The sequence below is a fragment of the Coffea arabica genome, chromosome 1c (assembly GCF_036785885.1).
Source record: "Coffea arabica cultivar ET-39 chromosome 1c, Coffea Arabica ET-39 HiFi, whole genome shotgun sequence".
Classification (NCBI taxonomy): Eukaryota; Viridiplantae; Streptophyta; class Magnoliopsida; order Gentianales; family Rubiaceae; genus Coffea; species Coffea arabica.
Genome location: NC_092310.1, coordinates 45,474,240 through 45,546,328, shown reverse-complemented (window position 1 = coordinate 45,546,328; position 72,089 = coordinate 45,474,240). Strand labels below are relative to the sequence as shown.

At 35.0% G+C, this 72,089-nt stretch overlaps 6 protein-coding genes and 1 pseudogene across 14 annotated transcripts; 4 read left to right on the top strand and 3 right to left on the bottom strand.

The window, feature by feature from the left end:
• The first annotated feature begins 15,414 nt into the window (after window positions 1–15,414).
• LOC113720211 (glucan endo-1,3-beta-glucosidase-like) lies at window positions 15,415–17,634 on the top strand. 2 transcript variants are annotated; one of them, XM_027245152.2, is made up of 2 exons: window positions 15,415–15,527; window positions 16,293–17,634. In XM_027245152.2, exons 1-2 carry the CDS (start codon window positions 15,473–15,475, stop codon window positions 17,258–17,260), a joined length of 1,023 nt encoding a protein of 340 aa, XP_027100953.2. In that variant the 5' UTR covers window positions 15,415–15,472; the 3' UTR covers window positions 17,261–17,634. The 2 variants fall into 2 exon arrangements, with proteins under 2 accessions (XP_027100953.2, XP_027100954.2); XM_027245153.2 differs by having other exon boundaries at window positions 15,433–15,527; window positions 16,299–17,634.
• Window positions 17,635–21,092: 3,458 nt separating this feature from the next.
• LOC113720210 (glucan endo-1,3-beta-glucosidase-like) lies at window positions 21,093–22,061 on the top strand (the record flags this gene model as incomplete). The annotated part of the gene is made up of 1 exon (XM_027245150.1): window positions 21,093–22,061. A coding segment is annotated over one exon (969 nt), but the record flags the coding sequence as incomplete, so codon positions are not given.
• A 5,694-nt stretch (window positions 22,062–27,755) lies between these two features.
• On the top strand, window positions 27,756–35,040 carry LOC113720205 (Holliday junction resolvase MOC1, chloroplastic-like). Of its 8 annotated transcripts, none has more exons than XR_003455241.2 (7): window positions 27,756–28,339; window positions 29,552–29,657; window positions 29,865–29,917; window positions 31,420–31,551; window positions 32,098–32,255; window positions 33,487–33,559; window positions 34,366–34,413. XR_003455241.2 is itself a non-coding variant. In XM_027245145.2 (6 exons), exons 1-6 carry the CDS (start codon window positions 27,869–27,871, stop codon window positions 34,446–34,448), a joined length of 918 nt encoding a protein of 305 aa, XP_027100946.1. In that variant the 5' UTR covers window positions 27,756–27,868; the 3' UTR covers window positions 34,449–35,040. The 8 variants fall into 8 exon arrangements, 4 of the variants coding, with proteins under 4 accessions (XP_027100946.1, XP_027100945.1, XP_071929231.1 ...); XR_003455238.2 differs by having other exon boundaries at window positions 32,086–32,255; XR_003455239.2 differs by having other exon boundaries at window positions 32,086–32,255; window positions 34,348–34,413.
• Window positions 35,041–36,805: 1,765 nt separating this feature from the next.
• Window positions 36,806–39,657, bottom strand: LOC113720209 (thaumatin-like protein 1; annotated as a pseudogene).
• A 1,934-nt stretch (window positions 39,658–41,591) lies between these two features.
• LOC113720208 (thaumatin-like protein 1) lies at window positions 41,592–43,230 on the bottom strand. Its single transcript, XM_027245149.2, has 2 exons — window positions 43,176–43,230; window positions 41,592–42,277 (listed from the first exon to the last, which is right to left on the bottom strand). The coding sequence occupies exons 1-2, from the start codon at window positions 43,228–43,230 to the stop codon at window positions 41,592–41,594; spliced, it is 741 nt and encodes a 246-aa protein (XP_027100950.2).
• A 5,139-nt stretch (window positions 43,231–48,369) lies between these two features.
• LOC113720207 (major allergen Pru ar 1-like) lies at window positions 48,370–49,275 on the top strand. The gene is made up of 2 exons (XM_027245148.2): window positions 48,370–48,654; window positions 48,770–49,275. The coding sequence occupies exons 1-2, from the start codon at window positions 48,474–48,476 to the stop codon at window positions 49,078–49,080; spliced, it is 492 nt and encodes a 163-aa protein (XP_027100949.1). The 5' UTR covers window positions 48,370–48,473; the 3' UTR covers window positions 49,081–49,275.
• Window positions 49,276–62,708: 13,433 nt separating this feature from the next.
• Window positions 62,709–63,095, bottom strand: LOC140005580 (uncharacterized). Its single transcript, XM_072046588.1, has one exon. It carries the CDS (start codon window positions 63,093–63,095, stop codon window positions 62,709–62,711), a length of 387 nt encoding a protein of 128 aa, XP_071902689.1.
• Between the last annotated feature and the right edge of the window lie 8,994 nt (window positions 63,096–72,089).

Sequence of the window (72,089 nt, the reverse complement as noted above, 5' to 3'; positions counted from 1 at the left end):
TATTAAAACCAGCTGGTAATTTTGTATCAGGTTGCCCAGATCCTTTAGTAATTGTGTAGTGTTTGGTAATGTGGATAGCAATAATTCTCAGGATGATTTGTTTGTAAGTGGTGGCAAGGTTTCTTTATAGATAACATTATTCTGTCTTTGTCCTACCATGCTCCACACTATACAACCAAACCTACCACTTGTTAACAATGCCAAAAAAAAAAAAAAAACACACAGACACACACACATGCATTCACGCAACTAGTACAAAGAACTCAACAATAAAATAACCAGCCTAGTCTACCTGATGCATAGCCTCAAAGCTGAAAAACTAGTCCAAAACAATGCACCATTGCTAGTCAAAGCTATATTGGTGACCCAGTCAACATTCAGCTCAATTATGCATTATTTTTTTTTTGTCATTCATCATTTATTGCTCTACTTCTACTTTTACTCCTACTCCTACTCTACCTTAATCTAGGGGGGAGGTCCAACTGCGTTTAGGGGGAAATCGACGGAAATTGAACTACCATTGAACCAGGTTTGAACCCTAGACCTCCCATATTGTGACAAGTGATGGAAGGCAAGGTTTGAACCCTTGACCTCCCACCTCACTAAAACTTAGTGTTTGGTGGTGGTCAATAGCCCAAATGGCTAGTCTTTGGTGGTGCCTCTTCCAGCCCAAATGGTTACGCATTATTCACCTCACAAAGAATTGTTGTTGAGGATGGCTTTTTAGGATATCAAAACATTTTTTATGCAATTGTGGATTCTCGTTATTCAGCTCTAGAAAAAGAAGGTGGTTCTCGTATAAAGATTGTTGTATCGAAAACTGGCTGGCCATATGAAGGCAACCGTCCTGTTGCATCATTTAAATAGGAATCTGATTAGCCATGTTAAGAGCGGAAAATGGAATCCAAGAAGGCTTGGAAGAGGCATTGAAGCTTACGTGTTTGCCGTGTTTGATGAAAACCGAAAGCCTAAAGACCAGACAGGAAAAGCATTTTGGCCTTGTTTTTCCATATCAACGGCCTATGTAATTAGTTTTGATAAGTGTTTATTTAACATATTTTTAGTGTGTTTTGTTAATTGATTTTTGGTATGTTTTAGTCGCATTAATAGCTAAATAACTAGGTTTCTAATAAAGTTTGTATTTTGTGATCTAAATGTGAAAAATTGCATTTTTATAAATTAAAGTGGCTTAAACTTCATGTTTTTATAGGTTTAAATAACTAAATCAGCAAATGAAGTAAAATGAGAAGATATTTGGATGATTTTTTGATGATTTGAAGCAATTTAAGATGAACATGAAGTATAAAATGTAATCAAGTGTTAAAAAAGAAAAGACTGGCTGCTATGTAAAAATCTGACCATTATAAAGATCCGGCCTCGAATCCATTTGAACTCACAATCGAATCTAGGGTTGGATCTGGTTCAGAGTTTTTTTAGCCAATTTGGCTCTTTCCCCAGACCTAAGTAATCTAGACTGAATCCAACACCGGGTCTTAAAAGTTGAAAATCTGATCTAGCTTGGATCAAACCAAGATCCAGTGCCACATCTATAGTTGATACAACTCCATGATATTATTTTGTTGTCCAAAATTCACTTGTACATTTCAAAAAGTTCTATCTGTACACACCTTTCAAAACCCATTTGTACATGTCTATGTTTTCATATTTTTACCTTTGTAGATTTGCATAATTCATTTTCAAACTAGCCCAACACTGTTGGCATGAAGAACCCTTGGTGGAAATTGCTCAACAAGTTACAGAGGATTGCTAGGTTGAACATAATAGAAACTTCCCTCTTCTTGAGAAGAAGAGAGAAGAAATAGTTTCTATCCCCAACCTCAAACATATTTAATGTTTTTAACCGGAAAAGCTTATTGATGCAATATACTTGTCAAGTTTTAAAATTAATATATATATATATATATATATATATATATAGATTCTAATCTGTTAACTCGTTAACAATATAGGGGCATTGGCGTGAATTTTAACAAAACAAATTTGTAATAGCAATATTTGAGCAAGTGATATTGAATCACAAAAAACTGTTCTTAGATTACATTTAGATACATCCTTTACAAATTTGGTGCTAAAAATCCTTCTTCTGAAAATGAAAGACTAAAGCCCCGTTTGATAATCTAGTTTAGCATTTAAAATTAATGGATTCAGATCTTAATATGTTTAGACGCGTTTGATAACAAAAAATAGAACACTGAATTAATTAAGTAGCACTGAATTTTTTAGACAAAACTTGACTCAAAAATTAAGTGATACACTATTTACTTATCATTGAATGCGATATACATTCAAATGTATCACATTTAGTACTCAATAATTCAATAACTTAATGGATTCAAATTTCAAACATTAGATTTCAATTTTTAAATTTTAATTTTATCAAACACACCCTAAATGCTGTATGGCTTTTTAACCATTGCATCAACGAAACTAACTCACAATGATACAAAAAATACAAAAATGAAAAGAAGCAAGACATAGAGTCATGCCCTTGATATGATGGTTGTCAAGTCTCTATGGAATGCTTGAGGAGGTTTGAAACCAGCGTATGAGAAGAATACAGACGGAAAGATGTTTTTATGGTCGTCAGATTGTACTTTTGTAAATTCCATTTGGAAAAATTTGAAAGATTGAGAACAAGGGATAAGAGCAATTGGTAAGAGTAGAGAGTGAAATTAGAGGATGGAAGCATATGATTTAGCAAAGGAATCCATTTACAAAAAAAAAAAAACGATTCTAAATCACAATATTTCTAATCTATAAACACAAATATAAAAATTCCTAAAATTAATAAAATGGGTTAGTTTATTTCCATCATTTAATCATACATGATGTAGTATAGAATTTTCTGTTTCTTCGTTTAAGTCGTACATTACTTAGTGCAGGGTCATCCGAAACGGTCATCAGAGCTAACGCCTGCTTTTGTTCGGATGCCATTGCATAGCTGCTACTTACTCATAAAGTTGCGAAATTTTCCCAACACTTTCCTCTTCTGCCTACACACTTCCCAAAGACACTTTTCCACCACAGAAGCTCCAACCATGGAAGCGCCAACAAAGGACTGTCCCATGATTCATAGCCATCTTCATCACACCAAAATTAAATACCATAAATCTAAGTCGATTAAAAGAACTTTAGGAACCCCATTTGAATCCATGGACAACTAAACTAATTAGAAACAAAAAACAAATGAGTTTTGGTTAATCAATTTTGTCTTTGCTCAATTCATGTTGCTCCTTTGTACGCTGTTATTCAATATCAAAACAAGGGGATTGTAATTGATGGCATACAAAATATGATACACTCTTTCTATACTTAAGGTAGAGAGACATGCTACCTCAATCTGACTAACTAAATCTCAAACCCAAAAGTCAAAGTAGCTAAAAAGAAGCTAAGTATTTTCAATGTAGAAAGTTTGATCACTCAACTATAAAAACATTAAATCAATTATTTAACCCCTTTTGCATGAAAACAATTTGACCACCCAAGTATCTTAAATTTAGATCAATTATTCACTTTCTAAGTTATAAAGTTATCTTGCTTATTTCGTTTATTTTAACCATTTGGTTATTATTTTCTTATTTTTAGATTAATTAGTTGTCTATTTCAAAGACAATTTACAGTATATATTTTTTTTTAATTTTGCCATTGAATAAGTTTAAGTTTTGCTTTCTATTATTTAACATGTTGAGACTTCAGGACTTAAAAATCTTGGGTTCAAATCTCCCTTTTTCCTAACCATTTCTTAAATCCTACTATTGAAAAAACTTAATAAACGTATTTACGACACCTCATTTATTTGAAGCCGTTTTATTGCACATGAGTTTATTTCTACTTTTTCATCCTTCTAAGGTGGAGAGAATTAAAACTCTTTGTTTTGTGACTTTCTTTTGCTCAATATGCTAAACGTGAACAAAAGAAAAAGGGTAAAAATAAAAAATCATAACTATTATAAATGCTGGTTGGACTAGAAAGCGGATGTCCATGTTATTTTGAAATCAAGAAGTGAGGTCCTTAATTTTTGTAAAAGAGGGGAGGGTAGTTAATTTACCTATACCTATAGTATATGTTTAGATGACTGTATTGTTTGAAATGCTGGAAAATCAGAAGGAAAAGAACTTGCAATTGGTTTGAAAGAGTTTTCTTCTGGTGGTGAACTCAGTTGTGAAGACCAGTCATGAGGCATATAAAAATTTTGGTTTGAAAAGAGTTTTCTCGACACTTAAAAACACCTATTATCTCACGTTCAACGAAAACCTATGATCCCTTCTTGTTTATTTTTTCCATCCTTTATTAGTTCGAAATATGATTCATTAAAAGGTTTATATGATTGAATCCAATAACATAAGTCCTTAATTAACAATCATACTCTTTTGGAATTCCAACTTGTTAGTGGAGATGCCAACAAATTTTGAGTGGACCATGGAAAATATGAAGTTGATTACCAATTTGCATGCAATGCAGATTAATTTATCCACCTCTCTAGCGCAGAAACATGTTACAAGATTCCCAAACGATGATGACATAGGATGGAAACTAATTAAGTTAAACTTACACACTTAAGGGTATTAATTAAGATTTAAGAATATATACAGAATTCTAAATTTTCTAAAATCACTGACTGAATTCTACACAGGGAACAGCTCTTTCAGGACTGGAATATGCAAAGATGTGATTAGTTGCATCTTCCTTGGAGAATTACTTAAGAATTTCCGGCTTAAATTTTGAAGTCAATATAGTTTATCAATATATTGGGCTGAGAAGTATTGCACTGGGCAAAGTTAAATTAATCGAGCCTGATCAACCGTCTGAATAGGACAATTTTACCCTATAAGCAGCACTCTAGCCACTACTTTTTCATAACTTTGTTTGCAAGCCTTTGAGTGATATTTTCTTCCAACTTTGCTTTGCTATATTCTTCCCCGTTTGCCAACAAAACTGTAATGACAACAATCCTCACTTTGCTTATAAAGTTAGAAGATGACAACTATCAATTATTTAGCTGTATCAAGCAAGAAAATGATAGTCCACAGTCGAAGAACCATTAAAACTTGTTACTATGAGTGAGCTTCTTATCTCTTTATATATAGCCAAGTTTTAGATGATCTTTTAGCGTATTCAATAGAAACACATAAGAAAACTGTCATTGAAAATGCCAAACCCTCGTAGTGAAGAGAAAGAATAAGGCAAACACAGAGCAAAAATGAGCAACAAAGTTTATACAAATTTTTGTGTCTAAAAAAAAGACAAGCCCAGTATGTATTAAGAAAGAAACAGAAGTTCATCAAAAGAAGAAACTCGATCGCATCCATACATGTATCACTAACCTGTATCACATTCGAAGTTCAAACTATAAAATTTAATGGACTGAACTATTGTCTTAAATAGAATTATTTTGTTTAATGTGCAGATGGTATAATAATAAAAATATTTATTAAACATGGGGGTAACATTGCTGGAAATGATCAATGTGTTCATTAACTAAGTTATTGCAATTGCATAACGAATTGCTAGTATTACTATATAAGTTTAAATGTACAATAAGTAATATTAATTTCAAAGCAAAAAGAGAAATTTGATTCGATTCAGCAGATGCATTTTCCTAGTACTTAAAGATTATTGATTGAACTCTCCACTGAGAACGTGGCAGGACTGGAACACACAAGGATGTTGTTAATTAGTTGCATGTCCCTTGGATAATCACTTAACAATTTCCAGTTTAATTTGTAAAGTATTGAGAAAATTGTAAAATAATTCATCAATATATTGGACTGTGAAGCATTGAAGGGGCAAAACTTTATTTATTAAGTCTAACCGGCTGTCTGAATAGGAAAATTTTTACCTATAAGAAGCACTCCGGGGCACTCTATTCTTTCATAGCTCTATTTGCAAAGCCTTGAGTGCTATTTTCTTCCAGTTTTTCTTTGCTATATTTTCCCCCAATTATGAACAAAACTACAAGTAATGATAACTATAATGAAAGGGGGAAGAGGTGGCAGGGGAGGAGTGAAAGGGGATCAAGGGTGCTAGTGGTGGTGGTGCGAATGTCAGGGGAGAATGGAGATGGAAGAGGAAAATGTGCAAATGTGCTTTTGAATTTGTGAAATTCGAGTTTGGGTGGAAACGAATTGGGAGAAATGGTAGATTAAGTGAAAAATTAGGTCAACATTTAGTGAATTGCTATGTTTGCCTTTTAAATATGATCACGTCATTTGTCTGTGGCTTATTCCAGCCGAAAGTTGGCTGGAAAAGTGACCAAAGTATAAAATTGAGCTTTATTTATTTATTTATTAGAAACTAAAATAGCTGATTTTGATTCTGAAGGATTAAAATTTTGCATCAACAATATGTGAGGAAGAACCGGTGCAATTTTCCCTTTTTATCAATTTTAATACAACTTTTGGTTGAATTTAACTACCTTACCTAAGTTTGTCTAGTATTTTGTGAAAATTGTTTGAAAGTAGATCATGCCTCTCTTTCTTTTGTTAACAAGAGAACTCGGAGCTGCTATTCAAGAGTGTATACTGGGTAAATTCCATCCGTGACTTTTGCGTCAGATTTGAGGATGAGAATCCACGTTCAAATCATACCGATGCATCACTGCACCTTCTACATATTTTCCGGACCCTCAAGCACTATCCTTCCATTTAAAATCAGGACGGAGATGAAGTGACCAAAGGATTTAACTATTCTATTTGTTTGATTAATCTTAGGCCGCCTTAGCATCCAAGCAGAGATAACTGACAAAGACAAGGATACAGAAACCATCAGCAAGCAGGCCAACAAATAATTGAGAAGTACTGTTTTTTTTTTTAATTAATACTTTGGTTTTCTAAATTAAACCTAGTTTAGGTCACATTTTTCCTTGGAGTATTTCTTGGGCAAAAGTTATTTTTTCTTGCTTTTCAGAACAGCTGGAAAAATTCAGCCTCGATTGTAGGCCATATAATCCACCTTTGTTCACTGTCGTTCTTATGGGACCAAGTTTTGGGCATCATAATTTCAGTTTGGAGTATTGGCTGGGGAAAAAATGCATGTAATTTTGGCATGTACAAATAGCCATAAAAACTTGTTGGCAATTAAGATGCAAATTTGAGAACAAACAATTGTGGATAACTTTTTTTTTTTTTTTATGTACTAGTAGTGTATAATTTTCTTTACACTAATAAGTTTAAATCATGTCATATAGCAAGCATATATTCATAGCTATTAGTGTAAAAAAAATCACTATACTGTTAGTATATAAAAAATTAATTCAATAATTATTGTTATATATTGTCATTCACTCATGGAGATATTTTGTGTGGTCTCGTAGCATGTTATAAGGCCATTATAAGTTGTTACCAATACACCATTCCCGTTGCATTCACATAGCTTTCTCAGTACTACAATTTGTTAGTGCAGATGCCAATCATGGCAAATATGAAGTGGATGGTTTTGTCTTGCGTTGGAAAATTTATGACCAATTTGCACGCAGTGTCAATGAATTGATCCACCACTTTTGTCCAGGAGCAACATCCAAGGCTCCACAAACAATAGCAGCAGCGGATAAAAACCCTCAAATGAATTCTACATTACTGCTTAAAAGAGGCTAAGAAGTTTACTAAAATACGTTTTTAATGGGTGAGGGCTCAATAATTGTTAGTTGTAATATATGCACTGATATGAGAAATTTATGAACTTAAAAAATAAGGATTAAATTTTTATATATTATCAATATAAAGTTTTTTTTTACACTAATTGTTGTGGACGTGTGTAAAAATTAAATTTTCAATTTAAAATTAGATTACGTTGCATACATCCATAACTACTTGTATATATACTGATAGTGCATAAAAAAATTATCCAAAAAATAAGCATAAAACAATAATAACTTCTTACCTGTTTTTGAGAGTTCTATAGCAACATAATTGTTGTTTTACACTTGTTATGTGTATATATTGGTAATCTTGGTGGATTAATTTATACTGTTAATACATGTTTCGTAGAAAATAACGTTGATTGAAATTTGCACAAGTCCTTAACCATACTTAATCGTTGAACTTTCTAGATTCATTGGCTAAACTGTCCACAGGCCTGACTGAATAATTTGCACCCCCCCCCACCACCCAAAAGTGTTCAAAATTGTTACATTTGTTCTCACTATTTCTACAATAGAACCTTGAGATGACACATATTGGATGTTGCATTTTTTATTTTCTTTCTAATGAATGGTAATTTACTTAACATTGGACTTTTCTTAGATTTCCAACCATATGAATTACAAGTATACAAAAAATTTATTTGATAGTTTGACCATATGCATTTTCTCCAGCGACGTACTATGAATATTGACAGGTTGTCAGCCTGTGCAATAATAAAACCTGCTGAAACTAAAAGTAATTTCTGTGGATAGCGGTGAGTAGGTCGAATCCACAGGGACTGGGAGTAATTGTTTCTTTTCAAATTCACAATGACAAGGAGGGTGTTTTTATATCACGGGTGACAATTTAAGCAATTCAACTAAAAGTAAAACAATAAAAATAAAATAGCCAACCTAGAAATTAAATAACAATTTACTAAAATCAAATGAATGATAACTAATGATCTAGCCAAGAAATAACTTTAGCAATGGTTCACCTAATTGATCATCGATGTAAAGTCAATTCCAATTATTTATTAATAAAAAAGTTATAACTATCAAACAAGCGATGACAGTCAACCCCTCCTTACTGTGTCGGTGATTAAGGTACGCCCGTTAACCACTGCTCTGATTGAGAAATAATTCTCGATACGCCCGTAAAATTTAATTTCTCAATTGCCTTACGTATTAGAGGAGCCCTATTCTAACCAAATAACGCACTACCAGAGTTATTTAGATTAGCCCGCGTATTCTCCTGGCACAAATCCAATCATGTCAGTTGTCACTATATCAAGACAATTAAACAATTACGGATTTAATGTCCAAATTGACAATAAATTACCAAATTAACTAATTATCCGGATCCAAGACAATCAATTAATTAAATAACCATAAGTACTAAAATCAAGAATATGCGAATACCAATAAATAAAAGAAAAAGATAAAATTAAATTGATCTCACAATTTTTAGGTGAATCAAAGCCTCCGTTGTTTCTTGACTAGACAAAGGGATTTAACTCATCCCTTGTCTACTCCTACGAAAAAGAAAAGAAAAGCAACTAAAGATGAAAGGAAAAGTCAAAGGCTCTACCCTTTGCTCCTGCCATGCGTAAGAATCAAAAAGCAAAAAGAGATCCGATGGAAAAGTCAACAAAAGTTAAGCTAAAGAAGAAAAAGAAGTCCCTTGCTCCTAATTCTAATTCCTATCTAATTGCTAACTCTACTGTGCGGCGCCCCTTTTTATTGCTATCCTTTACGGCGGCTCTCCCCTTCCAGGAAGACTTCGGCCAAAATGACTAAAAAGGTCTCGCGTCTCTTTTGTTCTAAAAATGTCCCTGAGTGCCTTCTTTTTGAATTCTTTCGCGATGACTGTCAAATTGGCATTGATTGTGGTATTTTCATTCTACTCCTTGAAATAAATGTAAATTACGAAAAGTGAGTAGAATCTAATAATTAATTCACATCAGGTTAGGTAATAGGGAAAATTAATAATAAAATAAATGATAAAATTGCAACCTATCAATTCTCCCCATATCTAAATCATGCTTGTGCTCAAGTATAAGAACAACAAACAAACACCTATATTTGATAATGGCTATTGCTCCATTTATCTTATTGCCAAGATACCAAGAAAAACATATATCAAGCATCAGTGATCAAGATCCAAGAAACATCACCCTGGTTAGCTTCTAAACCACAAACTTCTCTAATTTCAGGTTAACTAATCTAAGAAAAAGGAATGACACACAACATTTATCAACAAATGGTCCAACTATTAACCAAAATCTCAACATTAAATCCATAAATCGGCAAGCTGACTTTTATTATATACACTAACACAACATTCACTTTTTTTCATGTTTTCTATTTTTCTGTTTTTTTTAATAGTAACACAAGATTTAGTCTCTGACCATTGAAGCTTTTTTTATGCGAACTCTGACATTCGCCAGATGAAAGAACCCCGTTAGTTAGCTCCTATCGCCACGTGACCACGCACTCATAGCAATTATTACTTTTTGACCCGAAAATTGACATTTTTGGTGAAAATCCTTGGTTACTCAGTAGTAAATACTAGTGGGGTACAGTCAACTCTTATTCACAGTCAAATAACACCAAAAATTTAAAATAACACAAAAATCAAAAGAAAAGTTGCAGCCGTTGACTCATTTTCAAATATGGAGAATTAAGGTTAATAATCGGACTAATTCACATGAAAATGCCAATAGTCATTCCTTATAACTAGGAAAGTTAACCAAAAATTATAAAAGTCACACAGTCGTTGATATTCACCACGGAAATATTTTTAGACTCAACCACATTAACTTGATGCACTTTTATTATTAAAACTTGGCAATAGCAGAATTAGAGTCAACAAACAAACATCAAGTCTTGGCATGCACTTACGAGCTAATCACTAAAAAGAAAAAAAAAATGAACGAAAGATGGACAAATAACAAACTAAAAAGAAAGAAAAAAAATCTAAAAACTCAAAACTAAAGACACTAGCACCATAACTGCTCTCCCCACACCTAAATCCTACATTGTCCTCAATGGAGGTAATAAAGTAATTAAAGCGAAGAGAACGATGAAACTTCCCTGTTGAATAGCTAAGGGATAGGAGGGAACAGTGGAATGAAACCGATGTGATGGAAGTACGCGGCCAAGTTCTGAGACATCTCAACTCAATTTAACTAGCAAATGCAAAACTTTGTCCACCCAAAATCTCAACAAATTCTCCAATTGGACAGTGGATATCTCAACTCAAAATCGGCAATTCCAGCAATAGCAGTTTAGAAATTTGACAATAATAACTCAATTACAAACTCTCAGCTATCAGTCAGGCAACCAACCCAATAGAAGCAACAAAATCAAGGCCAAATACCCCAAGCAGTACCACTGGTGTGCCACATAGTTGAAGTAAAATCTCAAACGGTCAACCCAAATCACTTGATATCCCAACCAATAGCAAACGGCACCAGAAATAAGAAAGAATCAAATCGTGCACAGAACTCCCAAATAATAGGCGTAAAATCAAGCAAATCAATCCCACTAGTGCAATACAGGGGAACCAAGTAAGCAAGGGCAACAAGAAATTAAAATAACGATAGTCCGGAAAATGATGTCCCAGAAAATGAACTAGCGATTGGGAGCATACAATACCTCTACCTGTCAAAAATTTGACAAGTAGCGACGGTGTGCACGGCAAAGGAAAGAGGAGAGGTGGTGGAGCACAAGCGTCACAAGAGGGAGTAGAGCCTGGCGTGCGTCATGGTTGGAGAAGGCGGCGCGCGACAGAGGGGGGCTCGGCAGCTGCGAATGCTTGTTGGGTGCGTACAGCTGGTGGTAGTATGCACAGGTGGAGGTGCGCGTGGAGTAGTGGAGAGAAGACGGAGGGAGCTGGTGGCGCGATTCGAGGCCGCGCAGCTGCTGAAGTGAGATAGGCTCGCGATGGTGGGTGATGGAGGCGGACGCGAGGCTTGGAGACGCGGTGAGCTGTGGATGGAGACGGTGGCGGTGAACGGCGTTGCGTGGTGCTCGCGGCTACGAGCGGCGCACTGGCGTGCGCGTCGACTGCGATGGAGGGCTGGACTCGGCGGCGCTGGTGGTAGGCGTGCGGCGCGACACTGGTCGCACAAGGTGGTGGCGATGAAGTTCGGATGAAGGGGCGGCGGTGAAGGCTTTCGGCCAAAAGAGTGAAGAAGGAAAGGGAAACAGGGGCAGCAGGAGAGAAGAGGAAGAAAAGGGAAAGAAAGAAAGAAAGAAAAAGAAAGAAAAGAAAAGAAAGAAAAAGAAAAGAGAAAAACAAAAACAAAATAGTTTTTGGTTTTTTTCTTTGAGTTTTATTTTTAATTTTTTTTTAAAAAATTTTCTTTGGAATTTTTTTTATCTTTTTTCTTTTCTCAATATTACGAATGAAATTCACTTTTAAAATTCAAAATTAAAGATTAAAAGAAAATCAAAAACTTTTCTCAAAATTTGAATGCTTACCTTTCCTGCTAACATGACGCGGGCACGTCATGTAGGCATGAAGTGAAGAGCTCTCCAGGTTACTTGACGCGAGCACGCCATGAAGACAAGAACCCCTTCTGACGAATCTGACCATGAGCTCTTCATGGGACTTGACGCGGGCACGTCAAGGGGATCGAAACCCTTTTTACTAAGCACCAGGAAATCACACTGTGCCACGTGCCCAGTTGACGCGGGCGCGTCATGTCAGAGGGATACCTACGAATCATCAAAAACGAAAATTGAAGCAAAAAATCAGTCAAATCTAAGGAAAAACATATTTAAACTATCAAACAAAAATGAACAAATGACTAAAAGAAATTGGATTGCCTCCCAATGAGCGCCTTTCTTTAATGTTTTTGACTAGACATTGTCATGTTTGTTCAGGGAGAATAAAATCTTGTGGCTCGTTTCAATGCTTTATCCTTTATATAGTCCTGATAACCCTCATAAATAGAGTAATTCTTGAGCACACGAGCTACAGTCTTCCATGGACTAGTAAATGGCGCTAAACAAGTCAACGATAATTTGAATTCTCCATTCACTCCTCCCTCACATGCATTTATTGGTTCAAGATATCTTGTCATCGCCACTCTTAATTTATTCCTGTAATAAAATTCAAAATTTTCTGGTATAATCAAGTCAATTTGATTACCAGGAATTGAAGAATAAGAGTCAGGAGAATATTGATTAAGGAATGGAGAAGATGTCACCGCATTTGGAGATTGTTCACTGGATTCATTCACTTGAACGAGTTGATACTGGAGTCTCATTTCTTGCACTTCAGCTTCCTTTTCAACTGCATCTTTAGATCCGTTTTCTTGAAACTCCTGCAGTTCCATGTCATTTGGCTCGATAATTGCACTCTCATCTTCTTCAAGGTTGATATTGGTTTGTGAGAGCAATTCTTCAAGGTGAGAAGCTAATCGCGTTATCCTGGATGTCAATAGATGTATTTGCTCCGCCATCGCTTGTGTCTCCTGCTGAAATCGATATGTATTAGCAGCTAGTAATTCAATCATTTCTTCAAGAGACATACCTGACATGGATGATGATTGTTGAGACTCTTGCTGTTGAAAACCCATTGGTCCGGTCGCATAATTACTATTAGAATCATCCTTGGTCATACCCGTTTGAATAAGGGTCATACCACGTTTGATATTGAGGTGAAAACTCTCCAAAAGTATCGATTGGAGCACTTAGGCCATCTTGAAATGCGGGGTATATGTCGGTTGACTGATTTGAGGCAAAATAACTTCCACAATTTGCAACAGCCCATTGATCATTAGGAAAAACATGAGTCTCATAACCCCATTCAGGAATAAATTCCAGTCTATCATCAAAATACGGAATGTTAGCAGCCATAAACTATATAAAAAAAATAAGAGAAAAATAAATAAAAAAATAAAAACAAGATGAACTAAAAAAGAAACAAATTAATTTGGCACCAATCCCCGGTAATGGCGCCAAAAATTGACAGGTTGTCAGCCTGTGCAATAATAAAATCTACTCAAACTAAAAGTAATTTCTGTAGATAGCGGTGAGTAGGGTCGAATCCATAGGGATTGGGAGTAATTGTTTCTTTTCAAATTTATAGTGACAGGGGGTGTTTTTATATCATGGGTGACAATTTAAGCAATTCAACTAAAAGTAAAATAATAAAAATAAAATAGCCAACTAGAAATTAAATAACAATTTACTAAAATCAAATGAATGATAACTAATGATCTAGCCAAGGAATAACTTCAGCAATGGTTCACCTAATTGATCATCGATGCAAAGTCAATTCCTATTATTTACTAATAAATAAGTTATAACTGTCAAACAAGCGATGACAATCAACCCCTCCTTACTGTGTCGGTGATTAAGGTACGCCCGTTAACCACTGCTCTAATTGAAAAATAATTCTCGATACGCCCGTAAGATTTAATTCCCCAATTGCCTTACGTATTAGAGAAGCCCTATTCTAACCAAATAATGCACTATCAGGGTTATTTAGATTAACCCGCGTATTCTCTTGACACAAATCCAATCATGCTAGTTGTCACTATATCAAGACAATTAAACAATTACGGATTTAATGCCCTAATTGACAATAGATTACCAAATTAACTAATTATCCGGATCCAAGACAATCAATTAATTAAATAACCATAAGTATTGAAATCAAGAATATACGAATACCAATAAATAAAAGAAAAAGATAAAATTAAATCGATTTCACAATTTTTAGGTGAATTAAAACCTCCATTATTTGTTGACTAGACAAAGGGATTTAACTCATCCCTTGTCTACTCCTACGGAACGAAAAAGAAAAGAAAAGCAACTAAAGATGAAAGGAAAAGTCTGATTCAGGCTGTTGAAAAAAAAAAGATGAAAGAAAAAGTCAAAGGCTCTACCCTTTGCTCCTGCCATGCCTAAGAATCAAAAAGCAAAAAGAGATCCCATGGAAAAGTCAACAAAACCTAAGCAAAAGAAGAAAAAGAAGTTCCCTGGCTCCTAATTCTAATTCCTATCTAATTGCTAACTCTACTGTGCGGCGCCCCTTTATTGCTATCCTCTGCGGCGGCTCTCCCCTTCCAGGAAGACTTCGGCCAAAATAACTAAAAAGGCCTCGCATCTCTTTTGTTTCAAAAATGTCCCTGAGTGTCTTCTTTTTGAATTTTTTGTCGATGACTGTCAAATTGGCATTTTCATTCTACTCTCTGAAATAAATGTAAATTACGAAAAGTGAGTAGAATCTAATAATTAATTCATATCAGGTCAGGTAATAGAGAAAATTAATAATAAAATAAATGATAAAATTGCAACCTGTCAAATATTAGAATTTACATCTTCTAGTCTTGCACAAAATTTTATCTAATATGCAAATTTTATACCATTAGATGACATAGTAACTACTAAAAATGATGAATCACAAGCCTTTTTTGGTTACATTTTTGTAACATTGAATAAATTAGTCTATTTATAACAAATATATAGTTTTATAAAAAAACTACATACTAATATTGTACGTTTAAGCTAATGTTGTGGCACCCCTGAATAAAGGTATTGTTTCTCTTGTACAATCACTTAAACTTGCTTGCTTAAATTGCCAAGTCTAGAGAAAATTGAGATCTAATTCGTCAATATTTTGGACAGTGGAGAGTATTGACTGGGCAAAACTTTGTTAATACGTCTGCATGCTTAACCGTCTAATGCCCAAAAATTTTCCCTATAAGAAGCACCCTAGCCACTTCATTCTGTCATGTCTTCCTTTGCAAATCTTTGAGTGCTATTTTCTTCCGATTCTGCTTTTGCTATATTCTCCTCATCATCAAAACCATAATGACAACTATCCTGCTTTTGCTTGGGCTGTTTCTGCTTAGTCTCAGACTCACAGGTATATCTCTGCCCCCATGTTCCTTGCTTGTTTCCATGCATTAATGTTAATGGCATGAATAGTTGTCTTATTTTGGTAGGAATAACTTCATAATTGCTATTTTTATTTAAGTAATTTTAAACAGGTAGGTTTACATGAATATATAATTCCTAGAGTTGTAAATTATAGTAATATGTATGCAGCATATAAACTATATAGGCCACTCTACACAAGTAATCTTTTCCTTACTATACATTATTCTCTTCACTCATGTCATTAATATTAAATAACGAAGATGTAATCTCAAATTTATTAGATTGTTCACCTGCAATTTAATTAGATGAAGATCCTTTAAAATTTAAGTGGCAAAGGAAGAATTTTTGGTTTTAAAATTTGGTGATGTTGTCTTCATTAGATATACAAAGAGCAAAGCTCTAGAATCCTTGATTTTATATATAGCTGATGTACGCAGTGGGCAGAAGTGTAAGTTGACCATGAAATTTACATTTTATTAATTTCAGCATTTTTATTTGTTTTACAAATTACGATTTACGAGTGCTTTATTCTTTTTCTTTTCTTTTGCATAATTTCAAGGATACATTCAAACCGAGTGGTAAAACATTCTCAGAGCTTAGTAATTGATGAATCATGGTAGAGTCAAATATTATGCACATATATATTTTGTGTCAACTTTAATTAGCAAAGAGAATTGATTTTTACAAACCATTTTATAAAGAGAATTGAACACAAACTCTCTATACTTTCATTTTCCATCAATCACTTCAGATGCAGGGGTGCAATCTATCGGAGTCTGTTATGGGCTAAATGGCAACAACCTACCCTCCAAACAGGCCGTTATAAATCTTTACAAACGAAATGGCATCCAAAGAATGAGAATTTACGGCCCAGATCCTGAAGTGCTCAATGCTTTAAAAGGAACCAATATAGAACTTCTTGTTGATGTTCCCAATGAAAGCATTCAAGACGTTGCAACCAATCCTTCAGCAGCTGCGAATTGGGTTCAAAACAATATCAAAAAATATTCACCAGCTGTGAAATTCCGATACATATCAGTTGGAAATGAAGTACCTGTTGGTTCTGCCGTTGCTCGATATGTTGGTCCAGCCATGGAAAAGATACAGAAGGCAATAGCATCAGCAGGGCTTCAGAACCAAATCAAGGTTTCTACCTCAATACTTACAGGTCTAGTAACCAATTCTTATCCTCCCTCACACGGTTCATTTTCGAACGAAGCTAAACCATTCATTAAACCTATAATTAATTTCCTAGTCCAAAATAATGCACCATTGCTAGTCAATGTGTACCCCTACTTCAGCTATATTGGTAGTAGAAACACTATTCCACTGGATTATGCATTGTTCACCTCACAAAAAACGGTTGTTCAAGATGGAAAATTGGGATATCAGAACCTTTTTGATGCAATGTTGGATGGTCATTATTCAGCTCTAGAAAAAGAAGGCGGTTCTAAGGTAAACATTGTTGTGTCGGAAACTGGCTGGCCATCTGCCGGGAATCCTCCTGCTGCATCATCTGCAAACGCAGGCACTTATTACAAGAATGTGATTCGTCATGTTATGAGCGGGAAAGGGACTCCAAAAAAGCCTGGAGCAGGCATAGAAACTTATTTATTTGCCATGTTTGATGAGAACCAGAAGCGTGGAGAGGAGACAGAAAAACATTTTGGCCTCTTTTCTCCAAATCAACAGCCTAAGTATGGAATTAGTTTCAAATAATTCAAGGGTCAAACGTGTACCAGTCACCAGAATAAACATCGTCTGAAGAGCTTTTCCTGTACTTGTCATATGATGTATGTACTACTTCTTGATGAGGAAATTGAGGAGAGATATAAAAGTTATATAGCAATAAAAGCTCCACAGAGATGTTTTTTCTTTTTTAATTATTATTATTGTAATAAGAGTTTATCTCAAGAGCATGGATCAAGAAAGATATATATCCTCTTGGTCTTTGTCGTGAGTATGGCATAGATTGGATCTTAGTTGCCTAATAAGGAAATCAGTTGAGTGGCGAAGCAAAGACCTTACAGTAAGTAGGGTCGAACTTTAATGCAATAGAATTTCTATGAATAAAGATTATAATGTTACATACATATTATAATTGTCTTTCACGAATACTCATCTTCTGAAAAAGTTACAAAATCAACTCAAACGTTGTAAAATCAATTCAATGCATATTTTGTTAGTGATATCTATTGTAATATAAGTAACCAGAAGATCATTCATCCATTGATCCCTTATAACTGATTTTTGACGGTCTTTATTCCTAACACTTAATTTTGTTGAACATCTTTGATTAAAAGGACAAAAAGAAGCAAAAAGAAAGAACAGAAAAAATCCCTTCCCACACCCTTTCTAGTCCCAACTTCAAGATCTAGCATTTGAACTCTGAATTTGGTAGTCAGGAGAATTTTAAGAACCCTCCCTTGACCACAAAGATGTTGAGGAAGATTAGAACTATGATGAAAAGTAATTTTTGGATCACCACCCAAAGAGGCCAATGCATCAACCATCAAATTGGACTAAAATTGTATATAGTTAGATTTTCATTATCTCTCTCTCAAATTTCAAATTCGAAAAAAAGAGAAATTGGTCACAAATAGGAACTTGACCTGTTAAACACTTGAAATTGCTAACTGTTTTGCATTCAGTTGTGTTACAGTTATTATTTCTCAAATATTTTATATATTTTTTAATATAAAAAATAAAGTCTTATGGGGCTTATGCCCCAAGCCTAAGATTTACATACACCTCATCTCAATGGATTAAAAAAAAAAATGCTCTACTTGATCCCGTCACCTTTTAAAACACTATTCTACATGGAGTTTTTTTCGAAATTTAGTGGGGTCAATTGACCATACTTAGACCTAGCTCTTCCCCCACTATGATTATTTTGGGTGTTTGTGGATTGAAAGCTTATTATTCATTGTAATATGTATTGTGATGTGATATAATATTTATATAAAATGGTGGTTGAAAAGATAAAACATGTTGAGAATATACGTTGCAAAAAATATAACATGGGATAACACGGATTAGCACCATTATCATGCCACCTCCCTCCAGGATGCAGCATGGGGAACATTATTTTTGTGCAGTAGTGTTTACATCTCCCACTTATCTTAAACTAGATATTGCCACAGGAAGCTTTTCTTGATTAAATGAGACAGCTGATCTTATTTGTCTTAGTAATTAGCGATTGTTAAAAACTTCATTGGAACTTTTGGCATGAAAAACCCTTGATTGAAATTGCTGAAAAAATTACAGGATTGCTAGTTGAACATAATATGTACTTCTGTCTTCAAAAAAGCACATACTAGTAGTTGTTGTCTCGTCTATCGAACTGAAACATATTTAATGGTTTAACCTAAAAGGCTTATTGAACTGTCAGCATATATTCAAGTTTCAATATCTGTATCAAATTAAAGTCCAGTTCAAATAGATAGAAAATATGTCTATAATACCTAGAACATGGGAATCACAAAGCTTTTGATATTGTGTCAAGCACAAAAATTACTATATAAGTTTACAATGATTTAAATTCTTTATTGATTTAACATTTTTGGCTAAAGTATAGCATGTTTTGTTTGCAACTAAATGGTTGTACCTCCTAGAAACGAAAGAATAGCTCAAGAAACTTTTTATACGACTGAAGTGTGCGTCTGTTTCGTTTTTTCCTTTGTTTCATTTTCATGCAAGAAGATGGGTGTTTCGATATTATGTTCAGACTTTCATCTGGGCAATTTCACTTTCTTATATATTATCTTGTCCATACACGAACAGCGTTTCCAGATATCCAAAAGGTAGTGGCTTTTGGAATTCCTATTATACTCCTTTGAATTCCAAGAAATTCTATTTTAAAGTTTCATTTTCAAGAGAAAGTAAATTTTGAGTTACTCTTTCTTTTGTTAAATTATATTGCATTCATCCTAACTTGCCAAGAGAAGAAAATCAAGAAACTTTGACCCCCTTCCCCCCCCCCCCCCCCTCGTCAAAACACAAAAAAAAAAAAAAAAAAAAAAAAGCGAAGAAGAAAAAAAAATGAAATGGTAAGATATTCTTTCTAATTAATAGATATCTACCAATTTGAAAAGTGAAACCTTCACTTAACGTGGAAAATTTCCAATGATATTGCATTCTCTTTAAAACTTCCAAAGGTGGATTTTATCTTTCGGAAAAGATTTTTTCCTTTCACAAAATTTCCAAGGAAGCATCCAAAGAGAAGATTTAAGAGGACTGATAGTAAAAGTTTATTGATCTTGGGAGTAGCTAATAGTAGAGCTGTAAACGAACCGAATCGAACCGAGTATCTCATGTTTGAGCTCTGTTCGTTAAGCAGTTCGAACAACGTTCGTGTTCGTTCGTTAAGTTTCGAACTCCAAACTTGTGTTCGTGTTCGGTTCGTTAAGTAAAATTCGTGTTCGAGTTCGAGTTCGTGTTCGGTTAGTTTAACATAAACGAGCCGTTCGTGAACATGTTCGAAATGCTCGAATCCAAATTATTTTATGCTTTAAATATGCCATGCAAATTATTAATTATTCTTAAAAATAATTAAAGCACTAAGTGACTAAATTCTATTATTCATTAACTATATAACTAACATTAACATAAAAACAACAAATAAAACAAAGAAATTTGCTCTCCAAATACAAAAGTCCAGCCATAAAATTAACCCTAAAATTTGTCAAATGATAATTATGTCTATGTTCACGAACGTTCGTTAAAACTCGCGAACATACTCGTGTTCGCGAACGTTCGTTTAGCATGCTCGCGAACGTTCGTTAAAACTCGCGAACATGTTCGTGTTCGCTCGATTATTAATCGAACAAAAAAATTCGTTCGAACTCGGTTCGTTTAAAATTTCGAACGAGCCTTTCACGAACACGAACGAGCCGAAACGAACCGAGCTAACGAACAGCTCGGTTCGTTTAACAGCTCTAGCTAATAGTGACCCTAGCGGCCATGTATAATGCTGAATTTACACGTTTGCCTTCAAAATCAAGATTCTTGAATCTTTGCTTTGATTGGTAAAGGCTGTAATCCTAAAGGACCAAAAGTCATGTAATTAGCTAATTAATGGATTACAAGGATTCATGAATCTCATAAAGTGATCAATTAAACTTATCTTTGCATAGATGAAATTTTATATAAATTATGTATATACATTTGTACTATGTATATATGTTCTCGAAAAATGTGATTCATGCTAAGATTCATCCTATCAAAAAGAAATAATTAATGAAGTTGATTAATAATGCGAATGGACACTTCTACATCTATAAATAAACTCTTGGTACCTCTTGACATTCATCTAAATTTGTGTGATATCTCATTAATAGAACAGGCATTTGAGAGAGTTTGAGGGAAGATCAAGACCATCCATCAAGCTCAAACGTACTCGATGGCACAAGGTATATCTTAATTTTTGTACTATTTTGTAATTTATGAGTCGTCGTAGCTGAAAATCTTTAGATGCTGATCATTTTCCTACACTGTATACTTCCACTTGAACTCCTAAAATGAATTTATCGGCAACTCGGCCATCTTTTTCATTGCAGGGGTACAATCTATAGGTGTCTGCTATGGGCTCAATGGCAACAATCTCCCATCTAAAGAAGATGTTGTAAATCTTTACAATCAATATGGCATCAAAAAAATGAGAATTTATGCCCCAGACAATGAAGTTCTCAATGCTCTAAGAGGAACCAATATAGAACTTCTAGTTGATGTTGCCAATGAAGACATTCCATCCATTGCGACCAATCCTTCGGCAGATGCAAATTGGGTTCAAAACAACATCAAAAATTACTCACCAGCTGTGAAGTTCAGATACATTGCAGTTGGAAATGAAGTATCATTAAGTTCTAGCATCGCTCAGTATGTCGGTCCAGCCATGGAAAGGATACAAAGTGCATTAGCATCGGCGGGGCTTCAGAACCAAAGCAAGGTTTCAACATCAATAGCTGGAAATCTGTTAAGCGTTTCTTATCCTCCCTCACAAGGATCATTTTCAAACGAGGCTAAACCCTTCATTAAACCTATAATTAATCTTCTAGTCCAAAATAATGCACCATTGCTAGTCAATGTGTATCCCTACTTCAGCTATATCGGTGATCCAGTCAACATTCATCTCGATTATGCATTATTCACCTCACAAAGAACGGTTGTTCAAGATGGCTCGTTTGGATATCGAAACATTTTTTATGCAATTTTGGATGCTCATTATTCAGCTCTAGAAAAAGAAGGTGGTTCTAATGTAAACATTGTTGTGTCGGAAACTGGCTGGCCATCGGATGGGCATCCTCCTGCTGCATCATCTGGAAATGCAGTCACTTACTATAGGAATGTGATTAGCCATGTTAAGAGTGGAAGAGGGACTCCAAGAAGGCCTGGAAGAGGTATAGAAACTTATCTGTTTGCCATGTTTGATGAAAACCAGAAGCCTGGAGCAGAGACAGAAAGACATTTCGGCCTCTTTTTCCCAGATAAACGGCCTAAGTATGTAATTAGTTTCAACTGATTCGAGTGTGATCAATAGGCATGGATCAATAAACATATTTATTCTCTTTAGTTTGATCTTTGACATAAGTACATTATTGATTGGATTTCAGTAGCTAACTAGGAATTCAATTTCTATGATAATGCTTTCTACTTCTGCTATTTCTTCCTATATGTAAAGCAAGAGCCTTGGCATCTAGTGTTAAATAAATTGTCCTTTTTCTCTTTTTTGACAGTGTATGTATTTTCATGTTTACCCTTACATAATCAAGATTTTAAAACAAACATTAAAAGCTTCAAATAATTCTTTAACTTCCATAACTTCTTGTCACTATAAAATTGGTTCTTATATTACTATTGTCATCCGGTATATATGTGGTATTTTTGGTTTCTCTCTCTTAACAAAATTAGCTTTGCACCTAATATTGGAAATGAAAGTGTGTAAGCTATCATGTTATTTTTGAAACTAATCCTTTCAGTTCACAATCATGTCATTCATCTATTTCATCTTTTAATGTATCCATTTTGTGTATTTTTTTTTTTAAATTTATCCATTTTGGTTCTACATGGCTTTCTGTTGACCACTCAAGCATGAGAATCTTACCTTGTTAATATCTTGAAGCTGGTTTTTACTATTTTACTTGCTGCTCTTCCTCTTGAATCTTAATGCTGATAAATTGGTATTTTTTAGTAGAGCCTAAAGGAATGAGATGGACTACTAAATATTTGGGATATCCTTTCATGCTTCCGGATAAACCATGGTTTATGTTTGAATTGACAACTATATGGTAAAGTATTTTTGTTTACCATACCACTGTTTATTTATTGTGCGACGTATGTGAATTAAAAAAAATAATTAAAGAATTTTAAGTTATAGCATGGATAGTACTCATTAACCCTATTGACTATTGTACTCTCGCCCTTGCCATGCAGCATGTATAAAAATTCTTATGCTGTAGTTTTCTGGTGAATTTCTCATTCTTATTCACTATCGAATCCAATTAAAAAGAGAAGGAAAAAAATAGAGCAGTAATTTTAGATATCCAACAGGAGTGGCCTTCGAAAATCCTGTTACTCCATTTAAAGGCTTGCAAATCTGTTTTAGATTTGACAACAAAAGTAAATTTTGACTTCCTACAGGAAAGAAAAAAAAAACATGAAGGAGAAAAAATATGAAATGTTAGGGTTACCTTTCAATCTCAAGAATCTTGATTTTTTATTCGATGGCTAAAAACTGTAATCCAAAACGTTTGATGATCTGTCACTCTTTCTCTCCATTTCTTCCCACATAAAAGAAATAAAGCAGAAGAGACAGAACTTCCATTTCTGCCATTCTCTTTCTGTTCTCCCCCATTTAAAACTGTCATTGGAAGAGAACTTCCATTTTTCTGTCCATGTATTTTCTTTTCTTCCCTTTTCCTTCTGTCCAAATGAACTGTAACGGCGTACTTTTCTTCGGGCTGTTTTTCCCAGAGATAGTATGCAGCATTACTCCAATCTGAACGGACTATAAATTTTTTTCTCCTGCGCTGCCCAACGAGATTTCTCTGCTCCACCATCTGAAGAGACCGCCATGCGTCGCTGGCGAGTCGAGTTCTGTTGAGCATGTAGCTCCCAACTGCTCTGCCATTTTCCATAGTTCATGATCTTCACTCTGAGACTCAAAGACAACCTTGCAACCCTTCAAAACTTCCTTCCTAACCGCCTTCAGGATCTGACATAATCAAGATAATCCAATTAATGCGAGCAAAATTGATAGTATTATAGGTGGGAGAAGTTCTTGAACAAGAAAGTGGAAGAGTAAACACAAGATTAATTGAAAAGCCTTTAATTACCACAAACTACCACAAATTCACCCAGTTAAGAAAAAGGTTTAGGAGTTGTTGAGATAGAAAATGATTTCATGATGCAGTTTTTGCCCAAGATAAAGCAGGACAAAATAGCGAGGCATACTTCCATTTCAAATGTTACTGTCTATTTGGCAGAGGGATGATGGTCGTCAAGGAATGCAGCTAAATCAAATGATACCTGATAGTTAGCACCTCCTCTACAATGCTCCTCTAGCATGATAATCAAGTAAAATGTGAGTCACATCATACATATATGCTTTTATCCCTATTGATTCAAGTAGATTAAAGTTCAAGCAACACAAACATTCAGTGCTGTAGAGGCGCACCTGGTGAGCCGGACTAAACAAAGGGTCAAAAATAAGAGGTCGCAAACACTGATATAGAGGACAAAAGCTCAGAGTAAAATCCTTGGAATTTTACCGGCTGTACATCTCAGTCAACATGGCTCGTCCCATTGTCCAGTAAGAAAAGATATGCCTCAGCATAACTGAGACTGACGAAAATGAAATAAACCAATTGAAATTGAAACAATCATGGGAACTAGACATACTAGATTGAAAAAGATACCATGTTTCTGTGTTAACAATTAATGCCTTTCCATCCTCCAGCATTCTTTCTTTAATTGGTGTCAGAGCTACTGGCCAGCATCATTGCCATTCTACTCATAGCTCTACCATACCAACGTTTTTTCTTGCTAAGATATACGAAGGGTGGCAATCGGGTCGAGTTCGGGTTGGCGGGTCGAGTTGAGATCCGAGTATAATAGAAAACCTGTTGACTCGAACTTGATCCGCCAACTCGAAACGAGTCAGGATACCTGACACGAATTTGAAAATTTCGGATTGGCGGGTTGACCCGAAATGACCCGAATTTTAATTTTAATTTATTAATTTATCACTGTAATTTTTAATAAAATCAAATTCTCACAAAATTAATTACATAATCAAGTAATAAAAATTTAAATAAATAATTTCAAATCAAATCTAAAATAAATTAAACATCATAAAAGTGTTTTATCCCGACCAAATATAAAATAAATTAAAACAGTATAAAAGTAAAAAATAATATAATATATTATTTGTCCAAATATAATAATTTCAACTTCACACAAGTTAAATAAATTCATTTAGGATTAAGTAATTAATGCCTTTGAAAAAAATAACTTAGTTTAGTTAGATAAAATAATTTTTATATTTATTAAATTATTTTTAATTTGTAAACGGGTCATATTAGGTCACCCATGGATTGACCCAAAATCGATGTGTTTTCTTTTCGGGTTCATCGGATTCGACTCGATTCTGATCCGAACTCTAGAAAGCTCAACCCAAACCCATTAATTTCATTTTAGCTTCGTGTCGGAAATTGCTACCTCTAGATATATGCCCTATGAAGCCATTTTCATGGAGTAGGCCAACTATTTAATACTTGACCACGTTATGTATTTGTTGGTCAGACTTCACGGAATTTTCCGGCTGTACAAAATGCTGCTGGAATTGTCTATAAATCGAGGCATTTGCAGAGGCTTGGTAAGAGACGAGAGCTCATTTGGGAAATCTTCCCTTTTGTGATATATTGAGTACTCTCTTGTTTTGTCTCCTTCTTGTTTTGGGGTTTTAGGAATTTTGTCCCGAGTTTGTTTTTTTTTTCATTATAGTGGATTTTGATCAAATCACCACGTAAATTTTTGTGTTATTATCTTTTATTATTTTTCTCCTCATTTTATTACCGCCTTTGTTACCACTTTTGTGATTTGTCAAATTAACCTTTTCATAATTACTAGGACGGGATTCTAATAAAATGGATTAAGATGAAAGCTATTCTCATCCAAGATGAAGTAGAAGTAGCGCTGTTCAAAAAGGAGAAAAAATCAGAAAAAATTATGGATGAGCAATTCAAAAAAATGGATAATAAGGCCCTCTTGGCAATTATTCTAAATCTCTCCGATAAGGTTTTATGTGAAATTGCTCAAGGAAAGGCAACCAAAGATTTTGTGGAATAAACTAGAGATTTTGTACGTGAAAAAGACGGTGGTGAATCAATTCTATTTGAAACAAAGTTTGTATGTGCTTCATACGTCTATAACTTTGTATCTTAATAAATTTGATTCTATTAATTTAGATGTTTGGTAGTAAACTATGTTGTGATTATGGCTGCAAACGAGACGAGTCGAGTCGAGTCGAATTTTGGCTTTATCGAGTCGAGTCTTAACTTAATTTCATCGAACTCGAGCTCGAGCTCGATAAGTTGGTAATTTTCAAGCTCGAGCTCGAAAAAAATAAAAAATAATTATATTTATTTTTTAAAAAATAAATAAAATAATATTTTTTCTTAATAAATGATAAAATATTAAGGATATTTATGTAACTTTACTATTAAAAATAAAAATAAATAAAATAAATATATATATTCGAGCCGGCTCGCGAGCTAACGAGCTTAATGTTTTAAGCTCGAGTTCGACTCTGGCTCGACCAGCTCGAGCTCGATTTCAGCTCGATATTGATCGAGCTTGAATCGTGAGCGGCTCGATTCGTTTGCACCCCTAATTGTGATCAAATGTAGCAACGTGAAGAGCATGACAACACTAGATTTGTTAATTTAGATATTGTTAATATATATGTGACCATTGTCCAACACACCTTTCTTTTTTTCTTTCTTTGCTCTTGTAATAGCAATTTTTTTTCTTCATTTCCTTATTCATCTATCACCTTCTCCTCGGTTACTTGCTACACTTTTCAGTGTAAAAAATGATTTGCATGTATCAAATTTGTAAAAGCTTATTATATGCTTTATTTAGACTGATAGACAAGTAGTTTGCAAAAGTAAAGCATATCCTTGAGCATTTAGCAGCCGATAACATACATAACAAACTTGACTAGACTTCCATTCTTTAAGCATTAAAAAAAAAAAGGTTAATTAATCCAACTACTTGAACTTGTTACAACGACAAGTCTACCTAACAATGCTAATGCTACAAGTTTACAAATTGTATTGGGAAAAAAAATTTGCAATCTTGATCTTAACCAAACATAACCATTATAATTAAACTAAGAAACTAACCGTCATATTAAATTACTTCATCCGTTCTATTGAAAGTATCATACTTTTCAATTTGGATGTCCTAAAATATTTGTCAAGTTGAAAAAATCAAATCACCTTTTAGTCTCTCTTTCAAATATAGCATTTCTTTCTAATCATATGCATGTTACTATTCAAATTTAAATTTTGAATTTGTGACGATAAAATTAGAAAAGAAGCACTATTCTTAAAAAGTTAGAATCCCCAAACATAACTAAATAATTAGGACGGAAGGAGTAATTTAAGTTCAATACGTATTAGTTCGACTTTAATTTACCAATCAATCAAACTAAACATAAACAATATTTATGTTCCGTCAAATGTCATGTTTGGCTTCAATGACTTAATAAGTAGGAATGTTGGGATTCACATATAAAATGTTCAAATTATTTTAACTCGATAAAAGTTTGTTCAAATTCCTTAAAAAACAAATGATTCCTTAAAAGTTTGGATAATTGAGTTTTTCAAAAATTAGTTTTTCAAATATTATAAAAATTTTTAAAAAGTACTCTAAAAAGTAGTCTTAATTTTTTTAATGTTTAAAAAATATTCCAAAATATATTTTAAAAATTCTACTATTCTTAAATATTTCAAATATACTCTAAAAATATTTCAAAATATATTTTAAAAATTCTGTTACAGTAAAATTTTTTAAAAATACTTCAAAAAATAGCTAATCCAAACGGAGACTTGAATCAAATTCAGTGGGGTTATCATTGAACACTTTCAGACCAGGTTAAGGATTCAAACCGAACTTTAGCCCATATGTACCAAGCTTTCCTCACCCCAGACAAAACCACAATTACCCAACTAACCAACCCAACCCCATATTTCTCTCTTGATTTCTTCCCTCTTTCCCTCCTTTTCTCTCCAAACCCTTCCTTCCTTCCTTCCTTCCCAGTTCATGGAAACTTCCCACTTCCACTTCCAGTCCCAAATCTCGCATTTCCCTTCTGAATTCATGACCCCTTTCTCCACCAAACTCGCCCAACCATTCCTCCTCCGCTTCTCCTCCACCGTAGCCACCACTTTCAAGCTCTTCTCCACTGCCACCACTCTTACCCCTTCTGTAGACCATGCTGTAGTTATAACTCCTGACCAGCTTATCCCGCCGGCCCGGCGAAAAAGCTCAAGAGGGAAGAAGGGGAATAAGTTGATTACAGAGGCTCAACTTAGACAGAATTGGTTGGATTCCCTCTCCTGCCCTTTCCCTGAGAAAATTGATGATAATAGTAGTAGTAATAGTAATTGTTCTAGTGACCTTCTGAACTTCCATGGCAATGGGAGTCCGAATTTGGGTTCCGAATGGGTTATTGGAGTTGACCCTGATGCTTCCGGAGCCTTGGCTCTCTTGAAACCGGGTCATTCTGCACAGGTATGGCGTCCCGTGTCTATGTACTTTATGAATTTTGTTTGTTCTTTAGTTAATGGTATGAATTTGAAATTTGTTCTGCTTTTGATCAGTGCTAGAAACCAAATGAGATGCCAATTGTGTTTGGCTGCATTGAATGCTGGTACCTTGTTCTTTGGAGATTATACATTTGTGCACTGCTCTGGTTTTGTCTATTTTGGCTGAATAGGTGCCTCTAATTCACAAGGGTTGTGCTTTAATCAGCATTTTAATCATTGGGTTCTTATTATTAGCAAAGATAAGCATGTGTTAAAATTGCCAGGGAAGTCCTGGATTATAGTTTAATTAGGCTTGATACTGATATCCCTGCTATTGAATCTTGCTGTAGAAGTATTTAATGACAACTTCGTGGAACTGAGTTTGCTGCGCAACATGTTTTTACAAGTCATTTCAATGATTTACAATAGATAGCGCATGAAACTACCTGGGAATGAGTTTCCACAAGAAAGAGAAGAAAGGTTTTAACTTTTAAGTAAGGTTCCAGTTTGTGTGTTTTTGTCCTAGTACTGACAGATGTGTCTAATATTGAGAAGTCTACTGATAGATACTTGATATAAAATTGCTTATGAGTGAAGAACAAAACAAAACAAAACAAAACAAAACAAAACTGAGGCTGTTCATGGTGCTCATGTTTTAGTTAAGCCGTTGTTGAGAAGGTTATAATATGTTGGTAAGAAGATTTGAGCATTGTCATTTTGTTGCTTTAGAGTTGACAAAAGTAGAATTTCAAGTTGACATCTAAATACATATGAATGAATATGGCTTTTGGGGTTCCCGTCTTTGTTATTGTAGAATGTACTGGTACTTGTCTTTAAATCTAGTCAATCACTTTTTGGCATTGAAATGAGTTCTACACTGATGGAAGTCTGGGAATTGGAAGAGCTTTAACTACGACTTTCTGCTGCCTAAGGGGTTAATAGACTCATTTTTTCCCCATGTTATCCAGCTTGTTTATAATCTTCTTTTTCTTCTCCCATTTGCAGCGAAGTTAAAAATTCTTCTTTCCAATGTTTTGAATTATCACCCTTTCCTTAACCTCTGTATGTATCCTTCTGTTTTTTTGGGAAGTCAGATGAGTGGGATTGGTAAGTGAGCATTCTTTGATTCTTTGGGATATCAACCACATGATCCTTCACCACTTATACAGTCTTCTGTTTTCTTTCTGCAAAACTCTAGGTTTTTGATTCCCCTCACTTGAAAGTACCAATTGGCAGGAGATTGCGGAAGCGTTTAGACACAAAGTCTATTGTACAGTTGCTTAATAGTTTTAATGCTCCAATGGGTACGTATATTTGTCTGTTCCAAAGCTTTTCAGGTTTTCATTTGTGCAGTAGTTTCTGAAGTGATCAGTTTTCTTATGTTTCTGCTTTATCTGCTATATAGCTAGATACTGTGTTGTGGCATTTTTATAATAATTTGTTTTCCTGTGTCAAATTTATTTACTTATTAGCTGGAAAGACATCTCTCTAAGCCAAGTCTCGTATTTCAGGAACTACTGCCTATATAGAGCAATCAATTCCATATCCAAAAGATGGTAAGCAGGTTAGCAAATACTACCAACAGCAAGATATGTTCTTTCCTGTAAAAAAGATGTTACCATCTGAGACTATTATTCATATTTTAAATTCCTTGTTTAGATGCTGACAAGTTTGTCTAATTGTCCTTCTGACAACTCTCATGGCTTCAAAAATGATTTTTGTTTTTGCTGTCTTGTGTACTTTTATCTTAATGTGGTGATACACTTATTTATTGACATCATCTGTACCCAAATGCAGTGAGATTCTAAAATATTTTTATTGTGATACAATTAATAAAATGTATTGATTATGGTTTCAAACAGTTTGAAGGTTCAGAAAAGGCATGTTACATGGTTTGATAGCACTTGTATGTTTCAGCATAGCCATATATGTGGAGTATACAATATCATTTTGATATTTTATTTACATTTTATTTAGGTTTTTATTAGTTGACTATTTGCTGGTCAAAAAATTTTCTGCTGGCTATACCAAAATATGTCTATTGTATGGTACTGCTCCAGTGGGCCACAAACTATGTTTAACATGCCTCCAAACCGGCCACAAACATTGCAACCAGGAATGATGAAGGTAGCTATTTTTTGACTGATGAATGGTTCTTACGCTTTTGGAGTATGCTCATCTTCTTTGTAGAATGAACCTGTATCTTTGATGTGCTGCTGCTGCCTTTAAATAGCCATCTTATTTGGGGAGTCTGGGAAAAGAATCCTCTGTTTAGACTGCTATTTTATGATTGTGAGTGAGAAATTTTCATGAAGTCATCTGAAAAGCCATATCTGAGAACAAGGAAGAGGACTGTACTTAAAATAGTATTAAATCAGATTGGGTGTTTCAATTGAGAAATGGTTTGCATGTTTAACTAAATTAGCAATAATCAGGCTAAATAGATAGGAGTTTGAAAAGGTTCTCCTCTTGTTAGAAGTCAGTCATGTGTATATACATGTCTACTTCTGTTCTTTTCTTCATATACATCTTATTTTTTTTAAAAGAAAGGACTGCAAATATGGAATCCTTAATGTCTTGCTAGGATTTGATAAGTTGAAGTTAATGTATGATAACGTTAGACATATTGTCTGCATAAAGGCTTCCTCAGTAACAATGGAAGTTGTGGCCTCTTTTTGGAACTGAAGTGAACCATTATATGTCAAGCTAATGTTTAAGGATATAAAGACTTCAACTGCTCAGCATAATTCTGCCGCGTATATTTCGGATGTTTAATGTGAAGTTTGATTGCACATTGGAATTTCTGTGTGACAATTAAGTCCAGACTTTTTAAATTCTTGACTGGAAGGTCAACCATACCTGTCTCAATGAGGACTGGTTTCTCTGCAAGTAGTTTAACTTTCAATTTTGTTATCAGTACTTTTACTGTTCTCTATGAAAATGTCCGTCTTCTTCCGGGGACAGTATATATACACTACTGTTCATATATCAGTTCCTACAGTTTCTTCATTCAGAGCTTTTTTTTCCATCGATAATTGATTTGAATATAAGTTTTAATGCTTCTAGGGATGGTGGAGCGGAGGATTTGGATATGGACTGTGGATTGGGATTTTGGTTGCCTCTGGGTTTTCTGTTATTCCAGTGCCATCAGCTGTGTGGAAGAATGGGTTCAGGCTGTCAGGAAGCAGTTCAACTAAGGTATTAATTGCAATACCTCAATCTTGCTTCCTTGCTCCAATCAGTCAAAGAAGCTTTTGAAGGAAACTTGCGTATTAGTTTAATTATTGGTAGTTGGCAACATGTCAAATCTGTTTATTGTTTTCATTTGTCAAATTTACTGAACTGGTTGATGTTCTTGCACGGTAAAGTGTCTAATATCATTTGAGCCATTCATGCTGGCTATCTTTGCATTCAAACTTGGCAAGACTATTCGGATTTTTGTCAGTTGCTAAAGCATGAGAAGAAACTATCCTCGTTCTTGCGGCCCTGGTACCTAGGGAAAAAGCTTTCAAACATTTACATGACTTGACTTGAGATTATTCGATTTTTTGGAAACAGTTACCTATAAGAAATCCTCTTATTATCCAAATTGCTGGTGAACTAGTTAGGACTTTTTTAACAACTGGAATTGATAATTGTTATGCCAAATTGTACAGGCATTTGGGTAGAATCATTTGACATTGTCATAAAAAATTTCTATGAGAGACAGAGAGAGAGCTCAAAATTGTCTAGTTATGGCTGCAGAAGTAAACGGGTGAAGTAAAAGTGACTCAGTCATGTGGAGAAAGCAAATGAGGTCAGGAAACAATGGACAAAGATGGTGAATGGAATGATAAACATCTGAATATGATGGTGTTGGCTGGAAATTCTGTGTGATGGGGGAGGGTGAGGATCTATGCAAGGTGAAGTCTGGCACTTTTACTTTGTTTTAAATGTAAATTTAGTATTAGAAGTTGTAGCAACAAAAAAAAAAAACCTATTTTCTGCTAGGGACCCACACGTTTTAGATAAAGCTATCCTTTATAGACTTTCTCAACTTCTAAACTGCACTTCTAATGTACTTATCCTATCGTATTTTCATACAATTGTATTTTACCCCCTTTTATGCAAGTAGCTTTCAAGTACAATGCTAGAAAAAATTATTGAACCTGTGGTCGGTCAAAACTATTAGTCGGGATGAAGTTAAGTTTCTGGAATTCTAGTCTGACAATAATGAGGCAATTTTGAAGCTGTAATCTTAGGTTGAGGGCTGGGTCTTGAAATGATCCTATACCTGTTGGGATGGACGCCTACATGTCAATTCAATCCAAGGAAACTTTTTTGAAACACTATGGAACTTGGAATGGTTAACTTCAGTGGGATAATAGTTAAGAAATACTTGCTTGTTCAAGTAGTGCTATTAATGATGCGCTATATCTGCAGAGGTTTTAATGGGCTCTATGATTATGCTGAGGTTGCAAGAAGCTTAGAAGTTGAGGTTTCACTTCAACTCTAACCAAATGTGACAGCTAGTACATGTTTAGCACTGATGTCATGTTTTCATTTACATATACAAGAGATTTCTTAGGGGCATGAATAGCATATCAAATCTGACGGCTTACCTAGTTTTATGGTTTGGGATTTTTTTTTTTGGTTTATTCTAGATTTGTCTTTGTCTCAGCATAGGATAAATTTGTACTTCTCTGTAGTCCTCCAAGTAGGATTTAGAAGGAGAATCAAATTGTTGCCACTACAAGGGTATATTGACCTAGTTTCCAATGTCCATGTGAAGTAGTTAGTTTCTTAATCTAGCTCCTCCATATTTCTTGGCACTGAATTGAACTCTATAATATTTTCTGATACATTCAACCTGGACATGTGGATGGCCAAGCAGATGCACTTTCTTATGTTCTCTATGTTACTGAAGTTCATGCAGCATATACTGCATTCTTCTAGTACTGCAATTTGTGCTGCACATGCTGCATCCTTCCACTCTTTCTTTAATTAATGCCTCAAAGCAGTTAATTTTTGACTGCTGCATGCCATCTTTATGACTTCCTTCTTTTGACTGCTTTATTCAGTCTCCTTTAGTACAACCTATGCGAGATTTGGAATTTTATATTTTCATTCTTCTGATATTAAAAATATTGGCAGGATGATAGCAGGGAAGCTGCATCCATGATGTTTCCCTCTTTGAGTTCTCAGTTAAAGAGGAAGAAAGATCATGGTTAGTGTACTCCTCAATTGTGTTCTTTGTTTTCATCTTCACTGAGAATAAAATATGTAGTTTTCATCTTTTGGTCTGTTTATTTGGGGGGATAGAAAGTCAAAGTAGGGCAGGGATACTTGAATGCCTGCTCTGCAGACTTGAGTCATAGTATTTTTTACCCTTCTTGTTCCAGATGAAACCAGCATTGATTCGCCCAGTTATCTATTAAAGCCACCTAGAATGTTGGCCAGTTTGCAAGGTCGAGGTCCTTATTAGGATCTTGACCAGCTTTTCTTTTTCACCCATTGATGCAAAAACATCGTATTCATTCTGAGTCTTCTTTTTGCATAGTTTCTTCGTGTTCTTTTTAAGGTGTGGAAGTTGGCACAAAGAGAACACGATAGGTGACCTTTAGTTAACTTCTTATGCACTATTATTTCCACATTGTATACAAAATATAAGAGCTACTTGCAAGAATCTGAGGTCCCATAGCATTGCAATACCTTTTATTTGTTTATTTCTTATGATATCCAAACCTTCCTTAGCCAATTGTTCGTCCATCTTAATCAACTAGTCTATATAAGAGAGTACTCGGAAGTGGTTTAGGAAGGCCAGGAGGCCCGGGGATGTCCTCCACCAGAGTGTAATCAAAATTTCTCCTTGTTGTTTACTATCTTTCTTGAACCAAATGATGCAGCTATTTACTTCGTTGGTTTCCTTAATTACTAATGATTGTGACTACAAGCTCTTGCTTAAGAAAATTGCAAACGACCATGCTAGAACAGATTAAAATGCTACTGATGCAGTTAAATATTCTTTTGTAGGTCGAGCAGAGGCATTGCTTATTGCTGCTTATGGAAAAAGCTTGAAAATGAGTCTTTATGATTCATGTTTGGTGGATAATTAACTCCTCAAGACTGGGATTAAGAAATCTCATCTTTCATGTGCAAGCTTGAGCACTTAGCTTCTCGATGTAAGATGAGCCTTATCCATGAGGAGCCAAGTAAAAGAAATTGCTGATTGATCGAACTACTAAGAGATCTCTTTGGTTTTAAAGTTCAATGAGATCGATTCTTGGAGATGGGAGCAATTGCTATGGTACTAACATCAGTTCTTTTTAGGGGTAACAGTCAATTCTTTTGGTGCTATGCTGTATTGTGGGTATAGGATTCTCAACCTCTTATCCTTCTGATAGTAGAATTTCTAATCTTGGTGTCCCTAGCAAAAAGATTATAATGTTTAAAGCTGATTAGTAGAATCTTTGAAGAAAATTATATGCTTTCCAGGATAAAATGTCACTTCCACGATTTTATCCAGAATATCCCCTCTGACAAAAAGTCGCATATTATTTACCCCATTTGCATGGATGAAACTTCAACATGAGACATAATACTGTGTCTGACAATTAACCTAGAATAAGACTGATGGGTGATACTGCACAAAGCTGTTATCTTCAACCTTAATTTTTCTGGAGTTCTTACTAGTTCAATTTTCTCCAATGCTTTGGTTTGAATGTGTCCTGATGCATTTCTCAACGTTTTATCTTGTATCTTTTCCAGCTTGAATACAAAAAGTCATGCATGGACTGGTATTGTTCCTTTTGCAAAATGATGCAGATATCCATGTACTTTTCCATAAGTAGGGAGACCTTTTGTATGTTTGTTTGGTAATGAAAACATGTCCCCCAGATCTTTGGATGACTCTTTCTTCTTTCTACCAATCAACGTATAGTAGTATTTAGCAACCAGATCTTTGGAAAAGATGAATAAAATTTTGTCTGCCAACGAATAGTAGTATTTAGCAACCCCACAGATGGAGATATTAACCTTTATAATATATTCTTTGTGATTTGTAGTCTGTGCCTTTCGGATACGGGGCAGGGACGGACATCAGGTGGACCGTCTCTGAGCTGTTCATCGCCAAGATTTGGCCTAAAAAATTTGTATGATCCTGATCACTTCTTGTACGTCGTTTTTAACGTGTGTGGAGCTCGTAAAAATTTGTTTTAAAATTATAAAATAAAATTACGCCGTGTGAAAATAAAGTTACGCGCGGTACAAAATGTATATAATTAACCGTTCCGGGTCCGTGCCTTTCACCTTCACTTATCCTGTTATCCACGCAAGGCATTATTCTTGATCTATAGTTTCCCATCACTAGTTCAGTTATCCTCTGAGCCTGAATTTTAACAGCAGTAATAAAAACTCTTGGAAGAGTGGCTGCTGCTGTACATGACAACGGCCTTATCTCCTAAAGTAAATGAACTCTTTCGTTGCTAAAACTTAAGAAAGAAGTTGCATGAAAAAGTGCTTGGTGCAAGATGAAATGTCAATAGCCTATCAAGTACACCATTAGTGAGAAGTATTTGCTGCAAAAGAAAGACAAAATGCAAAACAATAAACAACTAATAAATGCAAAACAAGTCTGATTGACCAAATTACTTGCATATTTTCAATAGCCTACACTGAATTTAGAACTAAAAATGGTTGGACTAAGGTAAAAGGTCCAACTCAAATGACAACGTTGTTCCCCTTTCTAATTGCATTATAGGAGGGGTCGCTACGGTTCAGATATGAATCGGAACTAACCTGGCGGTTTGTTTAACTGGAATTTGGAAATCGGAACCAAAATCATAATTGTAACTAAAGGTTCAAATTCATGTTCACCAAAATTTTGAACCAGAATCAAAATCGGCAGTTTGCAACTCGTTTAAACCGTCTAAAAACATATTTGCTACTTGAACCTGTTTGGCCAATATAGAGTTCAACATCAATAGTCAGCATCTAATACCTGTTATATCACAAGCATCCTCCAAACCTAGTCCAACAACCCATTGTCCCATTCCATTACTAAATCTATATTCCATGACTAATCTAAATCTAAGATCAATCTAATTTAATCTAATCAACAATGAGATATTTTTTTCATAAAATTTGTATCATTTTTTCTTTTTTCCTTGCATAAAGTTCATTTTTTATAACAAGAAGTATTTAAACATAATTAAAAGAACTAAACTGTAATCGGAAGAAACCAGAACTATAGGTTCAAGAACCGTAATTATAACCATCCTTGTAAGGACTGGTTTAGCTTCTATATTTTAGAAGAACTTGAATCGTCAGTTATTAAATCGAAACTGATGGTTCTGTAACTGTGGCAATATCTACGTTATTGTATATTTAGCAAATAATTATTGGCAATATCTACGTTATTGTATATTTAGCAAATAATTATTTGAAACGGGTCACATAAGTAATAACGAACCATCTAAGCAAGACCCCAAAATCCTAGTCTAGTCTCGCAAGGACAAAAGGTAATAAGGTAGTTTGGTCCACCAGTGCAAGTAAAAGTGCTGGTTAGATCATCATATGCATAACTATAAGACTGACGACACTGGTTCTTGAAGTATAATGAATAACTTGTGGGTGGACAAGTTTGAGGGGACCCACAAGTTTGTGGGGATCCAAACTTTCCTGTAGAGCAAAACTGTGGTTGATTAAAAGCCAAACATGCACTTTTGCAGCCAATAGTAGCTCCCCCAGAATCATCTCTTATTGCCAATCCTTGAGGGCAGATTGCATTCAAATCAACAGGACAAGAAGTGCTTGTGCAGTTGCTTCCGGAACCAGATTGTGGGGTGATCGAAAGCGGCAAATTGAAGCCATCAACAAGACTAACATCATAAAAATCCATCCCATTGTCTGCTGCCAATGTGAATTCTGCCAAACTTGCTGGTGGAATTGCAGCTGCACCATTGCATGAAACTTCACCTGATCCACAGTCCGCTGTTTTGCAGAAAAATTTCCCCGAGTTGTCGTTAGAGCAAAATGATCTTGCCCAAATACGCCCTACCCATTGTGCTGGTACTTCTATGGAGAGTGGAGACTGATGACTTGGAGGGTAATTCGAATCCAGTTGTGGGCAGTTGTGCTACCCCTCCACCAGATAGGTTTGCTGGCCATATTGCATAGGGGCAGTTGTTTGTGAAGGTGAATTGAACTGACTGAACACCTGCAGTATAATGTGAGGGAATCTCTTAATATTAGGTCATAACAAAGAAAGCATGAAACACAGCAAGATATTTTTAATTTTGATATTTTATTTACATTTTGTTCAGGTCTTTTTATTTGAGCATTTGCTGGTCAAAAACTTTCCTGCTGGTTACAGCAAAATGTGTCTATTGTACGGTACTGCTCAATTGGTTACAAACTATGTTTAATATGCATCAAAGCCAGTCGCAAACACCGCAACCCGAAATGATGATGGTAGCAACTTTTGGACTGATGAATGGTTCTTGCTCGTTCAGAGTGAGCTCATCTTCTTTGTAAAATGAACCTGCATAAGAGTAAAATGTTCCTGCACTTTCTTCATTTAGATTATTTTTACATCGATGTCTATTGTACGGTACTGCTCAATTGGTTTCAAACTATGTTTAATATGCATGAAAGCCGGTCGCAAACACCGCAACCCGAAATGATGATGGTAGCAACTTTTGGACTGATGAATGGTTCTTGCTCGTTCAGAGTGAGCTCATCTTCTTTGTAAAATGAACCTGCATAAGAGTAAAATGTTCCTGCACTTTCTTCATTTAGATTATTTTTACATCGATGTCTATTGTACGGTACTGCTCAATTGGTTTCAAACTATGTTTAATATGCATGAAAGCCGGTCGCAAACACCGCAACCCGAAATGATGATGGTAGCAACTTTTGGACTGATGAATGGTTCTTGCTCGTTCAGAGTGAGCTCATCTTCTTTGTAAAATGAACCTGCATAAGAGTAAAATGTTCCTGCACTTTCTTCATTTAGATTATTTTTACATCGATGTCTATTGTACGGTACTGCTCAATTGGTTTCAAACTATGTTTAATATGCATGAAAGCCGGTCGCAAACACCGCAACCCGAAATGATGATGGTAGCAACTTTTGGACTGATGAATGGTTCTTGCTCGTTCAGAGTGAGCTCATCTTCTTTGTAAAATGAACCTGCATAAGAGTAAAATATTCCTGCACTTTCTTCATTTTGAGCTTTTTTACATCGATATTTCGTTTGAATATGAGTTTAAATGCTTCTAAGGAAAGTGGAGCAGAGAATTTGGATATGGGTTGTGGGGGACTTTAGTTGCCTCTGATTATTCCAGTGCCATCAACTCTGGCAAAGAATGAGTTCAGGCTATCAGGAAGCAGTTCAACTAAGGTATTAATTGCAATACCTCAATCTTGGTTCCTGCTCCAAACAGTCAAAGTAGCTTTTGAAGGAAACTTGCCTGTTATTTTAATTATGGTAGTTGGCAACATATCAAATCTGTTTATTGTTTTCGTTTGGCAACAATTCTCATAGTAAGCTGGTGTTAGTTTTCAGTATATCCAAGTTTATTGAACAGGTTGATGTTCTTGCAAAGTAAACTGTCTAATATCAGTTGAGCCATTCTTGCTGCTGGCTATCTTTGCATTCAAACTGGCATGACTATTCCAATTTTTGTCAGTTGCTAAAGCATGAGAAGAAACTATCTTCATGCTTGCGGCCCCAGGTACCTAGGGAAAAAGCTCTCAGACATTTACATGACTTGACTTGAGCTTAATCGATTGTTTGGAAACAGTTACCTATAAGAAGTTCTTTTAGAATCCAAAATGCTGGTGAATTAGTTAGGACTTTTTTAATGAGTGAAATCTTTTGGATGTGAATCGATAATTGTGATGTAAAAATTGGACAGGCATTTCGGTAGAATCATGTGACATTGTCATAAAAAATGTCAGAGAGAGAGAGAGAGGTTTGGGGGGGGGGGGGGGGTTGTAAGACAGAGCTGAAAATTGTCTAGTGATGGCTGCAAAGTAAAACAGTGAAGAAAAAAGTGACTCAATGATGTGGGAGAAGCAAATGATTGTCAGGATACAATGGACAAAGATTTTGCTGGAAATTCTGTGTGTGATTGGGGGAGGGTGAGGATCTGTGCAAGGTGAAATGAATCTGACACTTTTCCTTTATTTTAAATGTAAATTTAAAATTAAAAGTTGTAGCAAAAAAAGAAAACCTATTGTCTGCTAGGGACCCCCCGGAAACCTTTTTGAAACACCATGGAACTTGGAATGGTTCTCCAACATGCTTCATCACTAGTCATATGTGCTACTCCTTGTAAAAACAATTAGTATGTAATCCAGGGACCCTGTGTCCTATTCAATCACTTGACACTTTCCACGTGTGTTACTAATTTGCAGTGGGATAATCGATAACAAATACTACTTGCTCTTTGAAGTTGTGCTGTTACTAATGCGCTATATCTGCAGAGGCGTTAATGGACTCTATGATTATGGTGAGGTTTAACATTCCACTCTGTAACCATAAGAGAAATTTTTACTTCTCTGTAGTCCTCAAAACAGGACTTGGAGGCGGAATCAAATTGCTGCCCCTACAAGGGTATATTGACCTTGTTTCTAATATCCATGTGAAGTAAGTAGTTTCTTAATCTAGCTCCATATTTCTTGCACTGAATTGAACTCTACAATATGTTTTGGTACATTCAACCTGGACATGTGCATGTCCAAGCAGATGCACTTTCTTATGTTCTTTATATTGCTGAAGTTCATGCAGCACATGCTGCATTCTTCCACTCCTCCTTTAATTAATGCCTCGAGCAGTTAACTTTTGACTGTGATTAAGAAATCTCATCTTTCATTTGCAAGCTTGAGCGCTTTGCTTCTCGATGTAATACAAGCCTTATCTGTGAGAAGCTAAGTAAAAGAAATTGCTGATTGATTGAACGACTAAGAAATCTCGTTGGTTGTAAAGTTCAATGAGATCAGTTCTTGGAGACGGGAGGAATTGTTATGGTACTAACATCAGTTCTTTCTAGGGGTAACGGTCGATTCTGTAGGTGCTATGCAATAGTGTGGTTATTGGATTCTCAACTTCTCATCCTTCTGATAGTAGAATTTCTAACCTTGGTGTCCCTAGCAGAAAAGATTATATTGTTTAAAGCCGATTAGTAGCATCTTTAAAGAAAATTATATGCTTTCTAAGGATAAAATATCACTTCTGTGATTTTATCTGGAATATCCCCTCTGGAAAAAGATCGCATATTATTTACCCCATGTGCAATTATGCATGGATGAAACTTCAACATGAGATATATATTACTGTGTCTGACAACTAACCAAGCAGAATATTGGATTAGTGATGCTGCGCAAAGCTGTTATCTTCAATCTTATTTTTCTTGAATTCTTGCTAGTTCACTTTTCTCCGATACTTTGATTTGAATATGTTCAGACATATTTCTCAACATTTCTTCCTGTTTGTTTTCTGGCCTTGAAAACAAAAAAGTCATGCTTGGACTGGTATTGCTCCTTGTGCAAAATGATGCAGATACCCTTGTGCTTCTTCATAAATAGGGAGATCATTTGTACGTTCGTTTGGGAATGAAAACATATCCCACAGATCTATGGATGACTCTTTCTCCTTTCGACCATCAGGATATAAAGATGAATAAAATTTTCTGTCTGCCAATCAACAGATAGCAGTATTTAGTAACCAGACAGATAGTGATATTTGTGATTTGTAGTTTGTGCCTTTCACCTTTACTTATCTTGCTATACATTCAGGGGCATTGTTCTCGATCTGTAGTTTCCCATCACTAGTTCAGATATTTTCTGAGCCCGAATTTTAACAGCAATAATCAAATTTCTTGGTGGAGTGGCTGCTGTACATGACAACGGCCTTATTTCCAAAGATAAATGAACTCTTTTTGTTGCTAAAACTTCAGAAAGAAGTTGTATGAAAAAGTACTTGGTGCAAGATGAAATGACAATAGCCTTGATATACTTATCAAGTACACCATCACTGAGAAGTGTTTGCAGCAAAAGAAAGACAAAAGGCAAAACATTGAATAAATAATAAATGCAAAACAAGTCTGATTAAGGTAAAAGGTCCAACTCAAATGACAACATTGTTCCCTTATCTAATCTCATTATAACATTTTAGCAACTAATCATTTGAAACAGGTCGAATAAGTAATAACAGAAGATCTAAGCAAGACCCCAAAAATCCTAGTCTAGTCCCTCAAGAGCAAAAGGTAATAAGGTAGTCTGGTCCACCGGTGCAAGTAAAAGTGCTGGTTAGATCATCATATGCATAACTATAAGCCTGTGGACACTGGTTCTTGAAGTATGATGAAAAAATTGTGGGTGGACAAGTTTGTGGGGATCCAAACTTTCCTGTGCAGCAAAACTGCGCTTGATTAAAAGCCAAACATGCACTTTTGCAGCCAATAATAGCTCCCCCAGAGTCATCTCTTATTGCCAATTCTTGAGGGCAGATTGCATTCAAATCAACAGGACAAGAAGTGCTTCTACAGTTGCTTCCAGAGCCAGATTGTGGGGTGATCGAAAGCGGCAAATTGAAGCCATCAACAAGACTAACATCATAAAAATCCATCCCATTGTTTGCTGCCAATGTGAATTCTGCCAGACTTGCCGGTGGAATTGCACCTGCACCATTGCATGAAACTTCACCTGATCCACAGTCTGCTGTTTTGCAGAAAAATTTCCCCGAGCTGTCGTTGGAGCAAAACGATCTTGCCCAAATGCGCCCTGACCATTGTGCTGGTACTTCTATGGAGACTGATGACTTGGAGGGTAACTCGAATCCAGTTGTGGGCAGTTGTGCTACCCCTCCACCAGATACGGTTGCTGGCCATATTGTGTAGGGGCAGTTGTTTGTGAAGGTAAATTGAGCTGACTGAACACCTGCAGTATAATGTTAGGGAATATTAGGTTGTGAGAAAGAAAGCATGAAACACTTAACATATCTAGCTTATCTGTTCTAACACATCTGGTGTCAAATAAGTTTCCAATACATCTATTCACCTTCCATCTCAACTAAGACTTTAATTCTTTTTTTAAGAGAATAAAAGTGTAGTGAATATGCAACATATATATAACCCCCCCCCCCCCCAAACCAAAAAAAAATACAGTAAAGTGTACCTTTTTTACTAAGTGATTACTCAAAATACCAGCAAATCTTTAATTCAGCGTATATTTAGACTTATAAAGTTTTAACATAATTTTAAACATAATAAAGATTTAATATGTCAAAATTTCAAAAAATTATAGTGATTAAAGTACTAAGCTTGCATATAACATGTCGGGGCAACTGTATTTAAAATCCAGCAAGAGAGATATTATTGAACGAATTTTACATCTATAGATATAAGTAAGCATTCTTCTCCCACTCCTTGCCCTACCTCCTCGCTTCTTATATTCCATCTCTCCCTTGATTCAAAAAGGTAAAAAAAAAAAAGAAGCATTCTTCTCCCACAAGTATGATCTCTAAAGAAATAAAGAAATTTATGGTTAACGCAGAAGCTTCTCCCCTAATCGTAATAACAAAAAGTACAATTTTTCTACACAAACTAATGCTACATCATTACCAATGCATGCGTATATTGATAAGGGCAATAGTTTATATGTTTGAATTTAGTTCTCTTGATATATTTTTAAACAATAATGCTACAAAAATCTTTGCATATTTTTTTTTTTGGGTTTTTCTTTGGGACGTTTTTACATGCTTGCATTCACAAAAATCCGTTGTACCCACAAATCATGCATACATAAAGTACTCGTGTAATATGGCGCAGATACTTACCACAGATGAAGAGGGCAGCAAAGCTTAGGAAGACAAGTTGCATGACAGAATCCATGGCTTAATTTCTTCTGAATTCTTTGGGATATGCTCTTAAACACGGTATGTATATATGGATATATATAGGAGTTGGAAGAACATGAAAATAAGGAAAGGTTTGACAGAAAGGAAATAACCATGAACCGGCCATTTCTTTTATGGAAAGTAACTACAAGGTTAATTATGAATGGCAACTTCCTTCTTCCACATTGTTTCCAATTTCCTTTGATGAAATAAAATAGTTGTACCTATATAACTAAAATATGTCCGTAGATATAATAAATACTTATTTAAGATTTTGGTTTTGCTAATAACAAGAACAAGTAATTTCTATATGTAACCAACTTGCCTGGAGAAACAATCACCCACAACTATTGCAAAATCAATTCCCAATTGATACTAAAAATTAAAAGAAAATTAGAAAAAGAAATTAGTAATGCCCTAAGCAGCTAGCTTTTTCAGATGCGGAAGAGTTGAATGAATGTAACAATAATAATACCCTTGAGAAATGGCGCACGATTGCTCTTTGATTTGCTGTTGATGTAATTAGTAGGCAAAGTACTAAATCTTTGACCAACACAAAGTTATCGAAGAGAGCGAAGTTGAAGACGGTGATCTTGAAGTGTATTTGACACTATCCTTAACATGTTATTTGCCTCCACTACAACAAAATATTTGCTAATAGGTCAAGGCAAATTACCTCTATGATATAATAAGATTTAAAGAAAGTGAAATAACAAATATTCTGAATTTCTCACAAGAATGATCTACGGGAGTTTATTTATGAAGAGTTTTGTTTATTTTATAGAAAGAATATTTCTCTAATGGACACATAGTGATCAGGCACATTCTTATAGGTTTTGGGATTCAAATGATGGCAATGAAGCATCTTCAAGCATGAAAAGGTGCCAAAACACTCTTTAGAGAAAAGAATTTTTTAAATATAAATCTCAATAAGTAAGGCATAATCAGCTCAAGGTCAATTCTTCATTATTCCCTAGACAAAATTAACTACGGTAAACAAATTGAATACCCTTTATTGGAGCTAAAAAGTAAAAACTCAACCCAATGGATATCCAATTTGGCTCAACCTTAAGGGTTAAAAATGCATTAAATTCCAATTCATATTTGACTTTCGCATAATTCATTGATTTTGATTGTGATCACAACACATGATTCAATTCAGATGGACTGACTGAAGCCATGGTCAATAGAGCACCCTGACTAAATCCAGTATTTATGAAAAAGGCCAAATGATCTAAACATACTAACTGCTTTGCTCACATTTCAAAAGATGGGATAATTTTATCAGGAACTCATGATATGATCATGGGATAATTTTATCAGGAACTCATGGGATAATCACCAAAAGATTCATTCATGATTCTTTCATTCCTAGTACAGACTACCAAAGTTTAGAGCATCTGATACTCACTCAACCCTCTACTTCTCCTATTCTAAAAACATCAATAACTCGGAAACCACATTAATTTGATTGTCAGAGTGACCTCGGAGATTAGACCCAGGTCCTTTGACAACTCCTTTGTATGAAGGTCATATTCAAGAGCTAACAACCTGAGGTCATATTCAAGAGTCTTTAGGGGGTAAATGTAGAATAAGGGGGAGTATATAAAATTTCAAAGGATAATCTATATTGAGAAATGAATTTTCTTAAATTTAATGAGGCAGGACAACTAAAAAAGAGAATTTAATGAAATTTAGAGAGTACAAATATGGTGCAAACTTAAAATATTACTCATCTTGAATTACTTTCTGAAATATTACTTGGGGCATGGTCGAGTGCTTTGATGGCAAAATCTGAATGCAATGAAGAACAAAAATGCCTGCTAGATGAGCATTGGAGAAGGAGAGATGAAAACTTGAGAATTTATAGAGCAAAGTATTTAAAATTGATAGTTTATGGCATAAAGTGTTCAAAATTGAAATTTAGGGTACAAGTACATAAGTGGTACAAGTTGGAAAGTACAAAGTGATTAGCCCTAACAATTTTAGTGCCACAACAATATTTCACCTAATGACCAAACGTTTCAGTGGCAGTCAACAGTTTTTCTATATTATGAAAGACATTACAGTCATTTTAGTTCAACATGCCGTGGCAATATACCTTTAGCAGATGGAAAACTTTGCATTGAAAATGTAGAGACTTCCAGAATTATATTAAAGAGGTAAAAAAAAAAAAAAAAAAAAAAAACTTGAGGATGAGAAAGGCATAGTAAGCTTTGGTTCTTGATTGCCAATAAAGACGTTGATATATAGGCTCTGATGAGGCACCTTTTGGAATCCTTTTAGCATTTTTTAGCTCATTATTATGGTTTACTCATTCTATGTTCCAATATTTCAAGTCTCAAACTTTAGTGAAATAATTTATCCGCTAGAGCTCTATAAGACTGGGTCTTTCTATTCTCACCCAGTTAGCCTTGCCTTTCCTTGTATCTACTGTTGCAACAGTATTGAGCTTGATTATGCCTTCTTGCGGTGGTAACAATTTGTTCTCATCTCTTGTGCTTCCCTCTTCATCTACTTTCTCCCTCTGTACACTCTAACATTCAAACCATTCCTACATTGCCCCAAACTATCGAACCTAGACACTTTCTTTTCCTGTTGAAATGTATCTAATTTTGATTGGTCATAATTTATTGCAAAAATTTATAATTATTCTTCCCTTGATTTTAGCCAAATATTGTTTTAACTATCAGATTTTACTTATATTTGGTTAATGGCACGAAATGTAGGAAAAGGAGCAAAACGTGACAAAAAAGGACAATTTTCCAATCAATTTGATAGTAGCACATTCAGAACTGATTTCCAAGTCTGAATCAAATTCAAGGCAGTATTGGAAGAAGATTTTGAAGATTTTAATTTTCATTATTAGTATTAGTATTGGATTAGGAAACTTAGAATATTATTTTTAGTAGTTTCCTTTTTATATTTTGGGGAACATATCTTATTATTAGTAGTTGAGGTTAAGTAGGAAACAAGGAATAAAAAAGGCAGATTCCCGCGTGATTAGGAGTTGGCCAGCAATAAATTCGGTAGGAACTTTTTTGAAGTACAACACACGGCCGTCACTTGATTGGGGGCTCTTCTCCTGGCCTTTTCGTTGGTTTTAGAGGAAAAATCATATGCAATTGTTATCAATGGAGTCCTGCAGATTTCTCTTATAAATATGGCACCACAGTAACCAAGTTAGTACTAGCACCTCGTGATCACCAATTTAATCTCTCATCTCAGTTCTTTCTTTCTTTTGTTTTCTTTTTTTCCCTCGTTTTTTTTCATCCATAACAATGTAGTTAACCACAATTGCCCTTACTATTACTAGATAGGACGAAAGGCGGCTCTTTTTTACCAATTAGAATCGTCGCATCCAATCTAATTAGTCATTTAGTTTACCGTAATATAAAGAAAAAGTAAGATACGGTCGACAAAGCCAAATCATAATTTTGTGTTCTATTTTCCTTCTTTCTTCTTTGTGGGAAATTATGTATACTATTATACATAAATTCTTTTTTGAATATGAGACCTTGATTATGACAATACATAAATACCCTCAATGATATTACTTATTAGAAAGTGCATTCAAATTTAGGGACATGATACAGTCCTAATTATTTTGTAAGAAGGGCGATCTTGAAAAGAGAAACTCAAACGCTCAGCCATCAAAACGAAATCGCTCTTTTAGCTTAGATATAGATATAGATATATAGATGAATCTTTGCAGTTAACAAGGTACACCATATTGATCAATAAAAGTCAATGGTCGGTAGCAAAGCTGGCATCATCCTTGAAGGTGTCCTTTAGGATAGAAGAGCTAGAAAGCAAAACGAAGGAGATCAGTAAATTAATCACAAGATGCCTTTAGATATAGATGAATCTTTGTAATTAACAAGGTACACCATATTGATCAATAAAAGTCAATGGTCGGTAGAAAAGCTGGCATCATCCTTGAAGGTGTCCTTTAGGATAGAAGAGCTAGAAAGCAAAACGAAGGAGATCAGTAAATTAATCACAAGATGCCTTGAGCTTTCAAGAGTCATCCTTGAAAATGTCCTTTTGGGCAATAGAGCTAAAAACCAAATTGAAGGAGATCAATAAATTAATCACAAGATGCCCTGAACTTACGGGGAAGCCAATTAGTGCAATAATACACCATATTTTATAGATGGGAATCTGCAAGTGGTGGAGCTGGGTAAGACGCTGCAGATGCAATTGTGGGGCTCCAGGCTTCAAAATAATGCAAAAATGACAATACTGAGTTGAAGCCAGCTTATTGATGACAATACTGCTTGTATTTTAAGCACGTTAGATGTGAAATGTGAGAGTTGAATGCTGCCTGAGCTCATTCCAGTCTGAATGAACCTTTTGCGATAGCAAAATGTTGTTCTCTACCAGTCTCATTCAGTCATTTGCAATATGATTATGGTTATTTATTAGTGTGAACACACATGATTGGAATGAACATTTGTTTATTTATGTGGAAAAAGTGATCTTGTTAACGTTATTTTTTTCTAAATAGCAGCCTGCACTAGCGATTGCGCTCTACTTGTTTTGGAGTAAAATGCGGAAGATAGAGGCATAATTAAATCCGCATGCCTCTAGTCATTTACCTACCGTATATCTATATGAGGGCAAAACTCGGATCACATGCATTAATGCTAACAATAATGATCTACAATCAGTGGCGGAGCTAGGAACTAATTTTGGGGGGCGGGGGAAGGGGGGGTGAGTCTCTGTTATTTGGATCAAGTCCAAATAACTTTCAAACATTTTGTTTGGATCCTTAGGGGACAAATTGAATTTTTTGATCAATTTTTGGAGGGCAAAACATAATAATAAAAATTTTTTTACTTAGCAATTTTTTTTTAACAATTGGAGGGGGGCAGCCAATTTTGGGGGAGGGGGGTGAGCCTCTATTATTTGGATCAAGTCCAAATAACTTTCAAACATTTTGTTTGGGCCCTTGGGGGGGGCAAAGTGAATTTTTTGATCAATTTTTGAGGGAGCAAAACATAATAATAAAAACTTTTTTACTTAGAAATTTTTTTTTTTAACAATTGGAGGGGGGACGGCTGCCCCCCCTGGGCCCCCCCTTCCCTCCGCCCCTGACTACAATTTCATTCTATAAATACCATCTCCCGTCGCATTGCTTAGCACCCCAGATCCTCTTCAAGAACTACACATTTCTTCAAACCCTTTGTTCCTGAAGAGAACTTTTGTTTATTCCCAAACACCAACCAAGGCATCATGGCCCCTCTCACTTGTGATTTTGAGGTCCCCTGCTCAATCCCTCCTGCAAGGTTGTTCAAGGCCTTCTTCCTTGATGACCACCTCATTACCAAGATGCTGCCACAGGCCATTAAAAGCGTCGAAATCGTTGAAGGAGATGGAGGAGTTGGATCCATCAAGTTGATCACTTTTGGTGAAGGTTAGTTCTAAATATTCACTTAATCATCATTTCATTATTTTTTGTCCATAAATTCTTATAATTATATATATATATATATATATATTTTTTTTTTTGAACTTTGTTGAATGTTTAGGTAGTCCTTATAAGGGTTTAAAACAAAGAGTCGATGGAATTGACAAAGACAACTTCACCTTCAGCCATACTATTCTTGAAAGTGATGCCTTCAGTGATAAGATTGAAAAAGTAGCTAACGTGATTAAAATCGAAGCTTCACCTGATGGAGGGTCAATCTGTAAGACCACCAGGACATGCCACCTCAAGCGCAATACCAACGAACATATTGAGGGAGCAAATCAGGAAATTAAGGCAGCAAAAGAAACGTCCTCAGCCATGTTCAAGGCTGTGGAAGCCTACCTCATCGCAAATCCTAATGTATACAACTGATCAATGCTGCCTCATATATGTCCACATACTTGTTGGATGATTGAAATAAACATATTGAGGATCTGTTTTCTTTGGTAGCTCTTTTCCTGAGCTTCAATTGTTGGGTAATGCGATTTTAATGTATCATCAAAGTGTGTTTTGCTTGTAATATATTACCGGTCATCAATAATAAATCTTGTTTGAAGCTTTGATTTATGATTGCGCCGTGAGTGACACCTAAATTTTTAATGCCTATGTTGAAATTTGAAGCACCCCTATTGATTGGAGAATCCTTAGGAAATATCTATCACCATTTTAGCAATTGCCCAAAATTTGCTTAGTGACGAAAATGATGGTTTAATAAGGTTAAGAAATGTCAAAAGTTGGCTAGTTCTTCAGTGTCTGTGGAATCCATAGTTTCTGTTAATTATAAATGTCTACAATTGTTGCATAATTGACTATTAGCACCCATAAGTATGCTTATGTCATTGACTATCTAGCCTCCAACTCGGATGGAGTGCTAAGAAAATACAAGAAAAATGAAAATTTTGTTTGAAAAAACAGCCATCTATAGTTATTTATACAATTATTACTAAAGTGGTCCAATCAAATCCCTTTTTGAGTATAAGGGATTTCAAACCGAATTTAGCAACTTTCATACTCGATTTTGCCAGTAAGAAGGTGTCACCCAGTGGCGGAGCTAGGAACTAATTTTGGGGGGCGGGGGGAAGGGGGGGTGAGCCTCTGTTATTTGGATCAAGTCCAAATAACTTTCAAACATTTTGTTTGGGCCCTTGGATGGTAAAGTGAATTTTTTGATCAATTTTTGGGGGGGCAAAACAAAATAATAAAAAAATTTTTACTTAGAAATTTTCTTTTAACAATTGGAGGCCCCCCCCCCCCCTTCCCTCCGCCCCTGAGCACATACAAGTAGCTAGCTTCATTCTTATACTTTTTCTTTCTAGCCATCAATGTACTAGGTTAGAAGCTAGCTTTAGTACTTTTTTTTCCCCAAAAATATGAGGTATATTATAGTATTAAATTAGCTTCAGTAGAGCAGATGACATCCTTGGGAAGTTTACTAACCAAATTTAGACATGACATGGGCAGAAACATTGTTTTGCCTTCTCACCTGAACAACTCCGCCAAATGCATGGACCAGGTTACCAATCATAGACAAGCCTGAAGTTTAACTATTAGTTCTCTGCACAATGCTCAGCGCATCACCTTCCAGGATGAAATGGGAGATGCCAAAGTCGCGGGCGAATTGTAAAGCTTTGAAGAAAGCTAAGCATTGCACATGTTCAGCACTAAGAGCACCAAAAAGCCTCTCAGCCATGACTGCTGCTATTTGTCCCGGATGTTTCCGCACCACTAGGCCAATTCCGGCTCCATTTTCAGCAAAAGCTCTATCAACATTTATTTTTAAAAGGTTCTCATCAGGTGCTGTCCATTTGACATGATCATCTGTTCTTGTGAACATTAATCCAGTAGTCCTTAACAAAAGCCAATGCATACTCTGCAACTTGAGACGCTTCACTCTCTTTTCCTTCAAAAATTTTCTCATTACGCCATCTCCAAATGAACCAAGAAGTTACCGCAGCAATCTCTGCTGCTTGTTTCCCCCTTGATTCTAACAGCCATGCAAACCATTCTTTGAAACAAGAAGCAAATGAATTTCTGAGAAACTGATGAGTTTCTAGTGCTCTCCACAGTCCACACCTCTTGGGCAAAATCAGAGTAAAAAAATACGTGCTTATAATTCTCAGCTTCACAACATCTGCTGCACCCTCTAACTTCGCCCTTTAATCTAGCAAATAAGTTATGTCCAGTCGGCAAGATTCCAGAGCATGCTCTCCATATGAGAACTTTAACCTTCGGTGGTGTATTAAGATGCCATAATTCATTCCATTCAAGAAACTCTTCTCTTTGCTAACTGATGAAGACCCTTCTCTACCTTTCAGCAAATTTCTTACTGTCCTCACTGGGTGGTATGCTGATTTTACATCAAATACCCCATTCTTTGTGTGATACGGTACCAACTCATCTTTTGGTCACTATGGTGATACAGGGATTCTCAATATTTGTTCCATCTCATGATTAAGAAATACTGCATTGAGAAAATGAATTTTCCAGCCTCCTGAATCATAATCAATGAGGTCACAAACTCTTGCCTCCGGCCATAACGAGATTGCATGTTGAGCCACTTTAAACGTTGATTGCACCAGTATCCAGGGATCATCCCAAATATTTACAGGTTCACCGTCACCTATTGTCCAATTAAACCCCCTTTTAAGCAGCTTTCTTCCCTGTAATATGTTTCTCCCTAAGAACGATGGATTAGGCCTAGGCTTAGCTAATAGAAACTCTATTTTTGCAAAATATTTACTTTTCAAGACCCTTGATGCAAGTGAAGTCAGGTTCTTCATCATTCTCCTCCCTTGTTTCGCTAGGACCTGGGAGTGCTAAGTTCAAAGACATCATATCTCTAAAGCCCTTACCACCCTCAGATTTTGGATTACACGGTATTTCCCACTTTAACCAGCACACTTTTATTCATCCCCTTTCTGAACCCTGCAGAATCTCCTTATCAGTGCTTGGTCTCTTCACATAACCCTTTCATAAGCTGGAAACAAAACATTATGTGTGAGGATTGCTTTGGCAACAGACTCGATAAGAACCTCTCTTCCGGTTTGAAGAGTCTTTTCCTTCCACCCTTTCAATTTACGCCATATCCTATCCTTCAGAGAAGCAAAAATTACATTCTTTGATCTGCCAATCATGTATGACAATATCATCCACTTGCACCCATATGTAGGAATTTCCAGCATTCCAATATCAGATATTTGAATACAAGTGTGAAATAAATGCGTACTGTTCTCCGAAAATAGTTTGAGAGATTGAGAGATGCGTGACAACCCTGATCAACACGTTGTGGTTCGCGTACTTGACATAGGTGGCTCATTCTCCCTCTCCAAGTTCTGTATAGTGGCTATCAGTGGGACAAACCACCCTAGCAATAGGATGTTAGGGTTAGATAGGAGAGAGAGACCTAACCTTTCACAACTATGGTGGGACCTTCCTTTAAGATAACCCTAATTTGAATAGCAGGCCCTACACATTGCATCTCACACCAAATAAATAATTGAGATAAACTTAGGCCCCAATTGTAGTGGATCATATTGTAGTAGACTTTACCGGTCTTCGTTTAACCTATTTTTAACAAAACAAAAACAATCACTAGAAATCCAACTTAAAAAATAATTCTCACACCCTAAAGTTTCACAAGTTCCATTCAATAATGTTTGTCAAATTCGGGTCCACATCTCTTAGTTCAGCTAGGATCCGACCCCTTTACAACACCTTTTACAACACCATGTCGCCTATATTATACTAATTCACCAAGAAATAAATGAGAAAAAAAGGAGAACATAAGAAGGGGGGGGGTTACATAGAACTACAAATAAGTCGAGTCAAACTGAGTACCTCCTGTTTGAAATCTGTTTGTTAAACTACTTGAACAAAACTTGTATTCGTCCAATAATATTCTAACTCCAAATCTATATCCGTGTTCAGTTCATTAAGCAAAATCTTAGATCGAATTCAAATTCGAGTTTGACTCATTTAACATAAACGAGCTATTTGCTAATAATTAGGCCTATATTTGTGAACAATTAAGCCTAGAATAGGAATTAGGTCCATAAATTTTGTAAAATGACAATTAGGTCCATATTTGCGACCGATCGTTTAAATTTGCAAACGAGTTCATGTTCTCTCAATTACTTATCAAGTCAAAATATTCATTCGAACTTGACTCGTATAAAATTTCGAATTAGCCATTATCGAACATAAATGAGTCCGAACGAGTCGAGCTAATGAACAGCTCGGTTCTTTTAACAGCTCTAGGTTCAAAGGGCTGGTTGTGTATTTGTTGCTCTATTTCTGGCTTAATTGCTGAAGACTGACAAATTTCGGGAGTCTCACATGCAATCAGGCACAATTATTCCGCTTTTACCTTCACACGCTTTCCTCATACAATGCTCACAAGCGTGATAATCAGATCACATTTTATTATCCTTTTCTGCTACACCGTAAAACACGATTCCAACTCCTCTAATTCGATAATTTAGATTTTGCCTGGAACTATGAGAGAAAGAAAATTGATTTTCTAAAATTTAGACTTTATAATCAGGTAAAATAATCATACAAGAACAGCCCCATATTATGTTCACATTTGAAGGTTACATCTCCCAGAACATAGTACTAAAGCGAGCTTCCAGAGTGCATTTGTAATCTTATTACTGATAACGTGATGGTGGCTTTTGAGTTGTTTCACTAGCTGGCGCACAGAAGAGAGGACCGAGACAAGTATATAGCCTTGAAGGTGGATAAGACCAAAGCATATGATCGAGTGGAATGGAATTTTCTCGAATATATGCTGCAAGCTATAGTTATTCCCCGGAGATGGAGTAATATAATCATGGAATGTTTGAAGTCAGTTTCTTTCTCAATCATGATTCATGGGAGCCATACAAATCACTTCAAGTCTACAAGGGGTCTAAGACAAGGTGACCCCTGTTGCCTTAACTGTTCATCTTATGCGCAGAAAGATAATCATTACTTATCTGAAAGATGGAAAGGCAAGGATTATGGAATGGAATCAGAATCGGAAGTGAAGGATCTTCAATTTCCCACCTTTTTGCAGATGATAGCTTGTTCTTTACCAAAGCAGTGGGGCAAGCTATAAAGGTGGTAATGGAGGTTCTCAGGACTTGTGAAAAAGCTTCTGGGCAGAAAAATAACATTCGGAATTCCCGCATGTATGGAAATTTGCAACTCCGATCAAAACCAGATACTTGACGGGTTTATACCCGGATCCAGATCCGTTGAACCTTATCAAATCTGAATTTAGGTCCAGGTCTTAGTCAGTTTCAAGTTCATAATTTGGAGAATTTACATGAGATTTTAATTTTAGATAAATTTATTTCTTGTTCCAATCGTGGAATAAATTCAATCCAAATTTATTGTTTATGCAAATATTCATTATGACTTAGGTACCTGTTGCTCCCTTATAATTAGGTATTAATAGCAAACCTTGAAACCAATAAATTACCCCTGCAATAAATCTTTTATGCACAATTATTGTATACACTTGTAATTCTAGATGAATACCACATATACAAATATTTGAGTTTAAATTGAAATGATGTAACATGCGTCTAGATTTGTTATTGTATATACTAACAAAAATTAATCCATAATAATAGTCTAATATATTTGGATAGTAAAAATATAATTGTGCCCTCATTGCTAGAATATTGTCAAATGTTCTTCCTTTTCTTCTTCTTGTTTAAATTTCTTTTTCCTCTTTCTCAATTTCTGCTATGAACTACAAGTTTAGATAACAATGTGCTAAAGAGTTTCTTATAAAAAATTTAATTATTATAAGAAATTAAAATTTATACATTTATTCTATGTATTTTCTATTTTATTAATAGATTCTTGTTATGCATTAATTATTATAAAAAATAAAAACTAAACATTTAATATAAATATTTTGCTTCTGTTTTCTCTTTTTCTTCATATTCTTTTATTCTTTATACTTATTAATAATTTATTTGACACTTAATCAGATATAGTTATTTTCTGTCAAGTATAACTACCGTAAATTATTATAAGCAACTAAAAAGTGTATATTTAGTAATATTATTCTTTGTAATTTCTATTTTTATTAACAATTAGTGCATCACAAACATCTTATTAACAATTAATGCATACTAGTGCATCATCAACATATTGTCAACAATTATCCCCCTTTCCCCTCCCCTCTTTTTAAATCTCACCCCTCCTCTACTAGAAAAAGAAATTTTTTTAAAAAATATTATCAACAATTAATGCACAACAAGAAACTGTTTAAAAAAATATTTAAATTGTTTTGGTCATAAATTAGAATTTATTAAAAAATTAGCAATAAGTATCCACAGGGCAGTGAATTCCTGTTCTATATGATAAACTCCTATCTCTATCCCTTTACATCAGCGATTAACATAACTAATTCAGTAAAAAGATCTCAGGAACAGAATTGCACTTCAAACTTAGCTCCCAATTTGTGTTTAGTTCTTGGTGTTTTCCTCCATCCAGCTACTATATTTGTAATCACTTGTGCTATCCTCCAAATCACAATTTCTGCTGCAGTAGCTTTGCCATTAAAAACTCCTGTTTCATTCTTTCCATTTGATATATTTGGATATAATATATTTATATATTTGGATGGATGGAGATATTCTTTACATATGCATCATATTCATATACTCCCTCCCTTTTTTTATAACTGACGTTTAAGGTTTTACACACTAATTAAGAAAAGTTTTTCATTGCTTAAATCTGTACACTACTTTCCTTTTGTACCCTCATTAATTGTCCAATTCACCCATATTTTCTCTCACTAGAGTACTAAATGGTGCTGTTTTACACTACTTTTACTAGGCCAATAGCAATGCAAACCAACTCCCACCAAACTAAATGTTTCTAAAATGAAGCAATAATTACTAGGAGTAGTAATTAAGAACCCTGTATTGGAAAAGAGAGATAAAAGGGTAAAATTATGAAAAAATAATTAATACTGTACGGAGATAATAAAACGACAGATAAAAGTACACTAGAGCAAATTTCTTAAACATCAGTTATAAAAAAAGGGAGGGAGTACTAGGCTAGGATGTTGGATGGATGCATCATATATTGGATGAATGCAAACTTTGACGCAAATATGGATACACACATGAAACAGTTTATGATTGATTACTCCAGCATGTACACCTTGCACTATGGCGTGCAAATCCCAATACAAATACCGATGTGAATCTTGATTGGCTGGTTAGGATTGTATGTTGGGGAAGCACCTTTGTCATCGTGATTGTGTTCAGCCAATTGAAAACAAAGAAGAATCAAAGTATTCACTGGGCCGGATTGTATGTAGGGCGAAGCAGCTTTGTCATCACGATTGTGTTCAGCCAATTCAGCCAAAGAAGAATCACATTAACTGATAAAACACGATTCTTGACTCTATTCAACAAAGATTCATTTGTAATGTTATTTGCCCACCATTCTATTTCTATCCATGGATGCCTCTGTAAAGTAAAGAAGGCTGCAGTATTCTCCCCCGTATATATATGCTGAATAATTACAAGAAAAAAATAGATGCTCAATAGATTCCTTTGCACAGGCACACAGAGAGCACCGATCTACGGAAATGATCCCCCCAACTAAGAAATGATCCCCCGCCTTAATATAGTGATGGCGAGAGAGATAGGCAAATTCATTCCTTTTCTCATGAAAAAAATACTTACGATAGTTAAATATTAGGCAAATTACATTTTATCCCCCTGTGATTTAGTATTTTTTTACATAATCCACTTATAGTTTCAAAAACTATACATAACCCCCTCGTAGTTTGGATAAAAATGTCAAAGTGACAGAAATAGTCATTCATAACGAAACTTCTAAAAATATCGAAATTACCTTTATAAATACATGACACATTAATCCGGTATGATTTTTATATTTTACCATATAACCCCCTTATGGTTTAATACTTTACCATATAACCTCCTTATGATTTTCAAAATATAGACATAACCCCCCTTGGTTAATAAATAATTTTCAACTTTACATAAGGATATTTTTGACATTTTAGGTAACTCCGTTAAGAATGATCATTCCCGTCACTTTGACACTTTAATCCAAACTATGAGGGGGTTATATATAGCTTTTGAAACTATAGGGAGGTTATGTAAAAAAAAGCTAAACCACATGGGATAAAGTGGAATTTGCCCTTAAATATTTTACATAACTAAATAAAAATAAATATAATTATGCATTAAAAGAAATTGTTTACAAGAAAACAACAGTATATGTTAGACCACCTAAGTAGTCATGCCGGCCGTAGTCCAAAACTATTCTCCAACTTCTAATCCTCCTATGACGTGCATGATACAAAAAGAATAAATCTGATAAATGGAAAAGTTGCGTATAAGAAAACCAAAATCTCTAGAGACAAGCACTATAAGAATCAGTATTTCTTCAACTTTATAAAATATAAAAAAGAAGAAAATCAATAGAAGGAGTTGGTGGATGGCTCTAAATTAAAATGATCTCCAGTCATGTATTTTTTGGGGTCCGGTAACTTCAAATATAGAACTTTTTAATCCAAATGTATATTTTTTAACGTTATGTTATAATATTGGGCAAGTTCATGGCATCGCACTTTTAAAGTTTAAATGTACGATATATGAATGGTTTAAATTGATCAAATATAAAATTTTAAAACCAAAACTATCAAATCATTTTCTCAGATTATAAAATAATCTACATAAATTACAAGATTATGCAACAAGCATTCAAGAAAGTGACTAAATCCAATTTGCACCCCAAAAATTATATTACTTTTTTCCACTTTACACTCTAAATTTTACTTTTGGACACTTTACGCCATAAACTCTTAATATTGGATACCTCGAACTCTCATGTTTGTCTCATTTAAATACAATCAATAACAACATTAGCAAAATTAATATCATATAGAACCCTAAAAATCGATGACAATGTGTAAAAGTGGTCAAAAGGAGCCAACATATCATAGCATAAATAAAATGATAAATTATTATTGATTTGCACCATTCTTTATCTCATTAATTTACTCACAATATTAAGAACTTTGACTATATAAATCAATAACAACGTGTGTGGTCAGAAAAGAGCCAATGGATTGTAATTAGAACAAAATGATACATTTTTATAGATTTTCACCATCCTTAATGTTGTTAATTTTGCAAAAGTTGTCATTGATTAGACTTAAATTGGACAAAATTAAAAGTTTAGGTTGCAAAGTGTCCAAAATTAAGAATTTAGGACGTAAAGTGTCAAAAATTAAAATTTAAGGTATAAAGTGAGAATGTGGTATAAGTTCCAAGTTGTAAAGTGCAGTTAGTCTACTAATACTACCTGAATAACATTTAATATAGATCCTAAAAACATAAAATTAGGATTCTTGTACACATTAAACAGAAAAGTAATTTAAAAAAGGGTTAATTACATTTACCTCCCTCGAGGTTTAGCCAACTACCAATTAGTCCCTGAGATTCGGCCAATTTCAAAATGAACACTCAAATGCATAAAATCATAAAACTAGACCCTTTCTGCTGGTGAATTAACGTTGACTGCTACATTCAGCGAGTCAGCAAAAAGTTGCACTGAAAATCCCAAAACAGCTCATCAACCCTTGACTCTTCTTTCTTCTTTGCATCACCGCCAGAAAAGTTACATAGGTGTAGTTGCAGACTTTGCAGGCTTTGAAACTGTCATCGATCTCTTTTTGGCTAATCATTCAAATTTCAAACGAACAAACCATTTCTTTTGTAAGCAGGTTTTCATTTTCAGAAGAAACAAGAAGCAACCCCACTAGCTACTTCGACATTCATTTAACAATTTCCAATCTCCGTCGGTTCCAATTAATAGCACAACAATTTCCCAAGTCTTAGGCTTTGATTCAAGAAAAAACATAGCCACAATTTGAACCTCAAGCAAGCAAACATGAACTAACATCTAGCAACTCATACAACAAAAAGTAAATCTCGAATAGAATTCCTTCAAACGTGGGACCTCAAGTTTGTCACAAATCCAGTTTGATACGGTTGTTGGTGGACCTTTATGGTTATGAGCAGTGTTTTAAAAGGCGTTTGCGGGGTGAGTCCCGAATAGGGTGTTCCAATACCATCTCTAGCCGATTGCACAAGGCGAAGGTATTCTAGGGTGTACACCCCAAGCATTTGGCCACAACTTTGAAACGGGGCATTAAAAGTATACGCCTCACAAATTGTCTTTAAAAAAAAAAGAAAAAAATTTAACTTCATCAATTAAGTTTTAAATTTTTTTAATATTCAGCTTTATTACTAATTTACTATCTATTATATTGTGACATTAAGTGATTTTGATATGAATTTATTTGAAATATAATATATGGTTAGGCAAGAAAGGTAAAGGAAAAGAGATTGTTACCTATAGATTGGATGTTGTGATGTGATGAAAAGTCCGAAACCACCATCAACTATTGGAAGAAAATTACCTAGTATATATATACTAGATGAAGATGATGACATGGATGATATTGATTTTGATAAATAGTATCATTTTATTTGTTAGTTTATTTCTAATTATTGGTGTTATTCCTTGTTATGTATTATAAGCAATATGGGTGCTAATTTGATATTTTATTTTTAATGCTAGTTAAGTGTGTTTATTGAAACAATTAACTTTTGAAATTTGTGTTTACTTGAATTTATGTGTTTGTAATTTAAGTGCTTGATAATATGGAGACTTCTGAGTTGTTACTAATTTGTTTCTAAGATTGAACTTTTTGTAATGTTAATTATTCTACTATTTTGTGTAGCTAATATTAATATGTATGTTTCTTCAATTATTAATTAGAGTTATACAATAATAATTCATTATCTGTATAAATTTTCTTAATTTTGTGTAATTTTATTATATATATTTATATCTTCAAATGACTTTTTTTTATAATATATATCATATTTATATATACTAGTTTTTTCAACCTCATGCGATGCGTGAGGATGCCCTGGCTATATGTTAATCAAGATCAAATGAAGGTAAGTGGATTAATGTAAATTGGTTATATATTTAATACATGATAGGTGTTAATAAATGTGGAGATTTTGACTTTAGGTAAATTGAATATTGTTGTTACTCGTTTACTCATTTGATTTGTAATTTTCTCTTAGATAGTCAGTCTTTGGCTTAAGATCTTTGTGAATTCTTGATACTATAAATAAATGATGCATTCATTTAAAATGTACAAGTACATACAAATATCATAAATATGGTGACGCTGATCAGTTTTAAAATTATGCACACACTATTTGTATCTAATCAAAAATGAAATAAGTTTCAACAAGATCAGCCAGGTGAGAGTGTGAAAACTTCACCTTGTAAAACTGCCAAATCCAGGTCTTCAATTGAAGAAAGAAACACATCCAATATGTTGCTTTCGGATGGCTTTCTCTCAAGATTACATAGGCAAGAGGGCTAAAACTCTAAATGAAAAAAATACCAATAAAAGTATCTAAAACTAAAGGTTAGGTAGTACATTACTTTTCTGAAATTTCTTATCAAGAATTAGTTCAAACATGTTCAAAAAATCTTTTCTTGTTATACATAATAGTGATTAAGGCGCACTCAGATGTGTATATAACTAATTAGAATAAAAATATTTGTAATAATAATTCTCTTATAAAAGTGAAGTATTATAGGGGAAACAAGTGTATGGACTTAATTTGGGTGATGTTAATAAAGAAAAATTGAAGAAATGTGTGTCAAATATAGTAGATAAACATGGAGAAATTGAACGTAAAAATATGGGAAGATTCGAAATTATGGTAAAATTGTTGTTTTATTATTTTGTTTTAGAATAAATCCATTTTATCCTTTATAATAAAGGCAAAAAAAATAAAAAAAAAAAAAGAAGAAAGAACTAACAATGCAACACCGTAAAGGGTATCAAGTTTTATATATGGCACATATATGCTTCCTAAAAAATGCCACTGGAGGGAGAGGGGAAAGAATTCTAGCGTCTGAACTCAGGAGCAAGAGGGCAAGCCCAAACAAATGCCTATGAAATGCCACTGGAATTGTTGAAATTTACAGCATAACCAGTCTATCTGCCTATGAAATGCCACTGAAGTTGCTCAAAAATACCGGATAACCGGCCTGCCTATGAAAATGCCACTGAAGTTGCTCAAAATTACCGGATAACCGGCCCATGAGCACTGTAGCAACTCCAATTGGCACTTTTAGTATAGTAAGGATTTAAAAAATAAAAATTTGCGAGGCTTACGCCTTATGTCGGCTTTCGTCCCGTTGAGGCGGATACTAAACGCCCCACCCAATACCTTCACCTTTCAGAGGAAGGAATTGGTAGACTTCGTGGTGTTGGCAAGATGGCACCTGCATGCAAGATACGAAGGTAAGGGCGGCCATAGTTTTTGCTTTTCAGAGTTTCTACCAAGTGCCAAAGTAGCTGCCTTTGCTTGTTGTTTTGATTACTTCCTTTGCTTGTGATTTTAATGAGGGTTATTATCATTTTACTCCATTAACGTTCAGTATCACTATCAATTTCCTCCTTAACGTTATCTTTTAGTCACTTTACCCCTAAAATTAATAGTCAAATTTAACGGAGTTTGTTAATTAAAGTGAAAAGACTTAATTAGCCCTTAAAATTATTATCACTTTATCCCCATAAACTATAGCCTCATTATCAATTTATCCCCTGGATTTTTTTTAGCCAATTTATCCCACCATTAAATCAATTCAGTAAGTTAAAGAACTTTATAAGAAAGTACCATCCTCTTTGGATAATAAAAACAATAAAAAATTTAGAGTAGCTTTTCTTCATTTTAGTATTAAAAAAAAGGTTAAAGTATTAATCTCTTTCTTCTTAACAATCTTATTAATATTCAAAAAAAAAGATGGGGATGGGGGGAGGGAGGAGGGGAGAGAAAGAGAGAGAGAGAGAGAGAGAGAGCTCAATTCTTTTGAAAAAATACAAATAAGAAAGAATTAAATACTTTTATTATTTTAAAATTATTTCACTTTTCTATTTACCGCCAAATTTCAATTCTAATCCCAACAATTTTAAAGTAATACGATAATGTTAAACTTTTCTTTATTTTCTTTGTTTGTAAAATCTAATTTTCTGTCTCCTTCTCTCCTATCTCCTTTTCTTTTCCTAGTATTAATAAGTGTGAAAAAAGAAATTTGAGAAAACCCTTTTATTTTTATATTTTTGGATCTCTTAAAGTAAAAAAAAAAAAAGAATAACCATTCCAACATTTGTTATTTTTAATTATATATAAAAAGGGTAAATGTATTTAAAATTTTTGACAATACAAGTTAGATTGATGATGAGATAAAATGCCTAGAAAATAATTTTAGAAATTAAAACAATTGTATCAATATAATTTCAAGGGATAAAGTGATAATAACAATGTGATAATGCTATAAAATTAAGGGGTGTTTTTGTGCAAAATTTCTTAACATGTTAAATTGAATTACTTGGGGGGTAAAATGATTAAAAAATAACATTAGGCGGTAAGCTAATAGTGGTGATATAATTTAAGGGAGTAAAGTGATAATAACCCTTTTGATTGTCCATCTCCTGATTAATCACTCACTTCGTACGTCCAAATTTATCCAGAAGAAAACTACTCAGTTAATTCAACCAAATTCATTCCAAATCCAGTCATTTGAAAGTCAATCAAAATTTCCAAACTACATAGTAGTTACTCAAGAATGTCCCCTCAGCAATGAATCACAAAGCTAAAAGATTGATCTTTCAACAAACACTTGAATAGATAAATTGATAAATTTTCGTACCCAAAGGTTGACTTAATTTTTTTGGTGCTAAATTTGTACTTTTGGGTGAAACGCAGAAAGGAAGATAAGTCATTTTTTTGTCAAAATGTCATCATTTAATATATATGTGAGAAAAGTTACAATATTCCTAGCATATACATACTACTGGCACACGGCCAGGAAATCTTTATGGGCTTCAATCCTAAGCCACACAGGGAAGTCTAGCTCCCACTTGTTTCATCAATTAGGTTGATAGCAAATTTTGCCAAATCATGACTAGTGCGATTATATTCCCTTCCAATAAATATGAAGGAACATCGCCAAAAGGATCGACTAAGATGTACGATATCATCTACCAACACATCTAACAGAGATAACCCAATACATCTGTGATTAATTCTATCCACTAGACCTTTACAATCTGAATGTATGAGTAGAGATGTCCACCCTTCTTCCAGAGCTTTGAGCATGGCTGATCTGATTGCTTCAACTGCTAATATGGCAGCATCCTTCATCATTCCAGTAGGGATTGCCCATGTTTTGACAAGTTTTCCATTATGGTCCTTTGTTGCGATGCCCAATCCCCCTCTACTCATATTTTTGTCCATTGCTAGCATCCGTGAACATTAGGATGGCATGTTGATCCTAAGGTTCTTTTGTCATGGTTATCATTGGTACTTTTGGATCATCCTTTTTGCTTTCCATTTTCTCCAAGTCCCACATCTGTTTGTACTCCAGCCATTCTCCCAGAGTTCTATAAGAGATCAGGTTACCTTTTGTGCTTTCCTTGTTGAAGTTGCAGGCATTCCTTGCTTTCCACAATTGCCACAAGAAGTTTATTGTGGCTTCTATGTGACTGATGCCGTTAACTCTGCTTCTAGCACCTTGCAACCCTTCCCACCACTTCCAAAAATTCCACGATCTTTCTTGAATACCGTCCCATTTGATAGGGAATGTCTTTCAAACCTCTTCTCTAGCTTTACAGTTGAAAAAAAGGTGCTCTAATGTTTCTACCTCTTCACCACAGCATATGCACCACTTATCCTCTTTGCCAGTTCTTCTATACACTTCTTCATTGGTAGGTAGGATGTTATGGAGACATTTCCATAGGAAGTGCTTCAGTTTATGTTTTATGTTTAGGTCCCAAACTTGATGCCATAGTGTAGGATCATCCTTTCCTGTGCTGGATCTCTCATTTGGTTGCATCTTATTGGCTTTCTTGCTCAATTTCAATCAGGCTTGAGCATATCCTGACTTGGTGGTATAATCTCCACTATTGCTATGCCTCCAAACGAACCTGTCCTGCCTTTCCTGGATACTGAGAGGGATCATTAGGATTTGTTCCATCTCTTCTCTTGAGAAAATGGACTGAATAAGATTATTGTTCCATCTCTTGTTAATGATCAACTCACGGACTCCATATATGTTGCAATTTTGAGGTCTAGCTGATCTTATTCGTCCATTCATACCATTGGGAATCCATCTATCCTTCCAAATTGCAGTTGATCTACCATTCCCTATCTATCTCCTAAGTCTATCTTCTAGCAAAGGGATTGCACTATGAATGTTCTGCCATATCCACGAGGAACCTGACTTTGCTTTGGCCTGCAAGATAGAGGAGTTCGGAAAATATTTCCCTTTCATTACCTTACTAACCAGCAACTCAGGTTTTGTTAGTAGTCTCCATGCTTGCTTGGCAAGTAAGGCTTCATTGAAGCACTTTATATCACGAAATCCAAGTCCTCCTTTACCTTTGATTTCTGTCAGGCCCCATCATTTTTTTCAATGCATTTTCTTCTCGCCTTGGTCATTTCCGCACCAAAACTTCGCCATCATGTTGCTTAATGCTTTGCATAGTCCATCTGAAAGCTTGAAAACTATCACGAAATCCAAGTCCTCCTTTACCTTTGATTTCTGTCAGGCCCCATCATTTTTTTCAATGCATTTTCTTCTCGCCTTGGTCATTTCCGCACCAAAACTTCGCCATCATGTTGCTTAATGCTTTGCATAGTCCATCTGAAAGCTTGAAAACTGACATGGTATATGATGGTAGAGCTAATGCCACGGATTTGACCTCTTTGCCTGCATTACTTAACATCTTGCCCTTCCATCCTTGCAGCTTGTCAGTCATCTTGTCTTTCAGGAACCTGAATGTGCTGTTTTTAGATCTTCCTATAACCATAGGGAGAGGAGACCCAGATACTTTGCCTGAGAAACATGCTGGATATTGCCAAGAGTTTGGAGGACATCTTGTTTATTTGCTTGGGAGGTGTTTCTGCTGAAAAGAACTGCTGATTTCTCAATGTTGATCTTTTGCCCTAAAGCTAGTTCATAGATTTGAAGAATTCTAGTGATCTCACTTGCCTCCTTAGAGTTAGCTTTACAAAAAATTAACGAGTCATCTGCCAAAAACAAGTGGGAGATGGCAGGACCATTCCTGGAGATTTTAATTCCTGTTAACAGATTGTTCCTGCAAGCAGATGTCAAAAGATTTACAAGACCTTGAGCACAGAAAAGAAACAAATATGGAGACAGTGGGTCACCCTGCCTAATGCCTCTAGAAGGACACACATAACTTGTTTTATTCCCATTGATATTAAAAGAGTAGGAACAAGAAGATATGCACCCCTTGATCCAATTGATCCACAAGGGGCAGAACAAGGACACAAAGCAAAAACTTCCATTCTACTCTATCATAGGCTTTTGACATGTTTAGTTTAAGAGCCATATATCCCTCTTTCTTGCCCCTCCTATGATTAAGCCAATGGATATATTCATGTGCTATCATAACATTATCCAAAATTTGTCTCCCTGGTACAAAAGCTACTTGACCATTATTTATGCAATCATTCAAAAAAGGCTTCATTCTATTTACAAGAACTTTGGAAATAATTTTATAAACAACATTGCATAAGTTGATTGGCCTATATTGAGAAAGATTCAATGGCGTATCAATCTTAGGAATTAGTGTCACTAAAGTTTCATTCAGAGCTTTGCACATATGGCCCAGCTGAAAGTAACTCTTGATAGTCTCCACTAGGTCCTTTTTAATGATACCCCAGAATCTTTGAAAAAATAAAGGAGACATACCATCTGGTCCTAGGGCTTTATTGGGATGCATGGAAAATAAAACCTACTTAATTTCCTTCTCTGTTACAAGTCTAGTGATTTGAAGGTTCATCTGTTCTGTAATTGTTCTAGGAATGCCCTGAAGAATCTCATCGAAATTTGTGGGCCATGAGCTTTTAAACAATTCCTGGTAGTATTTTGCCACTTCTTCACCTATCTCCTCATCTGTTTCACACCAACCACCTTGTTCCTTCTCCAATCTGGATATCCTATTTCTCCTTCTTCTACTGGCAACTCTCATATGAAAGTAAGCTGTGTTTTTGTCCCCCTCTTTTAGCCATTTGCATCTAATTTTTGGGCCCAAAATGCTTCTTCCTTAGCATACTCAGCACTCAATTTCCTTTTGAGGTCTATAATCAAAGATTGCTTGTTCTGTGCATTGCTTTCCTGTGTCTTCTCAATTAGGTCTTTGATAGCCTGAATGTTGGCTTTACTGTTGGACTGAAGTCCTTTGTTTCCACACCTTGAGTGCTAGTCTGCATTCCTTAATTTTCTTTGTTATTCTGTATCCCGTGGATCCCAATTGTTGTTTCTCCCAGGCAAAATCCACCACCTTTTCTACTTCTGGATACTGCAGCCATCTTGCATCAAATTAGAACCATTTTCTCCATCTTTTTCTTACGGGTCTGGTATCCATTAATAGCATAGCATGGTCAGAAGCAACAGTTTGTATGCGCATCAAATTTGCTCCACTATTGTTTATGCACCAATCTACACTTGTTAGAGCTCTATCTAATCTCTCCTTTATCTCTTCCCCAGAGCTCCAATTATTGTTCCAGGTCCAAGGCAAACCTTCAAAACCAAGGTCAACAAGCTCATTTCTGGCAATGAAATTTTTGAACTTACTAAAAGACCAACTTTCTCTTGACTTGCCACCCCACCTTCCATCATTGGAAACTATATCGTTAAAATCACCAATGAGCACAATTCTATTGTTCCACAACCTTCTTCTCTCAGTTAAGATTTCCCACTATTTCCGCCTAATCGATGCCACTGAGTTTGCATATGTACATATACACCACTAGCTGTCTGATTCCTGATTAGCAGTAATCTTAACCTCAATGGTGAAATCTGTGAACAAAATTTTACCAATCTTTAGTTCTTTGTTCCAAAAGATAGCTAAACCACCTCGGGTTAACCACAAAAATATTATCATAGTTGACTCTTTTTTTTATTTTTTCCATGATTTTTTTTTTATTTTTAGTTTCACTAAGAAACGCCAGATTTGGGGAGTGAATGTTACAAACTTCCTTGAGACTAGGAACCGTCAAAGAGCTCCCGGCACCTTGGCAGTTCCACGCCAAGACTTTCATATTGCATCGGGAGACCACTCCAGGCTGGTCTCCATCACCTTCAGCTCATTTTGCATTTCCGTTTCACCTTCCTTTTTGCTTCTTTTTGGATTCATTTCCTCCTCTTTCATCATATCCACCTCCATTGGTTGGGACATTTTCCTTTTTCCACCCACTTCCTCTCTCACCGAACACCCATTCTGGCAGATTTCCATCAGTGGTTCCCTGTTCATCATGTTGCTGTTATTCCTTCTTCTGAGTTTGACCTCTCTCAGCTTGCTAACGTTCTTATATCCTTCGTTTTCCTTCTTCTGTGGATAGCTTTTGTCTGGAGTTTCCACTTCCAGTTCCGTTGAGCTTGCCATGACTTTAGCTGGATCCGATACCTCTGAAGATGACTCATTTGTAGATGCTAATGTGTCGTTTATGAAGAATTGGTGGTAGTGGTGGTGGCGGCAACGAATGAGAAAGGGATAGAACTCTACTTTATGTTTTTTTTTTTTTGAGGAATTCTGCAAATTTTGTTAGGGGGAATTTCTGTGCATGTATATGGTTGAAGCTTGTTCTTTGATTCCCTAAACAACGTGTCTAAGATTTTTCTTTCTTTTTTTTTTTGGATTTCTATTAATACTTCTTACTTATTTAGGCCCTATTTGATAAGTCAAATTAACACTTAAATTTAATACATTCAGATCTTAATATGTTTAAACACATTTGATAATAAAAAATAAAACATCTAATTTAATTAAGTGACATTGAATTTTTTAGATAAAACTTACTCCAAAATTAAGTTTAATATTTTCAACAATGTTATTGTGGGGGTAGGTGATTGTGATTTGGCCAAAATTTAAGGACTGATTGGTAGCTTGGTCAAACATTAGGGGAAGTAAATGTAATTAACCCAAAAAAAGACCTCCTAAAAAAACGTTCAAAAGAGCGTAAGTTTTAGTTTCTGTAACTTCTAACAGCGAAATACGAGCTACTGATCGTGTGCCACGACGTCCCAGGGTTCCTAATTTCACCGACTTTATTTTACTAAATTATAGAATTAATTACTTGTCCTCAACTGATTATTCAAGTTTTGTTACAGACTAATTATATATCTAATTCACCTGACATAAGTTTTTTTTTTCTCTAACGTAAGTGGAAGGGTTGGAACACAAGACTTCCTACTTGTATTTTTTCCCCCAAATTATCCAACCGACTCCAAGTTCACGAAATGTAAGTCATTAAATCACATGTTAAGTGGATTATACAAATCTTATCTTGAAATAAGAAATTGAGCGTATAGCAATCTTTTAGTGGCTGAGATTTACCAACTTTATGATAGTAGATAGAAACACCTTTGGGATGAAAAGATAATGAAGTAGTTGAAAGCAAAAATCTTTTCAAGAATCCCTTTTTATTGGATTAATCTTTCCTACACTAGAGTGTATATACTATCAGTTTTGGATGAATGATAACTATATAATTTGAATTTGAAATTTAAGTTTTTACACATGTGTCATGAATCTAACAATACTGTCAGTGTATATAAATTTACCCTTTTTTATTTGTCTAATTTAGTTAGAAGTTAAAAAAGGGAAAAGAAAATTGATTAGATGTTTAACTCTTCAGTTGACAAAGCACAGGCTTAAGTTCACCGTGAAACTTCAATGAAGTGATGTGAAACTTATATTTCCATTATAGTTTACTTTAGCCTATGATTTCTGTTATCTTTTCCAAATCAGTGATCACATGTCATTGGTCACGAGTTTATTGTCCACTCTCGATCTCCGGTCACGGGTCAAGATTTCACATGACTGATCCATGGAAATAGATAACAACATCTTTCTCCACATAGAGGGAAGGAAAAATGATTACTTTCTTCAAGATTGCCATAATTAAAACATACCTACCTCAACTTCCTAAAACTAAATTTACCTTCCTTGTTAATTCGTCTAAGTTATATTTTCTCATTTTGTTCCTATTTCGATGAGTTCACCTCTCTTAACATTAGTAAGTTAATTTTGGAATTACATGATTTTAACTTCTTTGTTTAATTCTTTTGCTGGGGATCGACATTGCTTAAGAAGGCTAAATCTAGAATTTAAGAAATTAGAGAAAACCATATGTTGTATGGATTAATCTTTACTACACTATTGATGTATACACTGACGATTGGATCAATATCACATCATCTAAATTTGAATTTAAACATCAAAATTTATATATGTAGCATGCATCTACACCTGATAGTGTATATACTATCAGTGTATAAAAGATTTACCTTATTTGTGTATGTGAGTTTAACCAAAAACAAGTAATAAATTGTAATTATAACAAACATCATCAGAATAGAGTCATTACCCTGGATATTTTATACGTGTGTTGATGGTTCCCTAGCCCCTACACAAACTTTTTGTCGTTGCTCAAATTGGATTGTAGTGTGGAAACTGCAAGGCTGAGAATCTTGTTAGTAAACCACAATTTTTTTTATCTACAAGCAGACACAATTTTTAATCATCTTTCACAACATGGACAAAATTTTGGTCAGATGGAAGCTGACTCGAATAGAAAGGGAGCATGACTTCTTGTCAACAAGTGCCGTATAGCCAAAATAGGTCCACAAAGAGTAGTTTTTATACTCCAAAAATAGGCAATTTTTGTTGAGTTCACATCTGACAAGAACGTTTACTGGTTTGAAGGTTGAATACTTTGAAGTTAATAATCGTGAGTGACATGAAAAAGTACTTTCTACTTTTGACCTTTTCTGCTAAAACTTTGAATCTTACATTAGAATCAATATGTCATACATGTGACTTTCCTTACCCTTAAATCCAGCATCAAGAAAAGTTGTACGTACAAAAATCTATCTCAAATTCAGAAGCCAAGAAAGCTGAAAATTTCAGAAAAGAAAACTCAAGAGTATCAATGGAGTTGATACATCATGAAGTAGTACTCCAGAGTGCTTCTCCATACCTAAGTGCTCCCACTAGTCCAAAGACTCCAAACCGTGGCATGCAATTTTATACTGCACCTTCCAGTCCTGCAGAAGAAGCACTAGGGGATGATCTATTTTTTGATGATTTTGAGTTCTCAACAAGTCAAAAATTCGATGACTTCATTGATCTAGAGATCAGCCAGAATTCTGAACATATCCCGGTGAATGATCAGCCTCAGCAGCAGCAAGGAAAGCCAAGAAGAGAGCGCGGAGGATCACTACCAACAATGGCATTTGCCGATGAGCTTTTCTACAACGGCCTAGTCATGCCTCTAAAGCCTCCACCTAGGCTTCAAACGAGTCAAGAAAATGGAAACAGTTTCAGACAAGGGTCAGTTCCTTCATCACCAAAATCACCTCAGAGTTCAAGCTTTATTAAGGTTCCATTTGTTCACAAGGCCGTGTGGAACGATGATTTTGATCCCTTCAAGGTTGCGTTGCAAAAAGTATCGAAGGAGAGTAGGGGACGAGCTAGCAATGCCCGAGGTAGCCACAGGCGAACGAGGTCTCATTCACCGTTTAGGACGACTAATTCATGGAGATGGAATGATCAGCATGATGAAGCAAAAGAGGATAAAATTTTGAAAGATCAGGAAGTCTTTGGACAAAAATTTGGTCTGCCGAAGGAGCCTAAGGGCTCTCCTTATGCAAGGTTTGTTATTAATCAAAACAAGCAAGTGGAAGAAATCGAGAAAGGACGGAAAAAGCCTCAGAAATTGCAGTCTGGAGGAAGGATTAGGCCTGTGAAAATGGACCATGAAGAAAATGCAGTAGCTGCATGGAAAAATAATGTCACTGTGGAACGTGGAATGAAGAAGATAAGAAGCATTTTCTTGAAGTATGCATTATTTGGGAGGGAGAATAGTGACGAAAAAGCAAGTAACTATCAAAGCTCTACATTATGGAAGTCGAATTATTTCAAGAAATTAAGCTTCAAAGTCAAGGGAAACAATAATCCTAATGGAAACATGAAAAAAAGAGGGATAGAAGAAGAAGATCCAAAGATGCAAGTCATAGAATCCAAGCGCAACAAGCCTTCTTTAGCTCTTTGCTTGGGGTATGGATTTGAACACCATAAAAACATGGATTATAGCCTATGATACAGGTGAAGCATGTCCAAGAATAAAATTCCAGAACCACATATGTACTATTATTCCATGTTTTCTTTCTTTCCTTTTTTTTTTTTTTGTGGCCTTCTTTTGTATATATTTTTTGTTTTTTTGAATTGTGGCGGTGCATCACGAGCTTTTTTTGTATCTGTATCGGAATAATAATCACTTTCTATAGTTCTATATATCAATGTTTGATCTAAGTTTGATGTAATTTTAACGGTCCTAATGGACCTAGATTGATGACCTCCTTCTTGCTAGTGAAATATTTGTCATGAGGAGCCTCACTCTTGTATTGTCCCTGATCTTTGGGTAGAGACAAATATTTATGGCATATTTTAAGCATAAATTATCAAAAGCTACTTACATTAAAGGAAAAAAAAATTAGGGGTCAATTTGTTGCATTGATGTCTGTTTATGAAGTAGGTATATTTTTTGTCAACACACTAGGACACAAAATTATGTTATGGTGTTTATTTATCTAATTTTTTTGGCATATTGGGGATTCACCTTTCAATGTGTACTTGTGAAATAATAAAGCTGCAGCGAACATGGATTATTTGTCAACAATCTAAAATTTCTTGAATGTCTTCATCCAAACAATTTTTTAATCAACAGAGTAAAGTAAAATATTGTAACTTTTAGTTTGTCACCCTTTTCTTTTTCCAAGTTACTTCTTTAGGGTACTTTCAATTCCTGAACTTTTTCATTATCAAGTTTTGTTTTTGTCTACATCTATTTCTTTAACATATAAAATAGAAATTTACTTTTTGATACAGTAGAAAGCTTTTTCTCCCAAAAGACATGACATATACTGTTTTATGTTTAATATTGGTACAACAGAAAGTATAACACTGCTGGTACAATAGAAATTTCAAATACCAAATTTTCACTTCAGCAATACTTGAACTGTTGAACCCCATATCTTATTATTACAACACCTCAAGCTGGATTAGTTTTCCTTGTAAATTGGAAAGACTTCCCAGTTTGTAGAAAATATATGCACAATATGCAAAAATTCTGTCCAACAAGTTGAAATCCGCTGAGTCCCACGTAGATTCATGTTCTTGCCCATTGGACAAGTGTCTT

Bases quoted from the DNA above. Each gene is read 5' to 3' on its own strand.
- LOC113720211 (XM_027245152.2), top strand. From the start codon at position 15,473: ATGACAACTATCCTGCTTTTGCTTGGGCTGTTTCTGCTTAGTCTCAGA. The intron at 15,528-16,292 runs GTATATCTCTGC...CAATCACTTCAG, and splicing joins GCTTAGTCTCAGACTCACAG to ATGCAGGGGTGCAATCTATC.
- LOC140005580 (XM_072046588.1), bottom strand. From the start codon at position 63,095: ATGGACAAAAATATGAGTAGAGGGGGATTGGGCATCGCAACAAAGGAC.
- LOC113720205 (XM_027245144.2), top strand. From the start codon at position 27,869: ATGGAAACTTCCCACTTCCACTTCCAGTCCCAAATCTCGCATTTCCCT. The intron at 29,658-29,864 runs GTACGTATATTT...CTCGTATTTCAG, and splicing joins TAGTTTTAATGCTCCAATGG to GAACTACTGCCTATATAGAG. The intron at 29,918-31,419 runs GTTAGCAAATAC...TAATGCTTCTAG, and splicing joins ATCCAAAAGATGGTAAGCAG to GGATGGTGGAGCGGAGGATT.
- LOC113720207 (XM_027245148.2), top strand. From the start codon at position 48,474: ATGGCCCCTCTCACTTGTGATTTTGAGGTCCCCTGCTCAATCCCTCCT. The intron at 48,655-48,769 runs GTTAGTTCTAAA...TTGAATGTTTAG, and splicing joins GTTGATCACTTTTGGTGAAG to GTAGTCCTTATAAGGGTTTA.
- LOC113720208 (XM_027245149.2), bottom strand. From the start codon at position 43,230: ATGGATTCTGTCATGCAACTTGTCTTCCTAAGCTTTGCTGCCCTCTTC. The intron at 42,278-43,175 runs GTAAGTATCTGC...ATTATACTGCAG, and splicing joins TGCTGCCCTCTTCATCTGTG to GTGTTCAGTCAGCTCAATTT.